This window comes from Thamnophis elegans, chromosome 5 (genome assembly GCF_009769535.1).
Source record: "Thamnophis elegans isolate rThaEle1 chromosome 5, rThaEle1.pri, whole genome shotgun sequence".
Taxonomy (NCBI): Eukaryota; Metazoa; Chordata; class Lepidosauria; order Squamata; family Colubridae; genus Thamnophis; species Thamnophis elegans.
The window spans coordinates 20,274,374-20,346,462 of record NC_045545.1 but is presented as its reverse complement, the minus strand read 5'-3'; the positions used below and the strand labels follow the sequence as shown (position 1 = coordinate 20,346,462).

The window sequence follows — 72,089 nt, the reverse complement described above, 5'->3', positions numbered from 1 at the left end:
TCTTCTTCTTCTTTTTTACTTTTGCTTACACCTATGAATTAAAAATTTCCTTCTTTTTTATTTTATAATGCTTGATTGGATTATTGAATTGTTTTTGATCTCCATTTAAGGGTTTTTTTCTTTCTTAAGCTTGGAATACAAAGAAGATAGTAAGAATTATAAAGAGAGTTATAACAACAGGAGGAAAAGCAGTTACACTGCCACTTACCTGGAGGCTGGATACTTTGTTTTTTCTTCTTTCTCTTTGTTCACATGGGATTCAAGGTTCTTTCAGTTTGTTTACTGACAGTGATAGTAGGAAGATCACAAGTTGTTTATACAGGTGTTTTTAGGGAGTTCTATCACTAGTTATTGGAGGGAAGACAACATTTGGACTTTAAAGATAATAAATGAATCTGTTTGAAGTTTATTAAAATTGCCTTGAATCCTATGGTGGCAGTGCCTGCAAAATTGGAAGAATGGCGCAGCAGGAACAAGAAACTGTAACATTGCAAATGATTATGTTTGAAATTCAAAATCTATTAGTTGTGACAGAGGGAATTGAAAAGAGATTGGAGAATATGGAATACAAAACAGAAAAAATTGATGGAAAAACTGAGGATGTTTATCAAATGAAGAATGTGGAGGACAGAGTTCAAAAAATGGAAGAAAAAAAATGAGCAAAGAGATAAGAAAACCATGGATACTGACAACAAAGTGAGCTTGGTTGGTAATGGCAAGAGCAAAATATGGAAAGGAGACAGATGGATTAGAACTCTACCCCAGACTTCAAAGCACAGAAGAAGAAAAGAGAGAAAAATTGGCAGAGATAAGGAGAGAAATCTTGACAGAAGCACCAGAGATAACCAAAGATAAGCTGATGGAAAGAGCAGATGCTGGGTTTCGAGTTTTTATGAGATACGAAAGGAACAACATGTTGCGAAGAAAGGTTCATACAAGATTTATTAAGAAAGTAACTAGAATATTAAGGCTACAAATGGCAAGAGATATAAGACTACACTATTACTGGAAAGATACAGATATAAGACTGCACTATTACTGGAAAGATGCAATGAAAATGTATAATAAAAACTAAGCTAAATTTAGTTTACTAGTAATATGTATAAAATGAAGTGACAATAGCTATAGTTAAAAATGATTAATAATGATAACAATATATATATAATGATAACAATATATATATATATATGTGTGTGTGTGTGTGTGTGTGTGTTTTATTTGTGCTGATAAATAAATAAAGGGAGACTAGTATAGATCTATTTCAAGCTATTTAGCTCTCATCAGCTAGCCATACCTTTACTGCGATTTGAACCTGGGCTATATTACATACTAGGCAGACATCTTAGCCATTAGGCCACAGGCTCTTATCCGTTATCAGCGAAGCCAGGGTGAAAGGTATCTATTATATTTTTACAACCCCTGGTAAGCCCTAATTATGGGAGGAAGCTAACTGCTTCCATCATCTGTCAATCGGCTCGTCAAAAGAGTCCACCACGACAGAAATCCAATATTTTTACTGTTGCCTTTGTTATATTTGTGTTTTTTATTTGTGCTGATAAATAAATAAAGGGAGACTAGTATAGATCTATTTCAAGCTATTTAGCTCTCATCAGCTAGCCATACCCTTACTGGGATTTGAACCTGGGCTATATTACATACTAGGCAGACATCTTAGCCATTAGGCCTATTAGGCCATATATATATGTTGTATTTGTGCTGATAAATAAATAAAGGGAGACTAGCACAAATACAACAAATGTAACAAAAAGGCAACAGTAAAAATATTGGGTTTCTGTCTGGATGGTCTCTTGTGATGAGCCGAAGGACAGAGAATGGAAGTAGTGATCTTCCTCCCATATTTGGGCATACCAGGGGTTGTAAATCTATATCTATATCTATATCTATATCTATATCTATATCTATATCTATATCTATATCTCTATCTCTATCTCTATCTCTATCTCTATCTCTATATCTATATCTATATCTATATCTATATCTATATCTATATCTATATCTATATCTATATCTATATCTATATCTATATCTATATGTTTGATAATATGAAATTTATATAAATAACACATGGAGAATATGAGAGGAGGTTTAAAAGCTTTATCTAGAATATGTTATAAAGATGTATTGCGATTGGACAATTTTAGGATGATTTAATAGAATATCATATAATCCTATTCTAGATTTTGAATATTATATATAAAAGGATGTAAAAACAATTATAGTCAAATTAAGATTGAAATATAATAATTGTGATATGCATGAATATATGTGAATTTAAAATATGCGATTTGATACGAAAAGCAGGTGATGACTATGGAAGAGATGCATGGAAATACTGTAAGCAACTGACACACTTTCTATAATTTGTAATGGAAGATTTTTTTTATTTTTATGTTTGTTTGTCTTTGTTCAAAAATAAATAAAAATTGAAAAAAGAAGAAATGATTTTATTCATCAAAACTCCAACAGATTTTATTACAATTTGTCATCAGCTCTTTCCATGAAAGCTTTATCTTAGCAAGTGCTGAGAAAGACAATCCTGAGTTGCTCCAGGTGCTGGAGTAAATGTTGGGTTTTGGCCAAAAAAATTGTCATGAATTGCAGTCATGTGCAAATGACCCTAAAGCAGGCTGCTGATTGCCCAGGATGCAATTATGTGACTAAGAGGATGGCTGTCAGAATATTGGATCTGGGTCATAAGTAGCCCTGAGGCGATCCATGACTTGTTCACCCAAGTACAATGCCAATAAACTTGCCTTGTTTTGCAGTGTTTTGTACAAGCTTGGACTTATACACCTGCCCATTTGAAACCTGTTGTTAAACCTTTCCACACAAAAGTTTAAAGTTGTTATTGATTCTTATTTTTGGTCCCAAAGGCTCAAAATAGGGTTTCTTCACTATGGTTATTATAACTGCTTATTGCAGAGTTGGAAATACATGTGTGTCTTCCAGTTAAACTGCAAAAATATTTCTATTTAACTTTTAGGAAAGGCAAAATAGTTGCCTATATTTTTAAGCGTTCTTATTTTTCTGCATTTAAAGTGCTGTTTTTACAAACTCCACAAAAATAAAATTTTAAAATGGAAGTTTTCAATGTAATTTGGGCTTCAAACTTTCATTTTCAATTCTCTTTCAATGTGTTCCAATTTTTCAGTTTTGTGTGTGACATAAATATATATTATGTAATCAACAGGAAAATTATTCATCCTTTACAGAGATGAACTTGACTTTGTGTCTCTCATACATAAGACATATTTTTAAGAAGTCAGAAAAGATTTATTGCCACTGGATTAGGAAAATATGATGGTCTCTCATGGGCTGCCTAATAATTGGATGAAGAAATAAAATCCTTCAACTATTCAAGGGCTATTCCTTGTTGCTTAATTGTTTTAAGTGACTAAAATATCACAGGTACCCCAAAACAATAGCACTTTACATCTTTAATTTAATTGTTTTCCATTAAATATTTTCCTTGCTCTTCCAAAGAACAAATATCATACAACATAACTCAGCAGATCAATCTGTTAATTTATTAAATTTGCAAGCCAATATCAAAATAATTATTTATTGGCAGTTACCAAAGTATTTAAAGCCAATATTTGGACTACAATGCCATATTTTCATCTGTAAGAAGATTACAAACAGTACCAGCTAAATATATGTATTTTTAAAAACAATAATGCATATCCCTCAATCAACGTCTAAATCTTTACTTTGGCTACAATTAGGCTGCATCTTCTTTGGGAGGTCAATTAAGCATCTCCCAACTTAAATTCTGGCTGAAATTCTTGTGCAACTACTCCCCGTGAAAATTCGAACCCTCACCACCCTCCAGGCCTTCCGCAAAGCCCTCAAAACCTGGCTGTTCCGACAGGCCTGGGGCTAAAGAGCTGTTGCCCCCGTCTCGAATGGTATGACTGCTGTGAGTTTTAAATTATATATTGTTATTGTTATGCTTGCTGTTTTTTTTTAAATCTTTTGTCTGTATCCCCCTTCCCCGGTTCGAGTTGTGAGCCGCCCTGAGTCCCCTTCGGGGGGAAAAGGGCGGCATATAAATTTAATAAACTAAACTGAACTGAACTGAACTGGTCCATGTGACCTATTAGATAGTGTTAGATATATCCTAAGCAGACTTGGTCTTGTAAAACTTTGGCTGAATTTTACTTCCTAAATTTTTCTTAAGTCTGTGTGTCAATAATTCCATCAACAATAATGGAATTATATTGAGGGGGTGAGGCACCAATTATGAGGAGGAAGGAACTGATTTATGGAAAAGAAAAGAAAACTCACTGTAAAAAAATCTAGACAATCAGATCCAAAGGAACAGGATTTCTTGGGATTCATAGGCCATCAACAATGTGATTTTGCTTATTTTATGGATTTTTGTGAATGAGAATACTTCATACTCACTATCTGGGGATGAACTCAGCAGATAGAATCCAGAATGAATTCTGAAGTACTATGCTTCAATTAGCAAACCAGAACTTCTTTTTTTCTCTATTCTATTGTCCAGTAGGTAATTTGCAAAATCTGAGTGCAGCAGTGAACTACCAGGTTTGTATTGATTCATAGTTTTATGATCCAAGCTTTTAAATATACATAAGAAAAACAGGATTAATTCTATGTCATTTTTCAGGCCCATAGTTATTTTTTTTACAGTGGTAGGTGCACTTCATCTATGGGGGAGAAATTGTTAATTATACAATTTGTATGTATCTTTGCCTCCTACATCTGAAATCTGGCAGTAAACACAGAACTCACAGAAATATTCTCTGTAAAACCAAGAAAAAACTATACTAAATATTTCTTAATCCATTTGCCATTGTCTTAATTTTCCATAGAAAAAAATGGAGAAATATATACAGAATAGAGCTGAAAAGAACCATCCCCCTGCTCAAGCAAGAGACCATGGACCAGTGGTGGGTTGCAGACACTACGCCGTGGTACGGGCGTACTGGAGTCTGCCCGGAACACCGGGTACTGTTTCATATGGTGCTCCAGAGAACCCGCCCCCCTGCCCGAGCTCCATACCTGTCCTTTAAGCCTTTGGCGCTTCTGCGCACATGCATGGCATGTACAATGCCTGTGCGATGCTCTACTGAGCAGCTGGAGCATCACAAAGGCTTGCAGAGGCATCGCTGGCAGGTACAACACATGCGTGCACTGTGCACATGTGTGCGTACACTGTGTGCATGTGTATGCATGCTGTGCCCATCCATGTGGGCGACGCCGGGCCTGTTCCAACCGTATCGGTTGAAACGCGATCTGGAACCCACCACTGCCCTGTACCTATACCATTTCAGACAACTGGCTGCCTGGTCTCTTCTTAAAGACCTCCATGATAAAGCACCTACAACCTCTGATAGCAAGCTATTCCACTGGTTAATTATTCTCACTGTTAGGAAATTTCTCCTTAATTTCAGGTTGCTTCTCTCCTTGATTAGTTTCTTGTCCTTCCTCTGGTGCTTTGGAAAATAAGTTAACCCCCTCTTCTTTGTGGAAGCCCTCAAATACTGGGATACTATTATGATGTCACCAGTAGACTTTCTTTCTAGATTAGCCAAACCCAAATCCTGCAAACGTTCTTCATATGTTTTAGTCTCCAGGCCTTTAATCATCTTAGTTGCTCTTCTCTGCACTTTTCCCAAAGTTTCAACATCTTTTTTGTAGCGTGATGACCAAAGATGGATGCAGTATTGCAGTTGTGATCCTTAAAAAACAAGGTATTTTAAATAACTTTTAAATATATTTAAAAAATATATATTAAAATAAATAAATATTTTAATAAAAAATTACTAAAAGATATTACTTGTCTAACATTATAGAGGCAGATATAAAAGAGGGTATATATACTAAATAACTAAATAGAACATATAAATAATACATTAGAAACATTATTTTGAAAGTTTATTAGCTTGGATTTACAATTAATTTTCACAATACTATAAACATCTTAGAAGTTTTTTTTCAAGAAGATGTTCAAAGGAAAAGAATAAGCTGTAATTAGGAGAGAAATTTTCCAAGTAGTAGTCATATGAAAGATGACTGAAAAGCAATTGGAGATCATTTGTTATGTTTATGGATGATAGTAGCATATGCATAGTTAGGTATTTCTCATCAACGTTCTTGGCTGCCAACTCGGGAGTTTCACGTTTTCTTGAAAATATTACATTACGTTACAAACAAGTGTTCAGTTCATTGGTTCTTTAACCCCCTCCTTTCCAGTTATATTGAATGTGGCTGCTATGACAGTAGGTGGAAGAACAAGATCTACTTTTTCCAAATGACCAATTTTTCTTCCTGCTAGAAGAAGCAATGATCTTGAACGGCTTATTGGAAGAAAAATGGGTGGGAAATGAATTTTTCCCTTCCTTTCCAGAAATACTACTTAAGACTGATTTTCTACAGCCACTACCCAAGACACAACAGAATTTCATCTTTGCTCTCTAGTGTCAGAGTTCCAAATAGCATCCTCAATCAATAAACTGATAAACTGTGAAATTAACTTTTGTGATTGACAGTGCTAGTTGTGCTTTGGGATGCTGAATAAAACATGCAGATCTGTTAATGATTTCAATTGTTGTGTTCTTTCTTCCAGAGCAAAGTATTAAATCCTGCAATTTGCTCTATGGGAGCATACAGAAGGCAGTATTGCATTTTGAGATTATATGTATTGGTAATGTATAGGGGAGGGTGGGGAAGAAAATTTAGGTTTCACGGCTTCATTCTAACATTTTCTGACATTTTTGTACCAATTAAGCAAAAAAGAAATATTAAAATTTATATCTATCATCCAAGGCCCTAATTCTAATGGAGTTCTGTGAAAGAAATGGTGACCTGAAAATGGTACTGCAAAACCAATGACAGTGAACAGCTGGTGACAAGATGCGCTCCTCAGAACTCCTCTCTGGATCAAGGAGAGAACTAGGATCACTCACAGATTTGTTCTATACAGAGACTGCCTGTGAATAGATTACAAAATAGTCATCTCCAGTGGATTTGACATCCACTGATGGATGAGAGGAAATCATTCTGCATAAGCTACAGTTTGGTGCCTTTAAATGGACATTGGATTTACCCATTTCCTCTCTTAATTATTTTAGGAAACTGCTTGCCATTGACTTTCTGAAGGGCAGATATTCTCCCAAATACTGGGAGAATTTCCTTCTACCCCCAATGAAAGAAGTTTTCTGTAAGTTTAAGGATTAAAAAGAAAAACTTTATTTTTTGTAAAACAGAAAAGGGCAAACTAGAATGCTGATTGTGGACATTTAAACGCTAAACTAAAAGGCTTTAAGTTATAAGACTTGAAACAATATATCTTTTGGTTTTTTTAAAAAATAATATAAGAAGGTTTTGAAATCAATTGTAACAAATCTTTCCATGGAAAAGTTTTATTAATTGGAAAATTAACATTTCATTAGAGGGGACTTTCAAGATGGACCAGAGAGAACAAGAGAGAACTTAACAATTAAAGTAAAGAAGAAGAGACCCATTCATATAATGGAGCAATATTATTTGACTATAGAAAAAAATAATGTTGTTTGGGAACAGCAAAAATTACTGAGAAATTACTGAGAAATTACTTAAAAGATACTGTATTTCTTGTCTAATATTATAGAAACAGGATATAGATACTAAATAACTAAAGAGAACATGTAAATAATAAATTAGAAAAATTATTTGGAAAGCTTATTATCTTAGATTTACAAAGTGTATGTGTCAAACTATTCAAGTAGTTGCAGAATCCAGTTTGGGTCAGTCACGGGGACCAAAGGTTTAGTCTTCTGAGTTTTTGGATTCATGCAGGAGCCCATTCTCAGGGAACTAACAACTAAAGTTGTTCCTGAAAGGAGGAAAAAGAGAAAACGATAAGAAATCATTTTGCAGGACATCATTTGATTGGATTAAAGATTTCCAATTCCAATTTAATAAAATTTGTATGCCGCCCACTCCCTAGGGACTAGATCAAGCTTTCTAAAAAGCAAACAGAAGAAATATATTTGACCAGAGTTAAAATATGTGTGTTTTTGGTGTTCTAATAGTTAATAATGGATTTTTTTTGACAGGACTGAATAACAATGCTTTAAAGCTCTGTTTATAAATGAGGAGAGATTACTTTTGTTTTATTTCTTAGAAAAAGTGATAAGTTGGAATACAACATGGATTTATTTGGAAAAAGTTAAAATATATACAATATATTATGTTTAGTAGCTCTTAATAGACTTTTGCTCATTAGGTTTGAATGATGTACTTTGATATGATTATTGATAAAAGTTGAGATATGGGAAGAAGAGATCTTTTCTTTCTTTTTAATTGAAATTACTGAAATTGTTTATACTTGTCTGAAGGAAGGACATTAGCGTTATATTTTATATGCATTTTCTTATTCTTTACTTGGTTTCTATCTCTTTGCACGACTTTTTCTTTTTTAGTTTTTTCCTAGTTTGTATTAGTTTGTTTATCTTCATATTTGTAGATTTTAATAAGATTATTTTTCAAAACAAATCTGCCAAAGCTTCAAGTTTCTCAAATAGGGCAGTCTATAAAGTAAAACATATTTTAAATGTTGCCTACAAAATGCATGGGTGCTGTATAAAAATATTATTTTTCATTATTTTCATTCTTTAAGGATTACTCTTACATAAAAAAATCTGGACTAATTCATCTGAAACTTGTTAAACCAAACTCTTTGTTCATTATAATACTAATCAAAGGGAATAATGGAAATTCAGATTGCTGAACTGAAATTCTAAAAGATGTCCCAGTAGAAGCACAGATTCAGACTTAATTCATATAGTTACTGTTCTTACTGGAAAGAGCTGGTTATGAATGATGGTACACATCCAGGCGGCAATTAATTTTCTGGGTCCTGAGTGTGTCAAGGATATCTTTAAAAAACAAAACAACTACATGGCTTAAACTATTTTCTTGAAGTGTAGGTTTGCTCTTGTGGGATTTATGACATGGGATTTAGTGATTTAGTCTTTCCTGAATGTAGTTCTAGGAGTTGTGAAAGAGCACACAGAAATGCCCAGTAGCATTACTTTTGTGGCAAAGTACTTAGCCTTGGTAACTGGTTATGGAAAATAGTTATGATATGGCTTGATTTACAACTTAGGGTAGATGAGTCAAGGCCAAGCATTGCAAATTAAAGTTCCAGTAACTGTTGCTTAAAGCTCCTCCTATGGGTAAATAAAAATAGAAAAAAAAGGGCAAGAAATCGAACTGGAAAAAAAAGATTCAGTGAGAAATGTATACATCTGATATTTTTCATTAATAATAGAAACAAAAAATAAGCTATATAAGGCCTGACTTAGGAAAGAAAAACAGGGATGGGTGATACTATGGCTATAGGATTAGAAACAGCATGATGGAAGCTACTTGGTATACATATAAAATAATTGGCATACAGCTATGGTGACCATATTTTCTTGGAAAGATTTAAAGGACAAACCTGAAAAAGGGGTCAAGTCTGAAAGAGGATCTTAAGAATAAAAAGTTTTAACTGTTTAGGTTTAGAACTTTAGAAAAAAATGAAGAAAAACTGTTGATTCTAACAAAAATATCTAAAATCAAGCAAATTTATTTTTAAAAGACCATTCAGTTTCCATATTTTTTTTTACATGAATGGAAAACAACAATAACAACCCTATGCAATAACTTGTACCATCTGTATGGTAAAATTTAAATAACCAAATAAAGGACAAATGTGAGTTTTTGAAAAACAAATAAATCTAAAAAAATCACCTTTAAGAAATAATAGCGATGCGATCATTGAATATATAATACGTATAACACAAATGGTATATGCTAATAGTAATGTTATGTTGTTGTTGTTGTTGTTATAACAATATTTATATTGTTATATAATTATAGGAAAGGGGAACCCAACTGTCAAAATGAAATTAATGAAAAAGAAGGGAATAATGAGCTACTATCCATCAAAGATGACAGGAAGTTAGGAACGAATATGATTTTCAGCAATTCATAATTCCTTATTGACTCCTTTGTTCTTAAAATCTACTTCAAAAAGTCAGAGATTCTTCAGAGCTGGTTTGGAGTTATAAAGAAAGAAATGACCTAAAAATATATATTTTCCTACTATACTGAGTGAATCACCCAGCTGTGCTTTATGAGACATGCCTAGTGCAGAAAATTTAAATATAAGATCTCTGGTTTGAATACAAATTCAGAAGAAATAAAATATTTTTCCAGTGTGATAGATAAGTGGACGTACACTGGAGGCTGTTATAGAATAACGGGATGGGTCTTTTCTATATTTATCTCAACTTCCTAGCTATCAGAAATGTCAATTGGTATTTATTTGTGCATGATGAAAATAAAACACTTTGGCATTAGTTAGAAAGTGAGAAAGACACTATTCCTTTCCAATACATCTCTACATCGTCCAAATGTTCTCTTTTTGACCAGGGTTGCTAAATATAGTTAGAGCAGCACTAGTTGTTTAATGGGAACATTCAGCATTTTTTAAAAAGCCGTTTTTACTGTTTTAGGCAGTGACGTGCAGTCAGCGGAGGCAGGGGAGGCACAGCCTCACTACTGTCAATCATGAAAAGGGAAAAAAATGTAAATGGGAAAAGGCGAGTGCTGAGGTTCGGCTAGCTAGCTGCTGCCACACCGTGAATGACTGCCTGTCTAAAAAAGCCTCTAAAAAAGCACCCTCTACTATGAGGCAGGAGAACTGAATACCTCATCTAGTCTGACTTTTTAGGCACTCGAGCAGAATTAAACGAGGGTTAAAAGCCTAAAAAATCCCGAGGTAGTTGAGGCACGCAGTTCTCCTGCCTCATAGTAGAGGGTGCATTTTTTATAGGCTTCAACTCTGTCATTCTGTTTAAAGCTGCAGCATTGTGCTCACTCTTCCTCCTCTCTTTCTCCACCCCCACTCCATGCTCCCTCTTTTCCTTCAAATTTCCTTTTTTCCTTTTTTCTTTAATAAATGCAATGCTTCGACATTCTCTCCTCTACCCCAACACCCCACTGGCTAAAGCACTTTCTTTCACCCGCCTGTGCTCGCGGCAGAGAAAGTGGGGTGTCGGGGTAGAGGACAGCCTCACCAGCCATAAACCTCACCGCACGTCACTAATTTTAGCAGATCTTGTAACAGTTGATTCAAAAATTTCAACATGTCTTCAGTAAACCATTTGTTGTGTTGTATTGATGTGTGATGTTGAAGAAGACAAGCTGACTGGTTTGTAGTATGGTAAGGTACTACAGCTTATGTAATAAGAAACAAAAATAGGTGAAGAACAGAGAAGTTGGCCATGCCTATGGAAGATATTCTTACTTTATTTATTTATTAAATTTATATTCTGCCCATTTCTCTGTCTAGCAGCTCTTAGTTGCATAATAAAGACACATTTCTCATATTCATTACTGCTTACTTACTCATCTTTGTCTGAGAATCATCCAGATGTGGCTGCCTGCTGTTGGTCTCCAGTGTGAAAGAAAACAGTTTGTCAAACTTCCTCACACAAACCAAAACCAAACTCCAGAGTTCTCAAAGGCTGAAATATTTCAGTGAATTTCTCAAACATCTGGATTTGGGGGGGGGGGCTGAGGGGGTGAATTACAAAGAAGACATTTGGAAGTTGGGATGTATGTATCTGTCTATTTGTCTGTCTGTCTATCTATTTGTCTGTCTATCTACTTACCTAACTAACCAACTAACCAACTAACCAACTAACCAACTAACCAACTAACCAACTAACCAACTAACCAACTAACCAACTAACCAACTAACCAACTAACCAACTAACCATCATCTATCTCTATGTGATGAAACACAGCCATTTATAACAACATATTACTGTATCAGTTAAATAACTATAGGAAGCTTGATGTGGAAACATAAATTCGCATACATGAATAGGAAAGCTGCAATAGGAAAGCTGCAAACTTTAGCAGGCGTTATATGTATGTATGTATGTGTGTATGTATGTATGTATCTATATATATATATATATATATGTATATATATATGTATATATATGCATATATATATATGCATATGTATATGCATATGTATATGTATACACACACACACACACACACACACACACACAAACACAGGCCCCTCTACCTCTTCCCTCTTCCTGAATTCACTCAGATGGTTTTTAAAACCTACATTTAAAACCCCTATGCACATGCACACACTCTTCCAGCAGCTCCTCTGCCTCTTCCCTCTTCCCCAACATCCTCCCCCCAGCCACTCACCAGTTCTTTCTTCTTCTGGTTCTTCTTCTGAGAACTTTTCAGCAGCATGATGAGGATAAATGGGGCAAGTGAAAGAGCGAATGAGGGGAGGGAGCGTTCCGGTAACGACCCTCCTGATCAATGGGTATGGGAAGGCATGCTAAATTTCACAATCTGGTATGGCTGTCCTGGTCCATACCAGTTGAAACCCACCCCTGACACACACACACGCACGCATGCATGCACGCACACACACATCTTTTGGGTAGCTTAGATGTAGGATGCTTTATTTTGACATAGAATTAGGAAAAAGTATAGAAAAGAGAAAGAAAGAGGTAAGCAGAGAGTTTAAAGTTTTTTGCTTACTCTGTTGTATCTGAAAATTCAATAGGTACAGTCTTTACATTTCCGAGAAATTTTTCCAAACAATTTTCTAGAAATGGTCCTATGAGATCTTTATTCTGATACAATCACTGGATGTGTTGACATTGTATATTGCCTGCTAAATGAAGCATTTGAGCTCCAAATTTGCTTCTACTCTTCAGCCAAAGGGTTAAACATATTAACCAAAGCGTTAAATATGTTAATATATTAAAGTTTGATCTAATGATTAAGGAATGAAGACTGAAACTGGGAGAGTTCAAGTCTTATCTTAAGTCCTGAAAGCCGTTAGGTTAGCCAATCTTTTTCAGCTCAACCCACTGTACAGGGTTGTTATTGTGTGGAAAAGAAGTATTAAGTATGTTCACTATCTCGAGTTATTTATAAAAATAATAAAGATGGGATATAAATGCATACATACATACAAATATGATTTCTAACAAACAACGTAACATAGGTATAAATTATGGAGTCTAATAGAAGAAGTTGACGGATGAATAAATATCTAATTGTGCCTCTATTCCCTGGAGACAGTAGACAAACACAAGCAAGAAAAGGGCCCAAAGATGTGAATTAGAACAGAATTATTTAATTATATTTGCATAACTCATTATAATTATAATTAAAGGTATTAAAGACTGATGTAGTAATATCAACATCAATTACATCATAATATAGAACAAGGAACCTGTAATCTAAAAGATCCAACCATTTCTTGATCACATCAAGTGAAGGATAATTATCATCCAACACATCAAAACACATAGGCGTTTTTGTTTTAGTTGATGTTGCAAAAGATTAACTTAAGTTCCCTTAAAAGAACTTGATGTACAAAATGTGCTGGCATTTGACTTAAATCATTTATTAGAGACCATTAAGTAGTGACAGTGAACCAAGGTTCATAATAAGTAGTGAGGATGGAAAGGGAGCAAATAAGGATAACTCACTCTCATTTTTAATCTTAATACAACCAGTTTTCTAAATGCTTTGCGGAAGTTCAGTCTACACTCACAAAAATAAGTGTGAGGTTGACATAACGCATGGAGTCTAATGTAAATGTACAGTAAATTCATGCAGAATGCTTCAATAGTTTTGGTAAATCTGTGTGTGTGTGTGTGCGTGCATATGTACAATAGTACCATAAATTTGAATAAAGGAAGCCGATTTGCACATATAAATGACTCTATTCATTGAAATGATGAGAAAAATATTGGAGCAAAACTATTTTTTGAATTCTCTTATACCCAAAAAAATCAATGGAGTGAGATCCAAACATTACATAGTGTGAGTTTCCTTAATGTTTGAAGTCATGTAGTATTTAAGAATTGATAATAGATTTAATGAATATAAGAAGGTTTTCGTTTTCTTTTTTCGAAGTTCTTTCGAAGTCCTGATTTATATCAGAATATTTCTTTTGAAGCTATACTATCTTAGCTGTCTTGCCAACTGCAGTTGATCTCTGGTTGGTTGTTAGTTACTGAAATCTCTTTTCGGTGATCACTAGTGTAGTGATGGTATGTTTGTATACAAATTAGCATCAGGATTTTTAATTATTATGGATTTTTGAATCTGGATTTTTGCATTCTAAAACCAATTCAGACAATTATGTATGTTTCACAGAAAATTGCCTATAATAAATGAATAAATAATAAACAAACAAACAAGCACATGATAAATAAATAATCAATAAATGAAACATCATTTTGCACAAACGTGCACAGTAGGAAAAACATTACTAAAGTATTTTCACTAGGAAAAGCAAGTACAACTTTACTATGCAAAAAAACGGTGCAGATTTTGTTCAACTTGGACAGCTGGAGACTAAACTTGTAATTTGTAAAGTTAGAACTCTGATGAAAAAGAGATGAGATAGAATTTTTTGCCATATGGAAGTTCAAATTTGTAATATGCATATTACCATATGCATATTACAGGCTGTTACATGCAAGTAAGATGGGCGACCATATCAATATAACAAATAAACAAATAAATAAGGAAGGAAGGAAGGTATGAACTGTTTTTAAACCTCTTCCTATTGCTTTTAGGTAATGTTTGAACTGACTTTCAAACATTGTTGAGAAATCACAATCAGGAGGCTGTGAGTTCGATCCTAGGTAGTAGCTCTGGGCACAATGAGTGTATATCTGCTGCAAACTCTGAATTGATGATAGGAAGGGCATCCGGCCAGTAAACACTCAGGTCCATTCAGTTACACTGACTCCATCCCAATGCAAGGGATTACAGGGTCATTAAAAGACCAAAAAAAAAAAAAATACTATTGAGAAATATCACAATTAATTCTATGGAAAAAGCTACTTATAATTCATATTTCAGTTATACATTATTTTTCTTCTCATTCTCTTTTTTATCAATATTTATTAATTTTTTGAGTCAAAATCTAATCAAAAGAAAAAATTAATGAACTTAAAACATGAGTTCTTCAGCAAAAGGATGTTTTTGTCTTCATTTTCTTCTGAATCTAATGCAAACCAAAATGTTTTTCAGCATTAGTTAACATTGCTTTTAATTACACATTTATAGCATACAAACTGATATTGCAGTTCTGAGTGGTATTTCACTCAAAAATAGGAAATATAAATATGTAAATAAATGTCAGAAATGTGGAGCTTATGTTGTCCCCACCTCCCCTTTTGGTTCAGGTTGCATGCAAACACTGCTACTTGTCCAAAATTGAAATGTTTTTCCCAAGATAATCTTATACAAATTATCTTCATTCATGACAGCCATAAAATTAGTTATGGAACCTATTAATCCCTATGTGTTATTTTGTTGCTCAATTGGCATCTTTAAAATTTCTAATGGAACATATATTACTACAAGTCTTCATCTTTTAAAAGTGTTCTCACATTTGCACTGCTGGGTCATAGAGACATTATTCACAATCTAGTTTCTTCCATATAAGCCCAGAGGCATGATATTGCATGGCAACATGAGTTTTGATGTGAAGCAGTTCCAGGCCAATATTACAAAAAAATAAATAAATCTAGTATTCTTGGTAAACACACTTAGCTCTGAGCAGCAATCCTTTAACCTTGTTTCCAGAATTTTTTCTTTTAGTAGGGTGAAGAACTGCAAACCATATATGTTATAATGATGTGTTCATAATTCCTCTTTCTACTGAAGTAGCATAAGAGGCAGTTGCATTATTTTTGTTTTTAGGTTTTAGAATTTTCAGCCTAGAATTTTTAAGTTAATGTGTGTTCCCCATTACAAATGATGACCTGGAAACAGGTTCAGTAGGATCTATTACAAATTAATTTTGGGAAAGAAGAGAAAATATGAAAGAAAAATTTCCAAGTGCAATTGTATTTTTTTTTACCAAGCTATTAAAAATATTGCCTTCTTTTGTCACCTGCTGAATTGGAGGATTGCATGGACTGATTGAAAAAAAAGAGCGTAAGAGATTTACTAGCAAGCTGGTCATTAGAGAAATATGAAAATCTGGAATAATAATACTAATATGAAGTAGAAAGCAAGAAGTCAAACATTGAAGAGCGACATAAATATTATTATATGTTTTATAAAAAGTGGTTTCTACTTGTTATGGATATCTAATTTTGATTCCGAGTTTTAAATTGTTTTAGCCAATGGTGGACAACCTGATGCACCAAAATTTTCTTTTTTTTTGCAGCTTCTAGAGTACTTCTGAGAAGCATTGCTGAAAATTAAGCCCCAAAAATAATTTAGACTTTAAAAAACTCAAAATTCATCATCAAAGCTGATCAAAATAAAACAGAAACTCTAGCTGTTAGTAATTAGCATTAGCACCTTCAAATCACTCAATTATGTGAAAAATGTTTGTGTCTGTATCTCTGTGTATGTCCATCTTCTAACTACACAATGCATTTTATAATAACAAACTTTTATGACTTCCTGAAAAAGGGTTATTTTCATACAGTATGTCATACAAAATGAATGAAGTGCATCTATTTTGTATTCCCATGTACTATCATGATCTTTTGTGTCTTCTGAAAAACTGCTCAAATGAACTGGGAAGATTAAGAGAAGCGTTCAAATATTCATGGAGATTGGAAAGAATTGATATAATTAATATACCTATTGGCAACAAATCAAATCCATTTACTTGTATTATTTTCCATGCCGGTACTGAATTAGGAAGGATCTTCATATCTTCTTTCCTTTAATAGTGAACAGAGATATATTTACCAAACATGCATATTGCCAACTGAGAATAGATCAGCCATATCTGAACTGTCAGTTTGTCTTAGGTTATAAGAAGGCAGCTATGCTACTTTCATTTTTTGAAAGGGGAGCAATGAAAAGATTACTTGCGACAGCTAATAGTGATTGAAGTCTTGAATTATAACTGTGAGCATGGAACTCATTGGGTGATTTTGGCTGTTCATTTTCAGCCTTGCTTCAGAAATATATTGTTGTGGGGAAAACCTGGAAGGGAGCTGCTGGAAGAAAGGCAGAAGACTATGAATTTAATCACTGAAGAAATACAGTAATATTAGGGCGGATGGTAATAAGAGTGTAGAGATTACTGCAGCATTTAATAGTATAATTGCCTGCCTTTCTCCAGGTTAGAAATTGCTTCCAATCACATTATTTCTCACAAAAAAATGGTATAAAAATCTCTTTACAGTTCAGTCTTGTGCATATTTTCTCAGGAAAAACAATCCTCTTGTTTTGTTTGGGCAAAGATTTCACACAATGTCTACGCAGCTTTTAATTTTAAACTTTTGTACTCAGCCAAGGCAGAAGGTTTGCATATGTTGGATTAGATCCTGCAGATGATTCTATTTGACTGTTTTATTCCACATGTTCAACATTTTACAGAGAAGGAAAATAGGACTATGGTCTGTCAGCCACCCACTTGTGCCAAATCCATTGCTGGCACTAGTTGCACAGTCTCCATTCGCTGGAGAAAAGTCTGAGAAGGAGCCTGCTGATTGTATATAAGTTATCTTCATCATTTTGAATCTGGATTATGCAAGATTGGAGGAATATCAGCAATTACTACAGTCTTGCCACTTCAGGGGCCTCTCCTTATATGTGCATCACAGGTCTGCAAAAAAAAATTTTTGAGAGCTGTTTTGGTTATTTCACGTAATCTTTATGTTTTTTGGTGCGCTGAATCCAAAAATGACCTCCATAGGACATCACATTTCCTGACAATTTAGTTATCTATGTTAAATAAGGCAATACCTCAAAATAAATGGAAGTAGACTCATAAAATTAAAGTATCAGGGCTGCTGTGCTCAGTAACCAAGAAAGAAACCACTCAACTCCATTTTGCAGAATTAAGAGTACTTTTACTGGTCATGAGTAGATAGTAGCAATAGCAATAGCAATAGCAATAGCAGTTAGACTTATATATCACTTCATAAGGCTTTCAGCCCTCTCTAAGCAGTTTACAGAGTCAGCATATTGCCCCCACAGTCTGGGTCCTCATTTCACCCACCTCAGAAGGATGGAAGGCTGAGTCAACCTTGAGCCGGTGAGATTAGAACCGCTGAACTGCAGATAACAGTCAGCTGAAGTGGCCTGCAGTACTGCACCCTAACCACTGCGCCACCACGGCTCTGTGCAACGCAAGGTCTGAGGCAAAAGCGCGCGTAATCATAGATATCAATGTGTGACCCAGCCCCCTTCCCCTGGTGACCTCAGCCCATAGTTCAATCAGTACACCCCACAGATGTCATGTGGGAGACATCTTAAAAAAGCATCATCAGGCTGGTATGCCGGACAGTTGGCCTTGGCGGCAAATCCTTTATCTGTAGCATGCACAGTAGATGGTGAGAACACCTCCCTTTTACAGTCACTCCTGTGCTGACACTTCCCCACCCACATACAATGTCCCCCTCCCAGTTTCAATGGCAGCCGAAAGCAAGCAGCAAAACAGAGGCTGACATAAAGTTTTATTACAATATTTTCATTAAAATCCTTTTTTGAACTGAAATGAGCTCACCTACACACTCTAAACTCGATTCTTCTTCCTTGAGAGGCTTCTCTTGGTGAATTTACGCTTGTGAGTAGCATCTGGAAGGTCTCTCTGAAGCATCCAACATTAGTCTGCCATCATTGTAATGCTCCATTTTCTCTGGTATCTCCTTTCCATCTCTTTAAGGTCTTGGTGGAATCGTTCACCTTGTTCCTCACTCACAGCTCTCAAATTTTCAGAAAATAGTCAAGGTGAGACTGAAAGAAATGCACGTTCAAACTCATCAGGCAACCTAAAGCTTGAAATGCTTTCAGCATTCTTCCGATGATATTTTTGTAGTGAGGATCTTTGTTATTGCTTAAAAATTTCTGTACAACTTCTTGAAATGCAATCCACTCTTCTTTTTGAGGATCCATCATGGTATTGACAAACTCTTGATCAACTATAAGCTTTCTAATATCTGGTCTGACGAACACACCTTCCTTCAATTTTGCCTCTGACAGGCATGAAAACTTGGTGACCAAGTATCTGAAGCATTCTCCATCTCTTGGAAGTGATTTTACGAATTGCTTCATCAATCTTAATTTGATGTGGAGAGGTGGTAGAAGAACTTTATGGGAAGGTACCAAAGTTTCTCAGAGGACATTTTTTTCACTGACTGTTAGCACCCTCGGCTGCCAACTCTTCTTGGTCCAGGGATTTTGTCGGTCTCGACTGTCCCATAGACACAGAAAACAAGGGTATTTGGTATACCCAGCTTGTTGCCCGAGCAGCATGCACAAGACCTTCAAGTCCCCACACACTTGCCAACCATGGTCTTCATATTTAAGTTTACAAAGAACCAATTCCAAGTTCTCATTTCCTTCAAGTGTACAGAATGACCTACAGGTATGGAAACATAAAAACTGTTTGGAGTAAAACTGCTTTGAGACTTCTTTTTCAAGAATCTATAAAAAGACGCCATTGCTCTGAATCATATCGGATTTTAAATTGACCCATCAGACCTTCAAGATCAATGCAATAAACCAACTTGTCTTCCTGGGCGAAGTAAGGAACGAACTCCTTTTCACAATGTCTGAACCATGAAGATGACACTCCTGGCAGCAATAAATTCTTGCTTTTCAGCCTTGATCCAAGTAACTCAGCGGCATCTTTGGGAAGATTCAAGTCTCTTACCAAATCATTCATCTCCTCCTGAGAAAACAATTTTGGTCTTGTATCATCTTCAAAGTCAGAACTTGATTCGTCATCTGGTTCAGGTATGACTTCACCTTCATCGGAGCTAGGTATCTCTTTCAAGGTAGCAGGGGGTTTGGGTACTGGTATATCTGTGCCATGGGGGATGGGACGAATTGCTGAGTGAAGATTGGGGTATGAAATGGAATGCTTAACATTTGGAATTAAACCCTTTTACATCGCATGAACAAAAGTAACAGTCATCACTATGGTTCATTTGCTCTCGCCATACCATAGGAATCCCACAATGGAATTTTTTTTTCTTACCCTTGAACCAGTTTTGGAGGTCCTCAACACACAGTTTGCACACTTTATGAGGTGCCCAAACTTTATCTTGATCTCCAATTTTTAGTCCAAAGTATGCAAAGTATACTTTTTTCACAAAGTCTGTAATATTCTGCTGTTGCTGTCTGTATACAACACTGTATATTCACCACAGATGAAACAGAAACTGTCTGGTGAATTAATACACTTTCGTGGAGCCATAACATAACAGTTGAAGAATGACGAGCTAACATGAATTGCGATGAAAAAGTGTGAACAGCCTAGAACCAAGAACCTGATGATGATTCGTGCACAAATGTGGCATGCAGGAGAGAGCAGCTTTGTGTCTGTACACAAGATGTCACAGTGCTGGCCACACCCCTGTACTGACCAGAGATGCTGCTATCTGCCCTGTGTCTCCCTCCCACTGGATTCTTCAGGAAAGATTAACCCCTTCTACCATTAGAAGCACAGACTTAAAACTTGCTTAGCTTATGTATATATTGCTGACCATCAGATTTACAGTGATATTTTTTTTTTACATAACTCGGACAAACCCTTTAAAGTTTCTTTGGCATTTTATATCTTAAGTGCACTTATGTGAATTAATTAATAGTAATTTGGACTTTAAATTTGGTTAAAAACCCATAATATAAAAAATACCAAAAATTAAAAAAATTGATAAATTTGAAGACAATTTTGCATGTTGTGGCAAATCATGACGTCTAGGAGTTTTTTCAATATTTTATTTGTTTTCAGCATATCAAAATACATGGAAATTAGATGAAAATAATCAAACAGCTTTTTAGTCGCAGACCTAAGGTGCTATGTTAGAAGATGTCGAGACGAAATCCAAATTTTTGTTCTTTTACATGCAGTTTTAATGTTGTCGAGTAGAATGTCCTGAAGTTAATAATGTTTAGTATCCATTGAATGAAAAGGTGAAAATTTAGTGATTAAATGTAGGTAGAAGGGACGTAGTGGCTCAGTGGCTAAGACTCTGAGCTTGTTGATCAGAAGGTCGGCAGTTCGGCGGTTTGAATCCCTAGCACCGTGTAACATAGTGAGCTCCCATTACTTGTCCCAGCTTCTGCCAACCTAGCATTTTGAAAGCATGTAAAAAATGCAAGTAGAAAAAATAGGAACCACTTTGGTGGGAAGGTAACAATGTTCTGTGCGTCTTCGCCATTTAGTCATGGAGACATCTTCAGACAGAGCTGGCTCTTTGGCTTTGAAACAGAGATGAGCACCGCTCCTAGAGTCAGGAATGACTAGCACATATGTGCAAGGGGAACCTTTAATGTAGGGAGATATAAAAAAACACAGCAAAACAGCTACAGTGTGTACATAATCAGTTAATTCTAAATTTCATGCCTGATATTCTATTTTGAAAAATAGGTCACATTATCAGAATAAACAAGGCACAACTCTCATTATTGGGTTATGCTTCACGTATCTCTCAACTAGCAAAGATATTACATGTTTTTTTTGGCCCAAAATTTGTCTTGTAAAGTCGTGTAATACCTGCAACATTTTAACCTGTTCAAGCTTTCCTTGTTAGGAAATCTGTTCTGCTCCATGTTATAACATCAAAATGTATCTGACAAATGGAATGCAGGGGAGACAAGAAGGAAAAGAATAACTATGATAAGACCAACAGTTCATAGAAAGGGTAGGAGTTAACATCTCCTAATCCACATATTTCATTTATGAGTTTTGCTGGCATGCAGTCATTGCAGCCAGAAGAAACTGGCCATATTAATTAGAACCACAATGCTGTTTTTGAAACCTGTAGTATTATTACAAAATTGATTTCCAGAGCAGTATGAATTGGAAAGTGAAATGCTGAAATATCTTAAAGCAGAAATACAAGAATAGTTCACATGTAATATAAAGCAGGTTATTCAAGATCGGAAAAGAGGATTTAATTTAACCTACTGTGAGTTCCTGTTTAGTCCACTTGATGTACTGTTTGTCGTCTCCAAAATCTGCCTTTGCAGGTAGGGAAAAACAAAATTGTGAGCTCTGTGGAACATTTTTGAGTCTCAATTTCAGTTAGTTCCAACATAAAATGCAAAAGATGAGCAAAATTAACTCAGATGGAACTGGGAATAGGTGAGAACATGTGACACTTTAAACCACACTGACAAACTGAAAACAAACAATCCCCATTCATTTAGATAATATTTGCAAAACATCTGCAAAATATTAAGCATGATGCTAAGTTGAACCGTTTGAGTTAATCACAGGATTTCATTTGCATGTGTTTTGTTACCAAGATAACCACTATAGATGATCCATGTAATAATTGGAAGTTAGACTTGAGGTTTGTAGATGCTCCAGTATTCGAAACATCCAAAAATCTGAGCAAACTTACTGATTAGTTTGCTAAATAAATGAAAATACATACATACATATACTGTATACATAGTGATGCGTTCCTACCAGTTCAGAACCGGCAGCGACCCAGGCCTGCCACGCCCCCAAAATGGTTCTCCCTTTCGCTTGTTTTTTGCTTCTGCCCAGGCACAGAACAATTTTTATTGTATCGTGCATGTGTGTGCAGTCTGCCCATGAGCAAACCAGCAGTAGTACTTGCGGGAACCCACCCCTGTATTGTGTGTATGCATGTATGTGTGTGTATATATATATACTATGTATGTATGTATGTATGTATGTATGTATGTATGTATATACATACATACACACACACACATACATACATACATACATACAAACACATACATACAAACACATACATACAGACAAAATCAAATCTCCTACTAAATATCTATCTATCTATCTATCTATCTATCTATCTATCTATCTATCTATCTATCTATCTATCTATCTATCTATCTGTATTTAGTGTTGCAACCCCCGGTATGCCCAAATATGGGAGGAAGCTTACTGCTTCCATTCTCTGTCCATTGACTTGTCACAAGAGACCATCCACAAGAGACCATCCAGACAGAAACCCAATATTTTTACTGTTGCCCTTGTTACATTTGTGTTGTATTTGTGCCTTTATTTATTTTTCAGCACAAATACAACACACACAGACACACACACATACATATACATACATACATACACACACACACACACACACACACACACAATCAAATCTCCTACTAAAGTGGCACTAAGATTCCTAGAATTTCCATGAACTAAACTATTTCTGTCATAAAGTTGATAAAAATGGGTTATCCTGCACTAAAGACTCACTTTGATAAAAATAAATACTTGCTAGCTCTGCTAATTATGATCACTGTTAATTTTAAATGTTTTTTTTTTTTGAATATATCACTTATTGCTACCATTGACCATGTTATTCTTTTGGACCATCTGGCAGGATTGGGGAGAGAGCATTGTTTTAAAATGGATACAGTTTTTCCTGGCAGGATCAGCATGGAACATAGTCCTGGAGAACTACCAGGTCAATTAGAGCTTCAGAATGTGGAGTGCCATCACCAAGCAATTAACATCCAGCTCTGTTCCTTACCTAATGTTGGAAAAGTGGAAGCATTCTCTCTCCGAGTAAGAGCAGGAACTTAATCTGAGAAAAAAATGAGTAAAGCAGGCTTTTATAACTAACACAGAAAATAGAATTATACATTATAGCTATCCAACTACCTATATTCTGTTAGACAGTAATAAAAAGATTATGTCCTCTGTCCTTGTGTACCTAGGAAAAAGGTACATTGTCCTTGTGCACACATGTGCACTACACATGTACACTACACATGTTCTCTGTTCTTGTATACCTAGGAAGAAAAGCAGGACAGGACCTTATATTAGCATTAGCAATCTCATAGACAAACAGCAGGCAGAGAGACACAAGTGGGGATAAGTATAAATCCTTAACGTTTTATCTATACCGTATCTCCTCCTTGTGATCAATAGGTCCTGAAATTATATGGCTTCTAAATTTCAATAAACAAACAAATCAGAGGTGGGTTGCAGATACCGGCGCTACTAGTTTGCTCGATCCAAGCCAAACTGGAAGCAACCCACCTCTGAAACAAATAGTATGAATATCTAAGGTGGTAGCAACTGTTAAAGGAGCTTGTGGTGCTGACATCCTTAAATGATGAAGGCTGCACCAAATTGACCTGAACAGCCCAAGTGATGAGTCTAAATCATTTGCAAATGTTTATGGAGCATTAGCAGGTGTATATGGAAGCCTGGAATGCTGACAGAAATCCCATCAAAACCCAACTGGTAGCACCTGTGGAAGAAAGCCTAGGATGCTTTCTGGAGGAATCTGGAGGCAGCTAGAGTAAATAGAGGGTAAATAGTAAATAGAATATCCAAAATATCTATCGGTCAATCTATCAATCCACATGCATTCATGTATGTATGTATGTACTGTATGTATGTATGTATATAAAAGGAATGATATGATAATTTTTAGGATCAATGGCAAAAGTTTGAACAAAAATATAGCCAGCTGGAGCAAAGTTATAGGAATCAGCATGCAGAAACACTAGAAAGTAGAAATTAGAAATCCACATGGATTCATGTATGTATGTATGTACTGTATGTATGTATGTATATAAAAGGAATGATATGATAATTTTTAGGATCAATGGCAAAAGTTTGAACAAAAATATAGCCAGCTGGAGCAAAGTTATAGGAATCAGCATGCAGAAACACTAGAAAGTAGAAAATAGAAAATAATTAAATAGGTAACAAAACAGTAAAGTTCAATAAATTTATTATAATTGGCTATATAGGATATTAGACTAGGTGTAACAGAGAGAAAGAAGAACCCAGGTTGGATTTACTGTACATAATTTTTGGGATAACAATGAGGAAATCTCCTTTTCAATCAGTGAAACCATTTTCTACAGGTACATGAAAGCCTTTGCACTATCAATACCTAACAACACTTATTGCCTTGATATCTTCTCACCATCTTTGTACTCAACTTATAACATCCTCTGTGACTTGTATTTGATTTATGGATTTAAACTTTTTCTCAAATAATTTAGACATGGTTTCTACGATAACCAAGTTGAACGATACCAATTATTTGGGCAAGCTAAAACAAAAATAATAGCAAAAATGTAAGAATGCTTTCTCCAAATGGAAAAATGAGTGCTAACATACTCACTATGGATCAATATTCAGGTAAAATAATTATCTTCACTAAAAGGCAAATGACATCTAAGGTGAAGCAATTGTCAGAAAGTGTAAGAGCTACTGTAGAAGAAATGAAAATTCAATGTTAGAAATTATTAAGAAAGGAAAATACATCAAGCTGCCAACACCTCACATTCCTTTATACATATTTATGCTTGTGGGCAATTCTGCTCACCATGTCTCTGAAGAAATATTGCACAGCTGGAAGGTAACCCAAAAACACCAAGCAAAATGATCAAGAATTTGAAACAATTCCTGTACTAAGATAAATGTTACAATATTCGGAAGCTCGTAGGTTAAAAGCAAGAAATGGTTGAACACTATACACTTTTGTATATGAATAGAATAATGGGTTCCCTAAAACTAGCTCATCTGGATGGGAAACCCAAGATGTAAAAAAATGAGTCACATAATACGCAGTTAAACTATATAATTAGCTGTCCTGAGATGTACTGCATCTATTATTCTCATGATAGATCAGTAGACAACTGGAAATAAGAACATAAAAACATAAGAAACGTAGCCTGCTGGTACAGGCCCCAGGCCCATTTCATCAAGACTTTTATGATACACAGTAGGCAAGTGGATGTATTTGGGAAGCTGACAAATTTGGATCAGAGTGTGTTAACTCCCTTCATCTGTGATTTCCCAGCAATATTAATACATAGTTTTTGAGTCAGGAACTTTTATACAGCCATAAATATTAGCATTCCCTGTAGATGATGCTCGATGAATCTGCCCAGTCCCCTTTTAAAACTATCCAAATTGGCTGCAACAACGGTAAACAATGAATCCCACAGTTGGGAACACAGAACTTTTGTCTGATCCAGCAAAGCGAAGCGAAGCGAAGCGAAGCGAAGCGAAGCGAAGCAAAGCAAAGCAAAGCAAAGCAAAGCAAAGCAAAGCAAAGCAAAACACCAATATTAACTGAGTATCTTTGAAAATAACACTTAAGAGAGCCGAGGTGGTGCAGTGGTTAAATGCAGCATTGCAGGCTACTTCAGCTGACTGCAGTTCTGCAGTTCGGCTGTTCAAATCTCACCGGCTCAGGGTTGACTCAGCCTTCCATCCTTCCGAGGTGGGTAAAATGAGGAGCCGGATTGTTGGGGGCGATATGCTGACTCTGTAAACCGCTTAGAGAGGGCTGAAAGCCCTATGAAGTGGTATATAAGTCTAACTGCTATTAAGAAAAAATAAAAAATGAATGAATAAAAATCCAAAAAAGTAAAACAAATTTTACCTCTCCTCCCCCCACACGCATAATATGTCAAGCAAGTGAACTAACCCGGATATAAGAAAAAAGGATGAGATAAAAAATAAAGATGGAAAAAGAACAGAAACCTGAATTTGCTCAATTTTTTTCCTATTTCTTTTTATTATTTGTTTTATCATAGAAAATAAAATACAAAACAGTAAAGCAAACAAACAAAATGAAACAAAATGGAAAGTATACATTCAACCCAGAGGTGGGTTCCTACCAGTTTGCACCTATTTGGTAGAACCGGTTCATCAAATCTACCGAACCGGTGAGAAGAGGTTCCACCAGTGGACCTGGAAAGCAGGCCACACCTACAGAAGAGGTTCCAAACTGTTTTGAAACCCACCACTGGTCCTTGCATATGATTATTCTACACTATCATGCTCATATTTAGTGCCTCTGTGAACTCAGTGCCTCTGTGAAAGGTAAGGATGACTACTGCGTTTGTGGTACAATCAGAACATTGCGTGTGTTGATGTTGTTTTAACGCAAACCAAAGATGTCTTTTAAAAAACAAGTTTACATCATATTCTTATGCATGCCAGTGCTGTGTGTGAGGTAATTTAAGGTGGTTCTGACAAGTGTCGTCGGCATCTTCATATCCAGTCACATGGTCGGCAAGCCACTCCCATCCAGTCACATGGCCAGCAAGCCACTCCCACAAAGGAGGCCACACCCACAGAGTAGGTTTGAACAATTTTTGAAACCCACCACTGATTCAACCCTAACAACAGCAACAAAAAGAAAAAAATAGTGTACAAAAAAAGAGAGGGAAAAGTGATTTATTAAATCATTTTCCCCCCAAGAAGGATAATCTGATCCATATTAAAAATAACTCTATTCTATTCTTGACCTTTTTTTGATTGCTCATAGCTTGATATGACTGCGTTCATCTAAATGCTTTCTATTGCAATATGATTAAATCTAAATGCTTTCTATTGCAATATGATTAAACTTCTAACTGTAACAATAAACCTGTGCTTCTAAATTGTTGCTCCCAGATTAGCTGGCTCAGAATTTTAAGAGCCAGTTCAATAAAATTCAGTAAACTGTCAGATACAAATCTGAGGAAAGAGGTAATACATGTGTTGTAGGGTTGCCTCTCTCCAACTGTTTCTGTCTGTCCCAACAGAATCCATGCTACTGGTCCCGTCTATTAAAGAGTGCCATTTGGCAGGACCTAGGAAGACAGCCTTTTCTGTTATGGCAGCAGCTATTTGGAACATCATCATCCCATATATTAGCTTGGCCCTGACCTTGTTGGGCTTTTGTAAGCCATTGAAGTTGTGACTATGTCACTGGCTATGGGGAAGTCAGAATGTTTGGCAGAGCCCGTGAGATGGTTATGGCGATGGGTATTTGTGGTTTTTAGCTATGAATTATGTATTTATTGCTGTGATGCATATTATGTTGGATTTCACTGTTGCAAGCTGCCCAGAGTCAGCTGGGAGACAGGCAGTCATATAAAAACAAATAAATAAGGCTTACCATATTGCTGCAGAAAAAGCAATAAGAATATAATTCATTAATGTGTGTTTTGCAATTTCCTTAAATAGTTATTTCTAATAAGGAGACATCACACATAGTCACTTGACTTTGAAACAAGTTTCAAAGTTTAATATTTTTGGACATCTTTGAATCAATGGTGACTGCCTGGATATTATTTTATATACAGACACACCCACCCACCCACCATCCTTTCCTCTCCTCTTCTCTCCTTTCCTTTCCTTACACCACTTGTTAATCACCAAGAGCAACAATAAAAAAAAAACAAGCTAACAGTAAACAGCCCAACCAAAGAACCTCCAAGACCATTCACCAACACTGACACTGTTGAAGTTACCTTGTTTGGGTAATGAAATGTCTGCAAAACAAACAAACAAACAAACAAACAAACAAACAGCACCAAGGAACCCTCATTTCAACCCTGAGCTACAAATATTAACTTCATTTGTATAATTATCTGTACAGTTTTATGCCTGTATCAGTGGAATTTCCATCAGCACAAATTTAGTACTGCATTACATTCTTTATCTGGTTAAGCGTTAGCTTCTTTGGCATTTGTTGGGGGTTATATATTGTGCTAATTTTTTAAGGTTAAGTAATAAAATAAAGTATTTTAGTGTATAGTTTATTGGTTATCTAATACAGTTTTGACATATCTGGCACGTTCTCCATAGCTTATGACAAGGTTATATTCTTTTGCATGACTTGGTCATTATCTGTTTTAATGAACTGATTACTGAATACTGAAAAATTCATTTATTAAAGTGGACATAATTCCTACAGGATACAAACTGTTTACTAGTAGACAACTTGTATCGATCAATTCTGAGTTTTAATCAGTTTTATTTTTCATAAAATGTGACAGAATAGATATTAATAGATATTAATGTCAATTGCCTAGATATTTTTGTGCAGCATTATTATAGCTGGTACTGTTAGAGATATTGAAGTAAACAGGAGTACATTCCTTCCAGAGAAGGAACAAACCCAACATTAATTAAACATAATGACTATAGTGAGTTGTATCTGGACCTACTGTTCCATGCACGGAGTAACTCCTTCTATTCATGAAAGTGACTTGGACTGAACAAAGACTCCAGCTGAAGAATGAGGGTAGACATTCTTTCTTCCCCTTGCAACATCTCTACACCAACTTCCATGTAGATCTGGAGAGCCTCCTAGCTTTGCAGATTTTTGAGGGATCTCACAGTTTCTGTTCCTAAGAATATTTTCACAAAAGCTTTTTATTATGTGCTCATAAACATGTTAATGGACAAGCTCTCCCTCTCCCTCTCTCCCCCGTCTCTTTCTCTCTCTCTCTCTTCCCAATTTTTTTAAAAAAATGTAGGGTCTGTTTTTTTCCATCATACAAGTGTTGACCCATTGGTTGTATCAAGCATTGACCAACTGGCTTGTTACCTGAGCTTGATATTGTGGGCTGAAAGAAAGCAATTGGCTCAAAGTCACCCAGCTGGCTTTCATACCTTAGGAGGGACTAGAATTCACAGTCTCCTGGTTTCTAGTCTGGTGCCCTAACCACTAAGTCAAACTGGCTCTAGGGGAAGAAAGACATTTATACACCATCCTTCAAAAATACTACAAAGGTGGTTTATAATACAGATTAATCATCTAAAATAATAATGATAAAATGAATTTTCTTGAATAGAAAGAGATCCCTTTGCACATGACACTTATCTGATAATTGAGATGTCTATTAATCATACTATCATGTCTATAAATATAATATATAACATTTACTGTTACTATAAAAAATAAGAGAACTGCTTCTATAAAATTAGATGGAGAAACAGAAAAAGTGTTTCTATTTGAGTTCAGACTTCTCCAAGCAAGCATGTAAATATAAGTACTATAGGCCATAATGTGTTATTCAAAATGTCAGGGTTACCGAAGTTTGCTTTTTTTTTTTTTTTTGGTGTGTGGATGTCTGTTTGTGTGTGTGAGAAGGAGAGGGAGGGGGAGGGAGGGAAGGAGGAATTGGAAATTACTAGATGACTTCTGATTTCATATTACAAATAATGATTTTGTGAAAAGATTGTGTTCCTTTGTATAAGAAATAGCCACTTGAGTTGGACATGCAAACACTAAACACTGGCTTAAGTAGCTGATACTTCTGACAAGTAGTGTTTGGTAGAAGGGACTTTTGAATTTGAAATACTGTTTTACGTGAGAACAATAACAAGAACTATGGTTCCACCACAAAACCGCGGACGACAAAATCGCGGTCGACGAAAGCGCGTATGTGACGTCATCACAGCACGACCAAAAAGATCGAAAAATGTAAAAATAAAGCGAAAACCTTCCCCTAACCCCCCCAAACCTAACCCTAAACCTAACCCTAAACCTAACCCTTAACCTAACCCTAAACCTAACCCTAAACCTAACCCTTAACCTAACGAAAAACCTAACACTAACCCTTAACCTAACGCTAAACGTAACGCTAACGCTCTAAACCTAACCCTAACCCTTAACTTCTGTAATGAACCATCAATAGCTTCAGTATGATAGAGGAGCAATTCTGAGATACTTTATTCTCCAGAATCATTGTTTTTGAAAGTGTGTCTGATGTGCCACTTTTCAAAGGTTTGCCAAAGCAAAATATCCACCAATAGAAATTGGGATTTGCTTACAACATATACTTACATATTGTTGAAAAACTGTAAAAGCGAATCATAAGGGTTGAGGTTTAATGGCTGCTGCTTTTAATAAGGTGGGCACCAGAATTATGTACTGTCATATTTTTAAAATTACTGATTAATTCAGTGTTATGGTGTGTTCTGTTTTCAATAGTATTGAAACCACTAGGAATCTGATCCTGATTATAATAGCAGTCCATTTAATGAATAGCTCAATAACTGCCAGTTCATCTTATCAGGAGTCCTTGGCTTGTGTTAAATAAGCAGTGTTCCGTGCAAATAACACATAGGAATGAATTGCCCAGCCTTCATTCAACCCTTTTTTTAATGGAAGCTAGCAGTAGAAAATGCTATTTTTTAAAATGAGAATTTAGACAACTTTAAGATTTATAATCTTTACCTACTTATTCAACGGATATAGCAGCACTTCTACTAATAAAGGACAGGTGTTTGGTATGCTTATCCAGATACAGGTACAAAAGCCATAGTTACCCAGGGTCCCTAGCCCCATTAATTAAAGTATATGAAGCTAAGGTTACCCCTATGCTCTTGTATGGAGCAGAGGTTTGGGATCTATACTCAACCACAGTCCTAGAAAAAACACAGTCCCAGTATTTGAGATGTATTTTTGTTGTATATCCAAGAACATCTGCTGCAGCAGTTAGAGCTGAATTGGGAATTCATACAATTCATGCACTACAAAATTAGAGCATATAATTACTGGTGCAAAGTCATTGAAATGGAGACTGATAGACTCCCCAAGTTATGTCTACTAGAGCAAATAAAATTACAATCACAGATCTCCTGGATCACCAAATAAAAATTTTTTGTAAGTAGCTTTGGCCTTCCTGTCTCTTGCGTAACAGGAGAACAATTCAAAAAAAGAGCTGCTCAAAAAATTAAGGATGTAGAAGCACAAAATGATATAGCTATCCTTAGTAAGGTGGGTAACTTGAAATGGCTGAGCAAATACAAACATACCTTTCAAGTAGACAGCTATTTGAAATTACAACTGTCAAAACATCTTAGGGAGATATCTATGCGAGCGAGATTCGAACAGCTTGACACAACGGTCAGACATGGGAGATTCCATTCTATAATCTACAATGAGCATCTCTGCATTTGTGGAGCGGCAGAGGTAGAATGTTTGTAATGTTTGTTTGTAATGTTTATTAACATTTGTAGGCCGCCCTTTTCCCTGAGGGGACTCAGGGCGGCTCACATAAAATCAGGGAGGGGAAGTACAAACAGTGACATAGACACATATAATAAAAGTAATAAGCAACATACATTCATCATTCGGGAGGGGCAACTATCCTTGTCCCCAGGCCTGACGGGCTAGCCAGTTCTTAAGGGCTGTGCGGAAGGCCTGGACGGTGGTGAGGGTACGAATCTCCACGGGGAGTTCGTTCCAAAGGGTCGGGGCTACTACTGAGAAGGCCCTCCTCCTTGTAGTTGCCAGCCGGCACTGGCTGGCCGATGGAATACGGAGGAGGCCCAATCTGTGAGATCTAATAGAAGACCTGGCTCATATCCCATTTGATTGTTGCTTGTATAAGGGGGTAAGAGACACGTGCCTTCTTCCACGTACCAAATGAATGACCCATTGGGATTCCCATATCAAAACAACTTACTTTATGTGTGGCCAGAACCTAGAAAGTACTTAAAAAATGGTTCGGTTGAGATCTGCATACATGGGACTGATTGGGGTAGTTTGCAAATATAATTTTATATAATTTTATTCTATTTTACATATTTATGTATTACATTATATTGTATCTTATGCTATAACTATTGTATTTTAACCTACTCTTATTTTAAATAGTATAGGATTCTACTGGTGATATGTGTTTGAATCTTGTGCTTTGATATGGCCTAAAGCTAATCAATAAAGCTACAATAATAAAGGTACAACATTCTTAAGAATATGTTTCCAGTCTCATTTCTAGCTAGCTTTAGTTCAACCTTAGAAATAAAGTAAAAAGGCCTTTCAGTTTGTGTTTCACTCAGTGTTACTAGAAGGATGTTTTTCTGACTAATTTTTCATGTTCAGTTAATAATTTTTTGGGATGGAGTATAATGAAGTGCATGGATAAATGAATAGTAATGTATATAAAAAGATTTTTTTCCCCAGAGACTGTCTGGAAAGAAAGAAAAATGCCTTATTGCGTTAAGGAAGCCAATTATGGCTACAACTTTCAAGCCTCACTTCCTTTTATAAGTTAAATAATTTAATATCTAGAAAGCTGTGTGGATTCTGAATAGAAGCCACATAACATAATCCCTGCTGCAAAATGTATGCATTTACATGTGTATGCATATATGAGAGAGAGGAGGGGCAAGAAATAAGAAACAGATTGCCAGGAAATAAGGCCCAATGGCTGTGCAGTCATGCCAAGCGTAAGATGTTGTAGTAAATGCTAATAGTCAAAGCTGCAGCGTTTACTATTATAGTTACAAATTTAAGTTTATATTAGGTTACTAACATCTTAACTAATTCCTGTACTAATGAATTTCAGGATGAACCAAATGGAGGAACAATAGGAACAGTTAAATGAAACTTCTTCACGAACACTTGAAAATTAAAACTTCCTACGTAGCTTGTAGTAATAGAACTACTATAGTAAAAGCAATGATTATTCAGATGACATAAGGAACAAAAAGGTTAGTAAAAACGCAAATGGCCAAAGATCGAAAAACCTAAACTTTCTACAAAATGAAAATTTGGGTAACAATACACCATTAGATAATGGAAAGAAATTCCAGTTAATATCCTAAATACACAATTGACTACAACTGCGAATCAATACATTGAAACAATTTTCTCTCTCTGATTTGGGATATATCAGGCCTACCAGTTATGAACTGCAAAAAGCTGAAAAAATATGGCAATAGAGAGATATAGATTTTTGCATTCCAGATTTGGCAGTTCTGAGATGTATGAGAGTTACAAAAAAAAAAAAAGCCCTTGTAATTCAAATGTTTTATTATCTAAATTTTTTGTCAACATACCAAAGGTTCTTTTTCTCTCTCAAAAGGCTACTGGAGTTTCTTGGTGTTTTTTTTTCTTTTTAAAATGTTTCACTTCTCATCCAAGAAGTTTAGTAACTTATGGAAATTCTCAATCATTCAGGTCATGGTTATCTCAAAGGTGCTTTTCTAAAAGGCAACTGGATATTCTTGGGTTTTTTTTTCTTTCTTGAAAATGTTTCACTTCTCATCCAAGAAGTATTTATTTTTGTTTATCAACAAGAGCAAAATACAAAACAGAAAAACAAACATCCAAGATTAACAAATAAAAAGAGAAAAAAAATCTTTGTGTATAAAGAAAAAGGAGGGAAAACCACAAATGTCGTATATATTTAACATTGAACATAGAGAATCCATCCCAACGGGATGATGAAAAATAAATAAGTCAAAAACTGATAGGTTTTCCTCCCCTTACATAACAGGTCTAAAAATAATCATGAACTTTCTCATCCTTATTCAACAAAAATACTGTATTAAATAAACAGATATTTCAGATGAGAGAAGAAAGTGAAGAATCTTCTTGGAAGCAAAACATTTTCAAGGAAGAAAATAAACCCTAGAAAGTCCTGTTGCTTTTTGGAAAAGCAAGAACATCCAAGAAGTTTCTTCAGTTCTAAATAACTGGTGGGGAATTCCCTACCAGTTAGTTATAACTGAAGAAGTTTCTTGGATAAGAAGCAAAATGTTTTCAAAGGAAAAAAAGTTCAGTTTTCTTTTGACCTGGATGATTGACAATCTCCATAGAAATTTGCCAACATATCAAGTTTAAAAAGAGAAGGTTGATATTTAGCTTGAAAGTCATTACTTTATTGTTTATCATCAGTTCCTTTTTTAAGATAAAAGTGCTAGCAGGAAGCAGAGTTTGGTTGAAATTCAGGGTCCATTTAAAATGATAAATGTGAATTTATAAAAACAATGAAGAGTATAGGGCCTAGATTACAAAGTTCTGTGTTTGGCCCTTAAAAATTATTGGTTGAAATTGACACAGTGCTATTAACAAAGATTTGCTGAGTAATACAACTGTTTAACCAGCTATGGATTTATGTAGCAGAAGAAACTACAATATAATTCACCATCACGTTGAAATAAAGTATACTATGCTTCTCATCTTGATGTGTTGACCTACTGGAGCAAAGCTTTTATTAAATATCTAACTATCTATATACTATTTGTCAGTATTTGTCCATATTCTCCGCTGTCTATTTGTCACCACCAGATGGATTCATAACTTGCTGACCAATTGTACTAAACACATAGTTCTGAATGGAACTACATCTACATCAGTGGTGGGTTTCAAATTTTTTTAGAACCTCTTCTGTAGGTGTGGCCTGCTTTATGGGAGTGGCTTGCCAGCCAGGTGATGGGTGGGAGTGGCTTGCTGACCATGTAACCAAGCGGGAGTGGTTTGGCAGTCATGTGACTGGGTGGCCGTGGCCAACTTGTAAAATGCAGTGAAACTCACTTAACAACACACTTGCTTAGCAACCAAAATGTTGGCTCAGAAACTCTGGCATTTGAAGCATGCAAGTCTTAAAGCTGTCAAGTTACAAGACCCTTGCACCCCTAATCCTTTAGAAAAAAAATCCCCAGGGGTCTTCAAACGTGACAGCTTTAAGACTTTAAGGTTTAGATAGGACTCTTAGAGGTGGACGGGGTGATTGGTGAGCCACCCAAACAGTGAGTGGTGGGCGGGGCAAGTGTGGTGCAGATGGGCGGGGGGAGGGAGCTGGAACCAGTTCTAAAAGGCATGGTAGATTTGTGGAACCTCTTCTAAAAAAGAGGTTAGAACTGGCAGGAACCCACCCCTAATCTACATGGACGGAAGCATGCAGTGAGCTTTCCCACATTATCATGAAGTAGGCTATAATCTTCTTTATCAAATGCTAAAGTAAATAAATGCTTCACTTATTAATATCTAAGTAAACTATATCCATTATATTTCCCTGATCCACCAATTTAGTCCCTTTGTCAAAGAATGCAATAAGGTTTGTCTGGCATGGTCTAGTTTGGACAAACTCATAGTATAGGCTTCTAGTATAGCTGTGCTTGCTTCTAGGTGTTTGCCGATCCATTGCCTTTTCAGGATTTTTCCAGATATTGATGTCAGGTTATTGCTCTGTAGTTTCCTAAATCCATCTCCCTCTTTTTAAAGACTGGAATCATATCAGTTCTTCTCCAGTTCTCTGGTAATTCCCTAGTGCTCCAGAATTTTTGTAAGATATTGTTCAATGGTTCCAGGGATGTGCAGTCACTAGAGACAGGGGAGGCGGGGCCTCACCAGTCTCCTGAGGGAAAGGAAGAATTTTAAATAATTTTTTAAAAATAATTAAAGCCAGGGTAGTTGCTACCAGATTCAAAGTCACAGTGGCTTGGTGTCTGCTCTCAGTGTTAACTATGGGAGGAGGCCAGAGAACTCGGAGCCTCTTTTGCCTAAGGAATTGTTCGCCTTTTAAAAGTTAAGGTGGAGTTAAAAACCGAACACTTTCATATGCAAAAGAGGCACTGATTCTCCCGCCTCCTGATCGGGGAGCAGCAAATCATGCCTTATGAGCATGCTTACATTGAGCACGCTTACGTTGGGCGGACAAGAGGAGAGTTGAGAGAGTTTCCACAGCTGGAAAAGGTGGATCGGACGGAGGGAGGGGGGGATTCAAATTTATTGTAATTTAATTTGTAATTTTTTTATTGTGAGGTGTGTGTGTGTGTGTGTGTTTTCTTTCTTCACAGCGGTGGGGTCGGAGGAGGCGGGGGGGCGAGGCAGCGAAGCGCGGAGGCGGCAGGGACGTTCTCGCCGCTGTGTCCCAACAGGCCAGGTGTCTCGCGTTTATGTCCACCATAAATGCGAGACGCCTGGCCTGTTGGACACAGTGGTGGTGGTGGGGGAGGAATGGGCTGGCTGGCTGGGGAGGGGGGAGCCCTTTAAAGCCCTGCTGCCGCGTCTTCCCAGCAAGACTTCCTTTCGGCTCGCGGTGTCCCTTGCCTGCCTTAACCAAAGCTTGGCGCCCTGCCTCTGCTTTCGCACTCTCCATCCCTCAGCTGTGCAGCAGCGTCGACGGTAGCTCTCAGCCTACGGCGGCAGCGTCACACAGGCTGTGGAAGGAGGAGGAGGAGGAGGAGGGAACCAAGAGAGGCTTTTACCGCCGGTTCCCCCCCTCTCTGCCACCACTGTGTCCAACAGGCCAGGTTGCTGGGAGGAGAAAGTTTGGGCTGCAGAGCAGAGTTTGAACTGCCGAGTGACGTGCGTTGAGCTTCATGGCCGGTGAGAGTCCCGCTCTATGGCGGACGTGGTGCCGGGGCTTCGGCGGGGCTTTCGCACTTGCCTCACCAGCCATGAAGCTCACCGCACGTTACTGAATGGTTCCAAGATCGCTTCTGCTAGCTCCTTCAGAACTCTGCAACGTAATCCCTCTGCTCCTGGTAATTTGAACTTGTCTAAAGTGGATAGAAGTTCTTTTTCCATTTTCTTCCTAGTTTAATTTGAATTCCTAATCTGTCTTTTATGGTACTGCTTTTGATAGGTTGGACTGATTTTTCCTTTTGTGCCAAGACAGATGGAGATCAACAATTAAGCAGTTCCACTTTCTCCCTGCTACTCATCATCTCCTTGCCATCTTCTGGACTATTGTTTCTTTGACTTTTCCTTGATTGTTTTATACCTTTAAATAATAATAATAATAATAATAATAATAATAATAATAATAATCTCCTCCTCCTCCTCCTCCTCGTCCTCGTCCTCCTCCTGTTCTGAGCCTTAGCATTCATGAATTGGTCTTTGCAGATTCAGGAATTCAATCTGCTATAGTTGTGTGTCCCTCTTTCCATTTTTTATACTTGTCCTTTTTGGTTTCTCAATTTATCAGAGAGATCTTTATGGAACCAGGCTGGTTTTGTCTAGGGTCACTTATTTTTCTTTCTCAGTGGTATTGTGTTAGACTGGACTTTTATAATCTCATTTTTCAGAATATTCAAAGCTTATTGAATTGTTTTCACCTTTAAGATTTCTATCTATGGAATCCTTCTTAAGCTCTGTGTTTGTGGAAATCAACTCTTTTAAAGTCTAAGACACTTACTCGTTCTATTACTTCTACCTGTATTATGTTGACTTCCAATATGACACGGTCAATTTCCTCCAAAGTTCCTGCAACTTCAACTCCCTCTATAATTTCATCCCTTAGTAAGTATTAAATCCAGTATAGCTTCCCTTCTCTACCATTTGAATGACAAAGTTGTCTGCTAGGTTTATCAAGAACCTGTTTGATCTTCCTTTGATCTTCCACTTGGTGCAGAGTTTGTCTCCCAGTTGATGTCCAGGTAGTTAAAGTCCTTAAAGTCCCCACTACTATTATAGTGTGCTTTCTGGTCATCTTAGCTAATTGATTAGCAAAATGTTAATCTATTTACTCTGTTTGCTTGGGTTGTTTGTACTATATATCTATGGTAATGTCATTCCTTTTTCCTTTTATATTCATTCAAGGAGAATTAAAATGCAATTCAAAATTCAGAATGCATTCAAGAAGGAGGAAAAGAAAAAACCCCAAAGAATGTAATATGCTGAATGTGAATCTGTGTATGTGAAGTTTGGTGTTCACATATTAAATTTATTTAAAGACATTGTTGAAAAGTTCATAATTTGAAAGAGACAAATTGTGAGCATTTGCTCAGTGATCATTTTTAATTTACAATGCATTGAGTAATCTTCAAAGCTAGAGTTAGGATTGTATTAAAACAGACATAATTGCATATATTATATTCTGTGTATCATATACCTTGGAAATTTAACCCATTTAAGTATGACTTCCTTTTTGTCAGGACTTATTTGTGAACACTGACTCAAATTCTAACGGCTTTTATTTGCATCTTTACCAGTGCAAAAGCTATTGGAAACGCTGTAGTCCATAATTTATTGTAAGTGGACTGTCATTGAATCCAGCAAAGTTGAATTAAACCAACTGCAGTCTGACAGCTATATTTACGATCAGCTTGGTAAAAATAAAAGCAGGGTTTATCTCAGCAGAAACTGTCTCAGCTCAAGGAACTTTCTTACTCTTTCTAAAATCTCCTTATAACTATTTTCTCAGTGTAATTGGGGTTGCTGAGAATCTTTTGAGATAATTACCTGTAAGATACCTTTTCATAAATATCACACTGAAGGTGAAAATCTCAGGCACAGGTATAACGCACACTAGACTTGTTTGGCCAGGTTATTGATACAGTATATTGTTTTAAATCAAGGTCAGTTTCCTGTGATATTTGATGTTGGATTTTCAGATTGTGTTCTGTGTGAAGAGAATTGTTAGTTTAACAGAGAGAGAAACATTCCTATTAAGAGCCTTTATGACAGTTATACTATAACTTTAGTTGCATTGGGACAATCTTTACTGTGCCATAGACACAATCCCAGCATAGAGAATATGTTAAAGAACAAGGGTTAATATACTTTCCTAGCTATCTTCCTTTCCTTCAAAACAAGCAATGGGAAAATCTATCAATCAGTCTCTTTAATACTTAATGAGCATGGCCTGGGATGCTGTTTGGCATAGGTGTTGGTGCAGGTATATTTAAAGTTAGCCAAACTATATGTTTCAAATGTTTTATTCATTTTCATTTTCAATTTTGTACATTCACTTATATACTGAATATTTGCAATAATAATAATATAAAAAAATAAAACCAACCTAAACACAACTCATCATAAACCCAACCTGTCGCTTTCATACACCCCTTCTTCTCCCCCTCCAACTTTCCTTTCTCCCTCCAACAATCACCCCTCCTACTTCCCTTTCCCCTCCTATCTTCCTTTCTTGCCTTCCTCACCCTCCTTCCCCTCTCATCCTCCTTACATTCCCCTCTTCCTCCCTCCTTACTTCTCCCTCTTCTTTTCCTCTACTTCTCACTTTGGTGCATTTCTCTATTCATTAATCTATTCAGTTACTAAAAATTGCGCTAAAAAGAAAAGAGAAGGAAAAAAAAGAAAAAGAAAAAGAAAAAAAAGAGAAAAATAAAAAGAAAAGATAAGGAACAACAGTATACAAGTGTATTCTTCTTATTCTATATATTGAGACTATATCTCCACCCACCCACCCACCCCCAATGAACCCCCCTCCCTAATCCCCTCCGACTTCCCAGGTCCCACACCCGGCACAGTTCACTACCATTCACCTTCTAGAATATCTTATAATCAAATAGATTAACAATAATAATGAATATAAAATAAAAAGAACACTCCGAAAAAGAAAAAAAAAAGAAAAAAAAATCTTTTGCATTATGCTCAGCCTCCCATCATTCTTAAAATTTAAACAGTATAGATCATTCCATTTATATTTTGTCTTCGTCCCTTGCTTCTTTGATATTTACCCCCATCTTCCTGTAGACTCTCCAAATAGCCTTTCTTAACCTTATATTCAGATAATAGTTTATACAAAAATCAATTTACCTTCAAATACAGAGCAGTCTAATCATACTTTCGCTACTCTTCTTCCTACCCCTCGTTTCTCATCTCCATTCCTCCCAAGCCAAAATTCCATAAGATTAGGATCTCGCTCTTCACTTTAAAATCCTGAGCTTTTTATGTTATACTTCAAGCATGTAAATCCGTAAAATGTGTGCCCAAAATCCATACCACTTCATTCAGTCCCAAGATCCCTTCATCGATATCCCGCTCCACCTTCCCTTCTGCCCCACTCCTCCCGACTCCATTCATCCCAAACCGCAATTCAAATAAATCTTGGTCTCCGCTTTCCTCACACCAGAAAACAATTCATGCGCAGTTTGGATTAAAATTCAAATAAGTCTTATAAGGATCCCATACAATATCTGTCCAAAATAAGCGATGCTTCTTTCCGTTCCTCATCGGTATACAGCTTTACCATTTCGTACCAAACAGGAATCCTAAAATTTTAATCAATCCAAGAGTTTAAAAAGTATTTTAAAGACATCACTGGATCTTTATTCTTTACTCTTCTGCCCTTCCGGAAAGAGAAGGCAACCCTCTGCCTTATAATCACGTGTCCCGCTGCTTTGAAGATATGGCTAAATCCTCAGTTTCCGCTCTTCTGCCTCTCCGGTAGGGGGAGAACAACTCCCTCCGTCTTGTAACCAAGTGAATTGCTGCATGTCTTTCCTTCACCTTGTCTTTCCGCATTTCCGAGTGAGTCAGGAAGTCCCGCCTTCAGAGTTTTATAATAAAAGTCCCGAGCTTCCGAAACAGAATTGAGACGAAATCTTTGATTCTCGAATGTAACTGTGATTCCAACTGGAGCTTCCCATTTATACTGTATTTGGTGGTTTCTAAGCTCTTGGGTTAAAAAAGTATAGTCTCTCCTTGCTTGCAGCATCTGGAGTGGTATTTTTTTAAAGACAAACAAGTCCTGCCCATCGATTCGCAGCCTGTTGTTGCAAAACTTTTGGATGATCGCATTTCTGGATTCTCTTGTGAAAAAGTATATAATTATGTCTCTTGGAAGCTGTCGCTGTTCTGCTACACACGAATTCTGGCGATAGATTTTTCGAATATTCCAATCAAAATTGAATCCCGGACTTCCCACCGCTTGACTGAAAGCCTCTACAAACGTCTGTTTCAAGTTCTCTCCCTTCTTTTCGGGCAGTCCTCTGACTCTTATTGCAAACGCAATAAGAGTTTGTTGTAATTTATCATTATAAGTTGTGTTTGAGTATCTCTAATCTCTTGTTGTAATGCTTGAATGTTGGAAGTCAAATTAGAATTAGCCTCCTCCAAAGTTTCCAGTTTAGTCTCCATTTCTTCGATATAATCTGTCAAAGTAGACATAGCTTCAAACATATCCATCTTTATTTGGGCAATCTTGGTCTGTATTTTGTCGCATAAATCCAGCACAAATTCTTTGATTTCTTGTTTAAAATCATTGAGTATTTGAGAGAGAAGCTCCTGTGTTAAGGAATCTCCAGTAGGGGGTGTAGGAGGCAAGGGCAGCGATTTTCTAACAAGTTCTTTAAGCACATGCGAAGGGGAGCGTTTTGCCTGCTTAGACCTGGGAGCCATTATAGATAAAAGCTGAGAATAAACAGATAAACAGTATCTTCACCTGCTCAGTTCTCAATAAGTTATTTGTAGATTTTGCTTGTTAATGAGGAGCAGTCTCCGGGGAGATAGAGCCGGTTAATTACGTCATCAATCACCAACACAGTAAAAACGCCATTTTGTAGCACGATTGAACAAAGAAGCTTCAAAGGAAAACGAGGCTGGTGTTTAGATAGTTATAAAGAAAGGAACATCTCAGGAGTAAAACCCGCTCGTGTTAGTCTTAAGTAGCTTTAAGCAGTTTATCATTGTCCTGAGGGGGGGGATCACCTGTCTAGGGCTGCAAAAAAAAAGCAGCTGAGAAGAACTGGCTGGAGATAAGAGCTCAGTTACGCTGGATCTTTTCTCCGTTCGCAGCCCAAAAAAAAAGAAAAGGGGCTGTGAACTACGAATAAATCCTAGCACCTGAGCTTCTGCCTGCCCCTTTCTGCCAAAAAGGGGTGATATCTATTGATCTTAATTAGATATACAGACCAGAACTCTGAGAGGAGCTCCGTTGAGCTCCTTCGGCGACAGGCTCCGCCCCCAGAAGTCAAGTTAGCCAAACTATATGTTGTGAAATAGCACTAACTCCCCCCCCCCCAAAAAAAAAATCACAATGCTCAGTTGTTGGGTTGATACTTTTGAATGCACCAGATAAAAAATCTATAATAAGTCGGAATTGAGCCCGGGCTACTTTTGGATTCAAATTCCAGTTCTCTTCCCAGCCCAAACAGCTTACAGGTACAGTGTTAGGTGCATCTTTCCTAGTGCATTTAACAATCTCTTTTCCCAACTTCAACTGCAACAGTCCTTCATTTTACCTTACCTACTGTTTCTGGCAGGCAATTGTTGATCAAGGTCATTAAGATGGAGACCATCTCAAAAACCTGATGTGTATGGAGGACATGTTGGTTTTAAAGAGCTGAATTCCCCTATTGATGTAAGCAGAATGGCCCTGAAAAGCAACCCTTGGGGGCAGAATAGGAGAAGGTCTATCTACTATCATCTGAAGTATCCAATGCTTATCAGATTGATGATCCCAACCCTTAGAGATCAGTTGACTTTCCTCTGTTGTGTTTTTTTTGTGGCTTGGTGAGTTTTGGTAGCTTAGTTGCTCTATCCACTTGGCTGTGTTCCTTAACTATCAGCTTCCTCTGCTCATAGGAGGGATAATCTAGGGCTAGGATTTCAAAATGATTCCTCATACATAGAGTAAAAGAGCTTCCAGGCAGTAGATAACTATGCATTTTTAGCTGCTTTGTCATGGCTTCTGGGGAGCTTGGGGAGTTTGAAGCATTGGGTTGTCATGAGTTATCTCTTCCCCCTTCAAAGAGGAAGCTCTTCCATGTGACATGCTTCTCCTCTCCTCAAATATTTTAGCCACAAGAGGGTTGAGTGTGCAAATTCTTGCTAACGCTCAAATTATAATAGACTACTTGAAAGGGATGAGTCCAGAACTACATCTCCACTTAATATTGGCATCCACTAAAAGGTTGTGAAATCTATTATGGCAAAGCTGCCACTGTATCTTGGCTCTTAAAGGGAAAAATGCTGTTTTAACATTGACCTTCATTCTTAGTTATGGTTTGAGGCCTAAACGACCATCCCACAGTCAGCCATGACAACACAAATGTGCCATACATGAGCCACGGTGGCACAGTACTGCAGGCTACTTCTGCTGAGTGCTGGCTGCCTGCAATTTGGCAGTTCAAATCTCACCAGGCTCAAGGTTGACTCAGCCTTCCATCCTTCTGAGGTGGGTAAAATAAGGACCCAGATTGTTGGGGCAATATGCTGACTCTGTAAACTGCTTAGAGAGGGCTGTAAAGCACTGTAAAGCGGTATATAAGTCTAAGTGCTATTGCTAAGTTCCATTGCTACATGCAGTTACATTATAGCACAACTCTTCCCCACCTCCTTTTGTACTTTTGTCCTAATATTGGATGCAGATATGGAGTTGTGTGATCTCTTGCTACCTCTTGTCTTCTGTAATAGGCACTTATGGATTGGGGATGAAATGAAGACGACGATGTGGAGACATGGCAGAAAACAGGATCCTGAGATTTATTGGTGGACGGAGACCCTAAATCTCCTTGGAAAAGAACGGGAATGCTTGGTTACTCCCCCCCCCCACCATTTAATGGTTAGGAAACACAAAGTCTCTTTCCTTCCCCCTCTTGCAGGTGTAGGGCTTGGTTCTTTGGCAGAGCCAACGGAGGGCGGAGGCTTTCTTGGAAAGGGCTACCATCTTCCCCACGGGAAAGTTGCAGTGGGTTGTTAAGAGAGTCCGAAGTCAGAGAAAAGAGCCAGCCGATAGCACGTGTGACGGCTTGTTTTTTTTTCCGCTGAAAGGGGCGGGAGCTTAGGCGACCCCGGCGGTCTGAGAGAGCGGGGGAGCAGCCTCCCTCTGTCTTTATTAGTAGGGTGAGCGGGAAGCGTGAGAAAGAGTCGGCGCCGCAGCGATCTGGTGGGTGACGGCGATGCCCGGAGAGCGAGGCAACATCGCGACCATTGGCGGGACCCCACAGTAAAAGAGCTCCTCGCTTTGCCCTCCAAACTTCGCACTCCCAAACTTTCAGGGGAAAAGGAAGGAGAGCCTCGGGCTTTGAAGAAGAAAGCGGACGCCTTCTCCGTGCTTGTGTGGGGGAAGACTTAGGAATAACGGTGCATTTCTTGCGGACTCTCCAGTTTAGTCCGTCCAAGGCTTCGTAAGATCATCTAGCCGTGGCTGTGACGGGACAATATCAAACGCGGCTGCCTTACTGTTAAATCAGTGCGGTGAAAAGCGCTCGCGTGGTTTTAGCCTCCGGCTGGCTCTTTAAATCCCGCCTGTAAGTGTGCATTGTTTTGTTTTTACCTTCTTTAGACTTAGATAATTGGGTGACTAAAGAGACAACTAACTGTCCTATCTGGTCAGACGCTTGAGGGTATAAGAGGATCCAGGATTAGGCTAGGTAGATTCAAATCAAATCGGCTGAATCGAGACTGTAATCCAATTCCGCTTGCTAGGAAAAGAATCCCATTTAATTTAATGGGATTTGCTTCTGTGGAGTCAAATGTACCAGTGGGAGGAATGCAGAACAATATTAATTCTCTTACCAGAAGAGAATCTCATTTCCCTTCTGTCTCCATCCAAACGTTTCAAAGTCTACTTTATTTCTCAAGAGTTCATCGTTATTTACACATCAGTTGCCTCCTATTTTCCTTTCTGTTTTTCTTTTCCAGACCTGCTTCTTTTTTCCTATTCTTTTATTTTGATCCTTTAACTATCATTATTCCACCGCTTAGCTTGCTAGATTAACTGATTGCTGTTCCCTCAATAGCTCCTTGCTTTCTCATGTCACATCTATAAAAAAAAAAGATATATATATATTTTAAAAAATCAGATTTCTGCAATAGTGGCTGGTTGATCGATTATATGCTATCAAACTGATGTTGGTTCTTAGGGACTGCATAGACTTTCATTATGCAGACTAATGAATCCTGAAATCTTTCACTTTTTGGCACTGCAAAAGTATTTCCTTGATGTATTCCCAACAATGATTTTCATTTTTACTCCTCCGGCAACTTAAAATAGGTTCCAATTTTGTTCATGCAGTCCTTGTTATCCATTTTAAATTATTCTGTCATCTTCATTGTACTTATTGCTCACTTCATATTACCTATTTTCACAATCCAAATAAGTGTTCTCTGGGACTTAGACTAGTTACTGCAGTATACAGAACTATATGAAGCAAGTCTGTTCAAGAACATGCCATAGTCTCACATATATGGATAACTCTGGTCATTTTACCCCAAAGAAGCTTGGCAACTTAAATAATCTGCTTAAAAATGCTGTTCTGTGCATTAATTTTTGCAATAATATGAAATTTGCTAAGATGATATCTGTCATTTTAATTAGGTTTCATACAGCTTTGAATTCAAAGTAAAAATTAAATTTGCATTTAAAATTTATGCAGAGTACTTTTAATTTTTTTTAAGTGCTATATTCAAACAGAAGCAAAACTGGAATTACTTATGAAAATGCATACTTATATATGTTGCTTTTCCTCTATTTAAGTAATATACTTTTCATCTGTTTACATTATCCTCTACTAGTTTAGTATAAGTTACATACTTATAGTATTTATTTGTCAGGCAACGTAGACTACAGTATGTCTGGTATAATGCCAAAATATTTAATATTTATTTCAAGTTGTATAGAATTCTTCCTCCATTGAATAGTCTTTATTTTAAAACTGCTACTGTTGTTTTTTGAAATATTTGGCATGGCTGTATAGGTAACTAAATTTTACGAAGTTTAGTAAGATCACCTTGTTTTTATGCTCAGATTTTACTAGCATAAGGCTATATGGAAGCTATAACTTTGTTTTCTAAGAAATAAAGAAAGGGGGGAATCAAATAGTGTATAATGTATATCAGCTAATAAATGAAGGACTGATTGAGTGAACTCACCCAGCCAATTCATGCAGAGACTTTGCTTGGCCATTAAATGCTATTTGGGACAAAGAATGACAGTAAAAGAATTTTACTGTCATTTACAGTAAAAGCATTTAAAGGGGGGGGGGGTTAAGTTTGTGTGTTATTCCCCCTTGTTTATATTTAAATTTGTATTTCTTCTATAAAAGTGTTCCACTTAGCTTCAGATTCATATGGCAGAATGTTTTGTATACTAAATAAAATCCACTTAACAGAATTCCAAATTCCTACAAATGTAGAGTATGATTTTCATTTCTCATATAATTTAGAGTTTTGAAAAAACTATATTATTCAGTATTTCCTCAATTACTTGAAATAAGATGAGATTTTTGTTTGATCTATTGTGTTTCTGCTCTGTATTCTCAGTGTGTTTTCCTGATTCCTAGATTAGAACATGGTAAGGAGTACATGAACACTGTAGTAAATGTATATGTGGTATATCGTATACTAGAAACATAATATGTTCTGAGTTTACTATCTATATATTAAATGTGGTAAAATTTATCTGTAATATTGCACTGATGGAAGGAACAGTATGTCAGATCTTGAACAGCCGCATTTGGAAGCTGCATAATACATAGAATAAATAAAAATAGCAGGCATCGAAGTTGTTTTGCCCATTTTTCTCTTGCTCTCCTAAGTGCAATTAAATATCATAACTCTTCCTTTGCACATACCTAAATATAGACTGTAGACTTCTATAGGCATTTTGTCTTTACCTCAACCTGTAAGTTACACTTATTTCCAGTGCAAGAAATATTATAATTGATGTAGTAGACTGGTTCACATTTATTTGTGAAGCAAATTGATCAGTCAGTTTAATCAGTGGTTATTTGCTCTCCTACTACTTCCAATTTCTTCCTCTTACACGTGTGACATTTTGAGCAAATTAATGGACCAGTGAAATCTGGAGATATGCTGGGCATAGAAAATGCTACTTTATTCTTATTTAAATTTATACTTTATTAGAAAGAATAGGCCAAACTGAGAGTATAAAGCAATATATTCAGTTCATTGCCAGTAGTTGAATGCTAATTATTTGAGACACTTCTGTGCACATCTGTTAGCCAGGAAAGGCAAGTTTATATCACCTATTGGTTCTCCGATTGCTGCAGACCTCAATAGAAGAAAACATGTTACTTTCCAGAGAATTATCTGGAAGGGCCGGAAAAGAGTCTGCTCATACTTTACTCAGTTTTATTTGATTAACTCTTAAACTTGGGCAATGGAAGGGCTATCGTCTGTCTGTCTGTCTGTCTATCATCTATCTATCTATCTATCTATCTATCTATCTATCTATCTATCTATCTATCATCTATCTATCATCTATCTATTTCCTGTGTTATTGCCAACGATGTATTGTGAGTGAAAATGGATTGATGAGATTATAGAAAAAGTAAAGTGGAAAAGACTGGAAAACCCCCCACTAGATAATCAAATTCCACAACACGAAAAAATTACTACAGCAGTGTATGAAGCTATATAATACACTCTTAGTTATATAATTTAAAAAGGAAAGCTGTATAAGGTAATGGATATGTGTTGTTTTGGAACAAATGTTCTTGCATATTGATAACTTAATATAGTATTTATGCTAACATTTAAGTATTTCAAATTTTAAATATTCCTTTTTGTACTTTTTTCCTGCTTTGTATTAACTTAAATGATCTATTGTACTATCAGTTTTATATTTCGTTAATTTAATTCTCTGCACTGGTGTTTATGCATGTTCATCTACATTATGCCTGCCTTTGTATCGCAAGTGGGTAAGATAAAATGTATAATATTATTTATTGTATTTAAACAGTTTCTTTTACTATATTGCAGATACCTGGTGATTTCCTGGCCACTGAGATGTTTTGAATGCTGAAATTTTCTTTCTAACAATGAATGATTCACAATCATCATCCTTGACTGCAATGCCTAATATTACGTGTGATGGAGAAAAAGAAAACGTATTCTTTTCTGCCACCTTCATGACTGTTGGGATTTTATCCAATAGCCTTGCAATAGTAATTCTCATGAAAGCATATAAGAGGTTTAAGCAGAAATCAAAAGCATTGTTTTTGTTTTTTGCCAGTAGCTTGGTTATCACAGACATGTTGGGCCATCTCATCGCTGGAACTATTGCGGTATTCGTATATGCAAATGAAAACATAAGGAAAGAATTATGTCAATCAAAAATATTTTGCAATTTTTTTGGTAACTGCATGGTGTTTTTTGGACTTTATCCTCTTTTTCTGGGCAGTGTGATGGCTGTGGAACGCTGCATTGGAGTGACAAAACCAATATTTCATTCAACAAAAATGACTTTTAACCATGTAAAAATAATATTTACAATGGTGTGTCTTTTTGCTATTTTCATAGCTTTGCTGCCAATACTGACATCAAAGAATTATACGGTTCAAGCATCAAAAACCTGGTGCTTCTATCAAACATCTGATGTTAGTGATTGGGAAGATAGATTTTACCTCTTACTTTTTTCATGTTTGGGTTTTTTGGCCCTTGTTATTTCACTTTTGTGCAATGCCGTGACAGGAACGACACTTTTAAGAGTCAAATTTAAAAGTCAACATAGACAGGGCAGATCTCAACATTTTGAAATGATCATTCAGCTCTTGGGTATAATGTGTGTCTCTTGCATTTGCTGGACTCCTTTCCTGGTAAGATCTTAATCACACAATCACTTCCATTCCCATGTTATTTATTGGTTCTCTTGTTCTGGGATAATATCTTAAGATCTTGGGTTGAATATAGTGATACAAACATTTTCTAGATGAGGATGCTGACTAATATGCCAAGCTTTCACAAGATGGTTTAATGGAAGTTAGGGGGTATTTTCTTTTTCTTTTTTCTTTTGAAAACCAATTCCTTAGATAATGGGACTTATGGTGTCACAGGGAAGAGTGTCATATAAAAATGAAGAATATTTATCAAAGCAGGGGATGCAAACAGTGAACTGCATCACACCTTTGCTTTGAAGGGCTGTTCCATTTAAAGCTGTAATGAAATAACGACCTTCAAATATCTGCAGCAATACGGAAGGGAGCGCCAATATTTCTTGTAACAGTTGTAGTTTTTTCCTTAACAAAACCAAAATTCAAGTGGCTACTTTGTGTTTTGAATGCAAATCCACCCATACCTTAAGTTTGTACTTACCACTAAAGTATTTACTACATGGTTTCTTCCCCAATATTTAAATAAGATGATTAGAGGGCTAGAGACTAAAATAATAAATTTAAATTTAATGAACTATAAATACAGTGAATGGTTGCAAGAACTGGGTTTTTCTAGTATAATGAAGGAGAAGGACTGGGGTGACATGATATCAGTCTACCAGTATTTGAGGTGCTGTAACAAAGAAGACAGGGGGCAATCTAATCACCAAAGCATCTGAGAACAAGACAAGAGGTTAAAGATGGAAATTTACAAACAGCGAATCAACCTAGAACTAAGAAGAAATTTCCTGGCAGAATAATTATGGTAGTCAGTGAAACTGGTTGTCTTCAGAAGTTGTGGATGCACCATCACCAGAGGTTTTTAAGAAGAATTTGGACAGCCATTTGTCCAGACTGATATAGAATCTCTTGCTCAAGCAAAAGGTTGGAGAAGTAGACCTCCAAGATCCCTTCCAACTTTGTTATTCTGTTGTTATTTATGGGTAACAAATTGTAAAATATGAGGCAGACATTCAGTCTAGTCTTCTGTGAAGAAGGCATTTTATTAGCTTGATTCAAATATCACCGCAAACTATGTTTAAAATAGTTTGAACACACACATTGTTGCTAATCATCATCTGTTTTATTTGGATCTGACTTAACACATTCTAAGTAGCATATAAGGTTTATTCAACAAATCATGGGTAAGGGATCTTGAAACCTAAGGAATTGCATGGCAAACAAAGGCCACTGTTTTTATTGTAAATGTGTTGCTTTTTAGTACTTGGTTACAGAATGATAAAAGCCTAAAAACTGCAATAGCAAAAATGCACAGGAAGCACATTTAAAATAATACTTTGTTAACTTTGTGTATTTGGAATCAATTCATGCAATGTGGTCCCTAACCATGGATTGGCATAATATTTGAATGGCCATTATATTTTTAAATATGGAAGAGCTGTAATTTATCAGCAAGTTACCCCAAGCGAGATGGGCAGTAAATAAATAAATAAATTGTAAACATAATGACTATTTTCAAATTCCATGAAATATGTGATAACATTTATTTTTAATTCAGATGTATAAATGATTCTCATTCTCATTTATTACGTAACACTACAGTGTTTTCTGACTACAAACTAGTTTCATCAGCTAAACAGTTTCTATTTATTCTAAGAGAAATCACATGCTCTTCCTGAATAAGTATGAAATGGAATATTTTAAGACATTTCGGATTGATACTTGAGACAAATTTGACATAGAGCTTAATGTTATTTACATAAGATATGGGAAAACACCTGGAACTTGGGAATTATTAGGGACTAGGGATTGTAGGAAATTATTATCTTAAATTGCACATCCTTGTTTCTTTTAATTAAAGTAAAAATAATCTAGTACTGTTTACATTATTGGAGAATAATGCACTATATGTCGATATTCAGTGGTTAAATATTAAGCCATAAGGTGCATTAGAAATTCAATACCACTGAATCAATGAGGACTGGATAATAACAAAAACTTTCTAAGTCAGCAGTAATGTTTTTTTTATCATTAATGTAGATGAGGGTACATCATAAACAGTGTCTTTAAAGAATGTTCAGCAAGAAAAGAGTGATAAAAAGAAGCAATATGTTTGTGCTTAGAAGAATTTGCCAGATAGCACCAAGTGGAAAGAATGTCCTGTTAAACTTTTTACAAGTCTATCCACAAAACATTATTACGATATGAATTAACTGTATGGCAAGAACAACCATATCCAGCATATATGGAAATATGCAAGTTGTTTGATTAAAGAGAGCATGAAAGATTTCATTGTTCAGTATTTCATGATAATCTTAACCTTCTTAAATCTTTACACTACAGTACTTTGATCATTCTTATTGAGGCTAATGAGAGTTCAGCCCAGATCATAATGACAGAAATGCAAAAGTCCCAATTACAATGCAAGTTTTACTAATAGTAGAATTACCTATTTAATAAATTATATCTGCTTTATAAAAACAATTTTCTTTGGAAATCAGTTAATATTGTATAATGCAGAAATATGCAGTCAAGTGTTAATCTACATGTAGCATCAGTCATATGAAAATTAAGCATGTTCCAGCTGGATCAACCATCACAAAATAAGTAAAGTTGTTTTACATAATAAGGTATTAATACCCACTGTTACACTTTTAGCTTGAAATAATTAACTGTAAAAATAATTGAGTAATTCCATGCTAGGTTTAAAAACCAATTTTTAATCTTGATTACATTATTACAGTGACTGATTCAGAATCCTTTTCTGTTACCTAGTTATGAGCAAGCCCTCTCTATACTTCTTTTATCATGAACGGATTATTAACTATTTCTATATGTAGATACATTTGGTCATAATCCAACAGCACTTTGTAAGTACAGCAGTACCATAATGCATTGCATCTCTTAAATTCAAAAGTCCTAGCCTACTTAATAGAAAGTAGAGTACTTTATATGGCAAAGAGCACTGAACATAATTATCCTTTAATTGAAGGAGAATGACCTGGGCAAAGAGTTCTATTTGTGGATGGACATCTGATTTCTCAGTACTTAGAATGCTTGGTTTACAACTTTTATCCTGATGTTTTCTTAAGGATTTTATAAAGTATTGTCTACTTTCACATTTAAGATTTCATTATATTTTTATGGTATTATTTTAAAAATAATCCTGTTTTATTTTACAATAGCATTATTTCATTCTTCATTTTACATTTCTTTCTTTTTTACCCCATCCCACAAAAATATTAAACCGAGCGTGCTTTACAGCTAGTTACATTTTTCCAAGTTATTCTTTAGGCAACTGAAGCCTTTACTGAAAATTTCTATTCCTTTAAAAACTTGAAAAGAAAATGTAATCAGTAGAAAAACACCTTTCCCATTAGATGCTTTCTTACTTTGTTACTTGTAGCAACTCAAGAGCACTTATAGAGAATCACATTTCATTCAGACAGGAAGAGATTAATAATGTGAAAGTCTGGCGTATCTGTTGGAAAAAAGAAAGTATTTGAAGAAACATCTTCAAGGCAGCTCTTCTGTAAGATTAAGAAAAAAGGAAAGGGAAAATATTAATTTGATATTAAAGAAAGTCTTAAAAGTAGTCACCACTATTCTTATTTCTTCAGCTGTCTGCTTCAGTTTAATATTTCCTGAAAGAACCTGATTAGGTGCTTTTAAAAGAAAAGTGAACATCAATACTCCACAGGATCTGACACTTTCTTCTTAATATTTTTAAAGATTACGATCATTGATGTACCCTTATTACTTTTTCACACTTTGTTTGCTTCACATCTTGGTAGAAAAAGGAAATCTCTTGATTATCAATTCTATTAGAAGATTTGAAATACTGAATTTAATATTTTAAATATTAAATAAGACAAAATATTTTCTTTAATCGTGTATGGAACACATCCTCTAATAAATAGATAATTCTTTACTATGTTTGCTAATGCATAAATATTGCTTCTGGACTTTTTGTACCTTTCAGGCTCATCTAATATCATGTAACTAGTAATAATTTCCTTCCTATGAACTGGCAATAATAATTGCTGCCATTTTTCATTCTGCCTCACATTTCAATCACAGTTAAGTTAATAAGTTTATGTAAGCAGTTTTCTAAAATGTCTTACAGGCAAATTACTTTGGTAGACTTAGTAAAACTATATAATGTGGATCTGCAACTAACACTCTCTTTTTTGAATGTCAAAAAAAATGTTTTGGGAGAACATGGCTGAGTATTTGCTTTTGAAATTTATGGATTTAAAGTGCTTGTTGCTTACAGTAAAGCCTTATTCATATCATAATCAGTGATTTTTCCCCAGTACACAAAGGGTAGTGGGAAGTAATTACTGCCATTCTTTAATTGCATGTTATCATCATCTTAGATGTAAAGTCTTTTTTTTCCCCTCATTTGGATGGTATAGAGCAGGAGTCCCTGACTCCCAGTCCATGGACCAGCACTGATCCAGCATTCCAGAAACTGGTCTGTGCAAACAAGGGAAGCCCCATCTTCAGGATGCAGGCAGAATGCAAACCCATGGCCTCTCCGGTCCATGGAAAAACCTTTCTCCATAGAATTGGTCCCTGGTGCCCCAAAGGTTGGGGGCCCCTGATATAGAGATGCTATTTGTGAACACTGGATTCTGTGTGTTTGTATAGAATTGTATCTATTTGTACAGATACTAGCAGAGATTGTAAATTGTAATTGTATTGTATAATTACAATTGCATTGTAAATTTTATATAAGAATGCACACCCTATGCATATGAAGATAATTTGGCCAACCACAGTATTTTTAATGAGAATAATGAAAATCACTGATTTCCCTATGCCATTAATAGTTATTATTGCTGTTGTTATGGATATAGGTGTTTTTTAAATGGGCAACTTACAGGGAATTATATTCACTATAATTTTCATTGTATCATTTGCAATTATACAATTGTATATAATTGTAAATTACAATCCCATGTCAGTTTCCTTTAAAAATGTTATTCTGTCTCATCATAAGAGACCTATTAAAATTAATATTAATTTTAATACAGTGCAATATTTTAAAGAGTATGGCTCAAAATCAATGGCACAATAAAACTCAAAGAAGAGCCTATCATTTCTGATATCTTTACCCCCAAATCAACAGCATAAAACATGCTGAAATTAAGAAATAATAATATATCTCTTTATGAGCAATTCTTTGATTATCAGCAAAACTATCTGCAGTGGTGGGATGACTTCCAATTGGCAAAAACTTCTATCTTATTCTCCATCCTATTTCTATCTCTCTCTTCCAAAAAGCAAGATGCTTTTGCACGTTTACTTCTGCCCTCTGTTCTTTCCAATCAAACAACAACTAGTTGGCTCCGTAAAAAAGCTAAAGTGTCAAGAAAAAGAAGAGTAGGAAAACGGATTAAGTGCTAGCTTCTAGTCCTACTTTGAGTGGTCCCTCATTGACTAGTTGTAGGATCAATGCCACTAGCAGGTATTCTACACATCACCATAAAAATTACGAAATTGGCAGCAATACTAAGGGGATCTCAGTCTGGGTGCGTTCCAGGATACACCCATGAATTCAGATGCCTAGATTTTAATGTTTAAGGCTATATAGCTAAAATTTGCTTGTCACTTGTTCTTTGGATATCAGATATAGCCTGTGATATATTCTTTAATTACATCCTATTTGGATGAAACAATGTGTTCTATAGTGAGATGTAGAACTTCAGAATTCTGTGGTAAAGTGTCTTAGATGTTGGCATCTCTATTGTACAATATTTCCGTATACTCCTTTTAAAAAAATCTTCTTTGAAACTGATACCATGTGTCCATTGTTATTCTTTACCAGATCAATTTGAGGTTGCAAACTCCTTCTATCTTGAAGATCCTTTGGAAAAAATGTCTTTGTTTTTCTATGCCTGTTTCAATCTTCGGTATCTGTAGAGCTGTTTTAATACTGTTTGTGTCTTCTAGCAGTTGTCTGAAATAAGACAGCTGATTTTATAGATAATTTATTATGATAAAAAATGGTAATATTTTCAGATAAATGTAGTGCAGTTGGGAGCTGATAACAATTCTTCCTTATAATTCTGTTTATTATAATTCAATGGGAGAATCCTTCTTTTAGTTCCTATGGAGGCTCAGTTACTTGGATTATATGAAAGTACCTCCTGTGGGGTAACTTTGCTATCTCTATATAAAGGCTGGTCATCATAGCTGTTTACTATCATGCAAAAGACAAAATACTGAACTGAATACTATGACCAGGCACGTTTATATTAATTTTTATTTTGCATGCCTTTAATTTTAAAGACTTATTTACAAATAATTTTAAAAGTAAAATTTATATTTATCTCTCTAGATTATTTATTTTAATAGATACATATGCATTTTTGGATCAGTTAGAAAACCAGATGTTGAACATTTTAATAGTCTTTTATTTAGATTGTTAAACATTTTATATAATCTTCAATTTTAATTGCTTTTTGGCTCTGCATGATATCTTCAATCATAGGACTCTAAAACTTCACCCAAAGCCATAGAGAATAAGGAAGATGACTTTGATGGGAACATTCAGGAACTATGATCTAGGCCAAGGGTGTCAAATGTGCATCATCACGGCAGTGTCACGTGATGCATGGCCAGTGTGTGATGCAGCTGGCCTGTGCGCTGCAAGTTTGACAGTCCTGATTTAGGCAAAGGGGTTGAAACATTTTTTAAAGTTGAGAAGAATGACAGAAATTGGCTCAGGCAGATGCCTTCCTACATAACAATCACTTGCAAGATTTTGTTATTATTACTAATCTCAGTAAATGTAGTTTTAGCTGTTCTGCAGAATTGATTTTCTTTTCTGATTTACCTAGTAGGACTGACACACGCTAACTTCTTATATGTTTAGAGCATGTCTTAAATTATTATACATGCTTTCATCATATTTGTGACATATATTGAGAACATCATAATTAACAGAAAAGTTAAATCCAAAGTATTTCTTATTGGCAGTCGAGAAGATAATACTTGCCCTTTCCCGGTACTAAAAACTTAGATTGTTGGAAGTTGACTGCTATTAATGATGGTCATACAGTAATCTTCTCCTCCTCCACACAAGGAGAACCAGAACTCCAGAAAAGCCAACTGGTATTTAGCTGTTTTTATAAATGCACAGAATGATAATTTCCAGCTATTATGTAGAATAGCTGGAGAATACCATTTCTACTTACGAAGTTTTTCAAACTATTTTCTATGTTTTCAGTGGCCTGACTTTAATAGTAAAGTAGCCTTTATCCCTTTCAGAAGAATATAAGTATTTAATTATAATAATCTATCATTGTGTAGATTTGATGCAAAAAATTACAAGTTGGGGAGTATGGCATTTGCAAATAACTTCAAATAAACAAAATGGAAAAAAATTGTAAGAAAGAAGAATGTAGAAATTAAGAGTAAAATAATTTTGTAAGGGTCAGAATTAGAAATGAACACAAAAGATAATTATAGGAATGTAATTCAGTATGTAAGCAATACTACATTATATTAAATATTCTTCATCTGATACTAGTTCATAAGCAATATGATCTCTTTTCAAAAAGAGATTTTGATTCTTTATAGCAACTTTAATTTTTAATGGATTAATTTTTAATCCATGATGGTTCAAATCCAGAACCAGTTCCTATAAAAATATATCTAAAGTAGTTCCAGATATCAATGATTCCTATTTTACTGTTAAACCAAATTACATGTATTATTGTTAAAAATAGTAATATATTTTTGACTTGTTTTTTTTCTGATGAATAATATAACATTTCATTTTGTAGGTAATCATGGCTATTATTGGAATAAGTGGAAATACCTCCAAAAAAATAGTATCCTCTGAAACTATAATTTTTGCTCTTCGAATGGCAACGTGGAATCAAATATTGGATCCATGGGTATATATTCTTTTGAGAAAAGCTGTTCTTCAAAAATTGTATGAGATTGCTAGAAGATTTTGTGGAGTACACCTCGTTCATTTGTCTACATGGGAACTCAGTTCCATTAAAAATTCTTTAAAAGTGGCAGCCGTTTCAGATTCACCAATTAGTTCCAAGCTGACAAATCAACAAATCAGTATAAGAGTACCATAAAGTGAAGCACAGAAAATGATGAAAGTAAAGGTTTATAATTGAAACCCAAGAAGTGGCTCCAATTATAGATAGGTCTCAATCTGGAATTGCTAGTACAAGATGCTTGACTTGTGAATATAAAGAATTTTTTTTATTGGACATGCACAGCCATATCTAGTGTCAAATACAGGTAGTTCTAGATTTACAAGAGCTTGTTTAGTACTGTTCAAGTTACAGTGGCACTGAAAAATATGATTTATGACCATTTTTCATAGCAATAGCAATAGCGCTTGGACTTATATACTGCTTCACAGTGCTTTCCAGCCCTCTCTAAGCGGTTTACAGAGTCAGCATATTGCCCCCAACCACTTGGGTCCTCCCTTTACCCACCTCAGAAGGATGGAAGGCTGAGTCCACCTTGAGCCTGGTGTGATTCATACTGCCAAACAGCAGTCAACAGAAGTAGCCTGCAGTATTGCATTCTAACCACTGCACCACCATGGCTGATGGCTCATAGTTACAACATAGTTACGATGACAGTATCCACATGATTGTGATCAAAATTCAAATGCTTGACAACTAGATCACGTTTATGACTTTTGCTATCCCAGGGTCACCTGGGACAGCAACATTCTGACAAACAAAGCAACCTTTTGCAACCTTCCGACAAATAAAGTCAACGGGGAAGCCAGGTTCATTTAACAACCAGGTTACTAACTTATCAACTGCAGTGATTCATTTAACACCTGTGGCAAGAAAAGTTATAAAGTGGGGCAAAACTCACTTAACAATTCCTGTATTTCAGGAATTTCTAACACAAAAAAAGGGAGACAATGATTATACATAAAATTATTTAAAATGTTAAAAAAAACTCAATAAAAATAAGATTTTAGTGGCTGTGAAATAATTTTGAATGAAATAGAGATTCAAATGTTTGGAATTTATGTTAAAATGAAACTAAAAACATGTCATCGAATGTAAATGCTTAACAGCAGAATTAAAATAGATTGTTCTTGAAAATGTTTAGTTCTGTTAACACTTCAGGTGGTAGCAGAATGAAACAAGGGCAAGCATGAAAAACTAGATAATTAAGTGACTTAGTGTTGAATTTTACAATGGATGTGCAGTGAAATTATGTAAAAAGCATTAATTTTGAAAATGTTCCTTGTCTTGTTACTATAAAGCTTTTGCTGTTTTTTTGCAAATATTTTATCTAAATCTTATAAAACAGATGGAATATTACTTCCTAGATTAAATAGCCCTGCATTTTGGATTTTCTGAGCAGAAACAAATATAAATTGGTATAACACGATAAATTAATTGTGTAATCTGAAAATTCCACCCTACAACTTTAATGGTTACTAAACAATTGGAGGCTATATTATATTGATATTTTGAATTATAGTCATATGATTATACAATTACTTCCAAAGTATTTTTAGTGTTTAAGACCACGGTCAATTCACATGTATGCATAGAAAAGTTGTATAGCATATATAGTATTATATGTCAAATGTTAATTTAGGTTTAATTTTACTGTTATTATTTCATATTATACTTTGCAGGCTCATCTTATTAATAGATACACAAAAAAACATTTGCTGGTTTTATTGAAAGTAGATTCAGGCAACATTAATGTGAAGATTACATCATACTTGGTTTGATAAAAGAATGCATTGCATTTAGTTTAAATCATAATACTTCATGTTAAATGTAAATACATTAAATATGCACAATAAATTTAATTTTCAATACACAAAAGATTAAATGGGAGCTTTTTATACATATTAATATATTATTAAATTAACAGCTTATTAAATTGATTTACACATGTATAAATACAGACTCTTAATAGAACGTATATATGTTCTCTCTGTTTCTCTGTCTCTCCCTCTCTCTCTCATAGACCTTAGCTGTAAATTGTTAGACGTTAGCATCATTTCATTGTTTGTATATAGCTTCACATAGTTTTGTATAAAATGTCTGTATAAATTTACAGAATAGAATAGAATAACAGAGTTGGAAGGGACCTTGTAGGTCATCTAGTCCACCCCTCAAGCAGGAAACCCTACACAATTTCCAGACAGATGGTTTAGATTTAGTAAAGTTCTTAGGATCTCAGGTAATCAAGTGCCCACTTTTTTCCTCACTTGCACTATGTTGTAGTTTTGTTTAAAAAGCAAAACTGGTAAAGATAATTAAAGTAGAATTTTACAGAATGAAATCAGTGTGCTAAAGAATGCCAGTGCTGCTGTTGCTATTATCAGTAGCCTATAATATTTTATTACTATTCACGTCTACATGCTTGTCATCCAAAAGAAATATAGGCAGTGTTAGGTATACAAGAGAGAAATAAAGAGAAAATGCAAAACTTTATTAACAGTTTTCCAAGTTTAGGCCTGTACAATTTCTAACCTACCATACTGAATTATCTCCATCAAGTGTCTCTATTTTTATGTTCCAGAAAAAGATCTTATTTGTTGAAGTCTAAAGGTGGTGAAAGATATTTCCCAAATTACTGGTGTGACAGTGATAGAATGATCAAATGTTAACATTTAGATGAAGAATTATAAATATGTGGGAGATATCCGAATCATTTTGTTATCATTTCCAATTATGTGCAGCTTTCTTGAATAAATATCATCATCTGGTATTAGGAGAGAGCAGGCTTGATTATAAACAGCAAGATTACAGTTCAGTGATAGGGCATGTACTTATACATGGAAGGTATTAAATTTGTAGTATCTTCAGGGAAGGCTGGAAAGGGGCTTTTTCAAAGATTTGTGAATTGCTGTTAATATAGTAAATACTGAGCTAGATGGACCTCAAATCTTACTTGATATAAGAAGCCCTCTAATCTATGTTCCTATAACAGATTGATACTATCATTATACAATGCAACCGAGCCCCCTCCCTTTGCTATGATGTTTGAAACTCAACTTTTGAAGATAGAATCCATGGCATTACAATGTTATATCCAATTTACGGTACATAAGAATATTTCTATTTATTCAGTGGTACTTCCCCTCTACAGTACTTAGGCCATGCATCTTGCAAGTCTCTTCCGGGTGCTCTCCAAATTTCTGGAGTAGTTTTGGGAAGAGGGAGAGAGATGGTTTAGAAGAATCCGTTATTTTATGGATTTTATTCCTTCACTATAATAATTCTTTTGGACGAAAACCTGCCTAGTGTGTTTGAATGGTTGGATTAGTCTCAGCGACTATGATTGATGCTCATCAATAATGTTGTGGAAATCTTCAGAAATGAAAAGAGTAAATGATATTTAAATTTGTGGGCTTGGAGATGAGTGTCAAGTGAATAAATCTATATGTAAATTGTATGTATTTTTTCATTCTGGCTGTATTGTTTTCATTCTGTATGTATATTTCTATTTATAAATTGTATAAAATACAGAGTAAATGTATGATGTAGTGCCTCATTAAATTTATTATAATGTGCCTTTATTGTTATGATGTGCTTGGAATAGCAAGGGAGAATCGCAAATGCTGAAAAAAAGTCACACTGTGAAAGTCACAAAAGTATTACAAATACTGGGAATTTTATTGCTGACTGTATGGTTTCAGTATTTAAAGGTGACTGCTAACTTTTTGTGGTTGCAAATAAAGCTATTTAATATTTGCTCCTTTTGATGTTTTGTCCTTGGAAACAAAAAGAACATAACACTATTACATTCCACCAGAGTTAGGTAGAACATTTGATCATTTGAATTTCTTTTTCTGTACCTTTCTCACTCAACTGGACAACAGAATATCCAAAGAACTTGCATGTCCAGGACACAGACCTAAATATTTTCAGAGTTCAAACTGTAGTTGGATTTTATATTAAGAAGTGCTATTTTAGATACACTATTTTTTTAAATAAATAATATACTCTGCATTATAAACAAATATATTAGAGAAAAAGATTTTAGCCTAGTCTTGAATTTCTGATTTTCCATGTGCGGTGTGGGAATTCAAATAGAGCATTAAATTTGGCTAAATGTTACCCATTAACCCTTTTAAAGGTAATAAGAGGCTCTTGATATTTGTTTGCTCTTTACTTACTTTCAATTAATAGATTATATCTAACACACATGTTGTTCTCTTATAATTGGGGCCTCAGTGAACCAGGCCATGGAATACCTGTCTTTTTTTCCTTTATGTATAAACTCTGGAGATTTGAATTTGTGACAAAATAATGGATGCAATAAAACCCTAGAAGGCAAAAATAAAATTAAATCTTAAATCAGGAACATTAACTAAAAGTGACAGAATGAAATGCAGTGAGGCAATTGCAATCTTTTTCACTTAGGAAACTAATTGATGTACAGCTATAAGACATAAAATATTTGGTTTGGTAATAGTTTTGAAAAAGGTAGTAACCAGTTGCAAACTAAACTGAGTCACCAATTCAATGTAACTATATTGTATCATAAATACAATTTTAAAAAATCAACAGAAGTACATTTTCTAAATTATGGGAAGTCGTCATTTATCCATTGCATTTTGATGAAACCTCATGTCAAGTTTAGTGTCCATTTTTGGGCACATTTTAAGAGACATTCAAAGGCAAACAGGTTTAGAAAGGAAAATTCCAATCTAATTTAATGTATGGTAAGTTAAATGAAAAGCATAAAACCAAAAGATTATTCCATCTTGTTTTTAATAAATTCCGTTTATGTTTTATTAAAATAAAACATTCCTTGAGGGCCACATGGAGAGTGCAAGTGAGCTAGCTTTATGTACAGTCTCTAGGTCAGGCCTGACATGAACAGAGACAGATCCCAATTCTCTCTTAAGTGATGTGTTTGTTTGGATCCGAGCAAAGATGCCCAGTTCCCCCCATAAGGCTGGGAACAAACTATGTACAATAGTTCAGCAAGCATTTATACTTTATTGCATTGCATAAGTAAGGAAAAACACACTCATTAGAAAGGAAACACATATTAGCTATGGAACAAGACAGATATTAAAATAGTCTTATCACTTCCTCTCAATTAGTGAACAATTTCAGCAAAGTTTATTTAAAGAAACTATTGTGATATCCAGAGAAGCCAGAGCAATTTCCTTTTAAAGCAGTGAGATTGAGATTTATGGCTGGTGAGGCACTGACACAGGGATTTCAGACTTGTGGACTTCAACTCCCAGAATTCCACAGCCAGGCATGCTCAGTTCCGATTTAAAGCAACAGTATTTGTTTTTCTCCTTTGCGAAAGTTTTCCTTCATTCTTTTTCTTCTCCCTCCCCTCCTTCCTCCCTCTCTCCCTCCCTCCTCCCTCTCTCAAACAGACACATGCACACAGAGAAGTTGGATCCCTCTCTCACTCACCCAATCTCAAACAAACACAAACACAGAAGTTGGATTGGATATATTTTCCAATGGATTGAAAGCAGCTCCTCTGCCATACCCCACCCCCCATTCCCCTGCTGCCTTACGAGCCTTTGATTGCAGGTGGAGCCACGTTGCCTTTTCAAACTTGTAATCAGTGAATACTTTTATCCAGGGGTGTGTGTGTGTGTGTGTGAAAAGGCAATGTAGCTCTACATGCAATCAAACTACACTTGGGGAGGGATCTACACTTGAGGATGAAGTTTGAATTCCTCCCCCTCCCTCCATCCCACACACGTACCTTTTCCAGCTGTTTCAGAGAGGATTTCAACTCTGCTCTTGCCTGCCATCTTGAAAAGAAAAAAATGTAAAAGGAAAAAGGCAAGAGCTGAGATCAGGCTGAGCTAGTTGCTGCCAAAATCACCATGTGGATGACTCTGCTTAACTGTTTAAAAAAGCCTCTAAAAAAACTCCCTTTACAGGAGGCAGGAGAACGACGTGTCTCATCTACATAAGGAATTTTTCGGCTTTTTAAAAAAAAGATGTTTATTAACAAACATGTAAAATACACACACAAAAAAATAAGATGTACACCACATTTATACAATACAGTGTGAACAGGAACTTCCTGTTTTTTATAATAGCAGTCATCAATCGATACCGCTCACCTTATATTATTTCCCCTTCTATTGTATTTCATTTAGTGTTCATCATTCTTAACCCTCTTATTTTACTCATAATTTTTATTTTTGAGTGTTATTATATTATTTCATTGATTTTTGTTTCTTTCCTCCATCCACCTATACTAAGGGGACCAGATGTCCCACTTTTGGCGGGACAGTCCTGATTATTAATAATTTGTCCTGCGTACCGCGGCGTTTCAAGTCCCACTTTTCACCCGCTTTTCACCCGCTCTCCTCTTTTCAAAGCACACATAAAGTAATTAGCAAAGGGTGCAGGATGTTTTTCCCTGTTGCACAGCAGAACGATCCTTCCCCTCACCGGAGAGCCAGACAGATGCTTTTAAAGGGCGGATGCCATGTTTCTGGAGTGAGGGTGGTGGCAACTCCAGCGGCAAATTTAGTAGGAAGATTCTCGCTATGGCTTCCACCCGGTGGCGGCCATGAACGGCGACCGCAGCCCCGCAGGAAGGGAGCCTCCTGCCGGCGCCCCTCGGCTCCCAACCTCCCTCAAGAGGCACCACCAGGCCGGCTGCAGGTGCTCCGTTCCCCCCATCCCCACCCCCAGATCCACTCCAGCCGCGGGTGGGCAGGCGCCACTTCCTGGCTAGAAGTGCGGTGGTTGCAGCCCAGCTTGCAGAGCCCCTCGGGAGCCACCTGCGAGGGTTGCTGTGGGGCTGCCCAGGTCTGAATGCCAGCGAGCTGGGCCGTCCACGTGGGCACAACAGCCTCAGAGGCCCCCCAGGATCCACTGCCTTCGCTGCGCTGCCTGTGTGACCCTGCAATGCTCTCCGCGCACCCTGATCAGAAGGCAGTAATCCTCCCTGGCGGCATTTGCGAACCGCCTTCCCTGTGGGCTTTGTGGAGGGATTTCGCCACGTTTTGTGGGAATCCGCTTCTGTTGCTCGGTTTTATGCAGCTCCGCCATTTTCCAGGGCTGTGGGCTGCAAGTCCCAGGATCCGGGATGCGTCGCCTGCTGGCTGGGAATTCCGGGAGTTGAAGTCTGAGGTTGCTAAACTCTGAGGCAGCTTCCTTCCCACGAGCCCCAGACCCCCAATATCCCTGGCCTCCCCTCCCCGATGCTTCCCCCTTGACCAGTGCACAAGGGTCTGAGAGGATTCAAAGGTTTGAGAGTTTTGGCTCTCCGGTTTGTCGGCTCTTTCACTTTCCTTCCTTTCCTCAGATCCCTCTGTCTGCTCCGGTCCCTGTCATTGGTCCCATCATCATCCCTGCCAGCATTTTAAGGCATGCAGGATTCCAGTGAAGCGAAGCAGGCGGAAGCATTTAACAGATGAGTTGGAGGATGACCAAAGTTGCCCCCGGTGCAAGACCACAGGAACCCTTCCCTCAATCTGATGGTCAACATTTGCGGGCACACTCTGTAAGTGTCTCTGGCTTGCAGAGGAGCAGTGGGAGAAAGGCAAGAGGCTCTGCTGTTAGGGCTTGGAGTCTCTGCAGAAACTGAAGATGGAAAAGCCCAATACAGAGGATTTCAGAGGATCTCTGCAATAAAAACATTGAAAGGTAAAGCCGCCAAGCTCCTGCCAGTGCCCCCGCCCATGGCAGCAGCGCCTCTCCCTCCACTTGGAGCACCTGAACTAGGCACCGCATTACCCCTGCCCCCTCCTCCTCCACCATGCTTTTGAGGAGCCATGAGGCCGTGGGAGCCAGTAGGAAGACAGTGGAGGGGACGGGAGCAGGAAACAAAAGGCCCCATGGCTTCTCAAAAGCACGGCGGAGGAGGAGGCGGTGGCGGCAGGGGTAACACGGTGCCCAGCTCAGGTGCTCCGAGTGGAGGGGGAGGCGGCACCACCGCTGCCACGAGCAGGGGCGCCAGTGGAAGCTTTGGCGGCTTCACCTCAGCGCTAGGCGGCAAAATTTTTAATCAAGAACACACCGCCACCCCTCCATCAATGGTGTCCCGCTTTACCAATTTTAAAATCTGGTCACCTTAACCTATACCATTTATGCCATATCTGGTAGAATTCCGATTCTTCCTTTCCCTGTATTTCTTTAGTTAGTTTATCCATTTCGGCACAGTCCATAATCTTTCTTATTATTTCATCTTCATTTGGGATTAATTTGTTTTTCCATTTCTAGGCAAAGGCAATCCTTGCCGCTGTAAGTATATGTAGTATTAAATACTGGATTTCTTTTTTGTATTTCACTGACATAATTCCTAATAAAAAAACTTCAGGTTTTTAATCAATTCTATTTTAACCCCTGCTATTGCCTCCAGCCAATTTTTGATCCTTTTCCAAAAAATTTTTGCCTCCTCACAGGTCCACCATAAATGATAATATGTTCCGTGTATTGATTCGCATTTCCAGCATTTTGGGGAGGTATTTGTTGAAATTTTAGCTAACCTTGATGTTGCCAGGTGCCATCTGTAAAACATTTTGTACTGGTTTTCCTTGTATGGAACTGATAGTGTCATTTTTAGATTTATTCCCCAAATTTTTTCCCATTTGTCTAATTTAATATTATAGCCAAAGTTCTGCGCCCATTTTGTCATTTGTTCTTTCACAATTTCCTCTTCCATTTTATACTTCAGGAGGAATTTATATATTCTCCCTATCATCTTTCTATCTGGGCTTTGAATAACTTTATCCAATTCGTGTGGTTCTGTTTCGATGCCATATAATTTAGTATCTTTATTGTATTTAGTTTTGATTTGGAGGTAAGTTAGCCAGTCAACTTTCATGTTCTGATCTGCCAATTCTTCAATTGTTTTTAAATTTCCCTGTCTATCAATTAAGTCTCTGTATCTTAGGATTTTGTTCCAATCTGTAAAATTTGGGTGAGTCGTCCTTTCTGTTGGTGATAACCAACTTGGGATTTTCACATAGTGGATTTTTTTGATTTTGAACCATTGTTGCAGTAACGCTCTTCTGATTAAATGATTTTGAAAGTATTTGTGCGTTTTATTTTTATCATCCCATAGAAATGTATGCCAGCCTGCCTGCAGGTCATGGCCTTCTAAGGTCAGAATTCTTTTATTCTTTAGCTCTATCCAGTCCTTCACCAATGTTATTGTTACTGCTAATGCATATAAATCCCAATTTGGTAATGCTAAGCCTCCCCTCTCCTTGCTGTCTTGCATTGACTTTAGTTTAATCCTCTGTTTTCATCCCTGCCAAATGAACCTAGTAGTTATTTTCTTTAATTCTTGAAAGAATTTTTTACCTGGATTAATAGGTGCGGCTTGCAACAGGAATAGGATTCTTGGTTAGATATTCATTTTAATTGTTGCTATACGTCCCATAAGTGATAACTGAATATTTTTCCAATTTTCTAAATCTTTCTTTATTTGTATCACTAATTTATTATGATTATCATCTTTAATTGTGGAACATTTTGCTGATAGCTAAGGAATTTTTTGGCTTTTAACCCTTGCTTAGCTCTGCTCCAGTGATCATAAAGTCAGACTAGATGAGGCACCTCGTTCTCCCACCTCCTCCTGTAAAGGGCACTTTTTTAGAGGCTTTTTAAAACAGTTAAGCACTAAGCAGAGTCACCCACTGTGACTCTGGCAGCAACTAGGAGCCGAGGTGGCGCAGTGGTTAGAGTGCTGTACTGCAGGCTACTTCAGCTGACTGCTAGTTTGGCAGTTCGGCTGTTCAAATCTCACCGGCTCAGAGTTGACTCAGCCTTCCATCTTTCCGAGGTGGGTAAAATGAGGACCTGGATTGTTGGGGGCAATATGCTGACTCTGTAAACCGCTTAGAGAGGGCTGAAAGCCCTATGAAGCAGTATATAAGTCTAACTGCTATTGCTATTGCTAACTAGCTCAGCCTTTTTCCTTTTACATTTTCTTTTCTTTTCATGATGACAGTGGTGAGGCTCTGCCTCCCTGCCTCCCCTGAGTGCACGTCCCTGTTTTAAAGACTTGTTGCTGTCCCAGCTACCTCTGACACATCTTTGCACAATCAGGCATCTGTCTCCCAATTAACACAATTCAACATAGGAACTTTCATCAAGATCACTTAATGAGAGCCTTACCAACACTAGAACCTCAGGTTTGGACATTTTAGATTTATGATGAAATGCAGCAGGGTTGTTCACTCTGGTATCCAAGTACTTAGTTACGATGTTTTTCCTGGATTCTACCTGTTCGTCAAACACATTTCAGCCATTGCACTTTCCTTCTCTTTCACCAGAATTTTTCTATAAATATATCAGAATTCCATGGCATTAATGCTATTCAGAATGATGCCAAAAATTATATTGTGATATTATAGTGCAATGCTGCCCTTTGGTCCTTGCATCATCACACTGAACAGAGATTTATAGGAGGTAGAATTTGTGTCACATTGAACAGTTTTATTATTGTTCACCTTTCTGCCTTGTAGACATCTCTGAGACCTCAGAATCTAGACATGCGTCTAATATTTCTGTGTGGATGTCCTACTTTGGTCACATATCAATTATCATTTGAAGACTAAAGCTACAACAAGTGTATATTTTAGTTTAAACCTAGGGAACCTTTCGAAGGACAAACATCTATTTCATATGCATGAAGTTCCAGACTCAATCTGTGGCCTGGCACTTAGAAAGATCTTTCAAGGCCCTTCCCTTAAAATGCAATAATACTCAGTAAAGATAGCATTGAGCAAAGTAGATCAATGATTTAACTTTTTGGCTGGGTTAGGATGTAATCCACAAAGAATGGGGTGAAGTGCTGTGTTTAAGCTAAAGACAAAGAGACCACAAAATTAAGGTGACCAGACGTCTCGATTTCAGCAGGACGGTCACGCTTTATAACAATTTGTCCCGTGTCCCGGGCCGTTTTTAAAAAATCCCGATTTTCTGGCTTCATGTTGAAAGCCCAGTGGATTTGCTTAAGAAATCCTAACTGGGACAAGACAAAAGACACCCCGTCTAACCTCTCTCTCTGTCTCAGTACTTTCATTGAAGATATTAAAACTTTAAAGCAAGAAAAGGGACCCCCCACCCCTTTTACCTCATTTTATAAGAAAAAATGACCAAGTACCATAGAGCTCCAGGAAATGCTTGGCTAGAGGGGCCGCGAGTGTTACTTCCTGGATTTTCCGGAGGGGAGGGGAGGTTGGAGGTCGGCTCGTGTGGAAGAAAAAATGGTGGCAGAGTTTCTTTGAAAAATATTTCCCTGACTAATTTCACCATTTTAATTTGATCAGTTCTTTGTATTAACATCTACATCATTCTGGATTGATAAGTGAGCTGGGTTTTTTTCTTTTATTTTTTTAATGTATTTTAAAATAATATTTTATTTATTGTGCATAGGATTTTTTAAAATAGCTTTATTCTGTGTGGATTCTTTTTTTAAATTGTCTTAGACTATTTAAAAAAAGATTCTATCCAAAATACAAAATACCAGCTGCAGTTATTCACTTAAGAACTGTGGCAAGAAAGGTGGTATAGTGACCAAAGTTACAATGGCATTGAAAAAAGTGACTGATGACAATTTTCCACACTTAGCAACCATTTTCACACTTAGCGACCATTGCAGCATCCTCATGGTCACGCGATCAAAATTTTGATGTTTGGCAATAGATTCGTATTTATGATGGTTTCAGTGTCCTGGGTTCATTTTAATTGCCTTTTGACAAAGTCAAATGGGGAAACCAGATTCACTTATGTTACTAACTTATCAGCTGCAGTTATTCACTTAAGAACTGTGGCAAGAAGGTGAAAAAAGTGACTGATGACAATTTTTCACACTTAGTGACCATTTTCACACTTAGCGACCATTGCAGCATTCTCATGGCCACGCGATCAAAATGTTGATGTTTGGCAAGAGTTACAATTTATATTTGTAAATTGTAGTTATGTTGAAATAAAAAAAATTACAATGCCATTTTTGTGTTATATGAAAAATTTTGTTGCTCCGTATAAAATTTTTAATCAAGCCCCCTCCCCCCCTGGTCACCTTACACAAAATGGCATACTACTGAAGCAAAGCAGGACAAGACAGGGCCCTGATTTTAAGCTGCCCTGAGTTGCTTGATAGTGAGATGGGCAGCATATAAATTTAATAAATAAATAAATAAAAGTAAGTGGGTTTTGCGTTGGAATGGACACAATCATTAGGCATTATTATAAGTCAGCTAGACTCTCTCTTTTTTTTTTTTTAGCTTTTTCAACAAATCCTTGCAGTGTTCCATTTTCAGGTTATTAAAAGTCTTGAGATGTATTTCCTCAGATTTCTAAATTTTGCCTCTTTCCTGAATACCAAGAGCACTTAATGCATGTCCGTGATTTCTGTGCTACTGGCACGTACTCCCAGATTCCTCCGGACATTTGCATTCATAAGTGTTCTTGGGAAACTATTTTATGAAGGTCAAGAGTAGGATGTTTTAGTGCATTGTTTACTTGTTCCATTGCTAAACTTACATAGGTACTTAACTTTCTGCTTGCTTAATAATTTATTATTAAGTGCTATATCATTAGGTCTGAAATGTTTTTTTAACTGGCTTCACACGGAGAGCTTGACAATTAAAATCCTATAAGCATGCTTGGCTTCAATGCTAAAGTAGACTAAAAACCCTGTTGCATCCAAAATCATCCACAAAGGAAAGAACTAGATTTAGTGGAAACTGGCTAATGCTGCAAACACTTCTTTATGTCATATCTAGTCAATATATTTTCTTAGAAGACTGAATATAAAGAACATGAAAGGCTGGGAAGAAAGCCAATGATTATAGTCTTTGTGTACTTAAAAATGCACTTGACTGAGGCCAGTATTCAAAACTGATTACACTAATTAAGCTAGAGACCATTATACTGATTAGCCTCAGAGCACTGTTGAAGAAACACATCTGTTATATAATTGTAAGAAAAGATACTACCTTTATTAAGCCAAAATCAATTTAATGATTAAACGGAAAATATTACCTATGGATAGATAGGATAGGATAGGTTAGTTTTAAGGTATGCATTTAAATCTTTGTCTTTGAGATAACGAGGATTTGGGCTTCTTTGAATTTCAATTTTTTACTGGAAATCCAGGTATTTCTCCTCTCCTTTTTATCCTTTCTTCCAGGTTTGTTTAATATCAATAATTCCAGATAGATTATTAGGGATGAAGTATTACAAGGCAGATAACATGAACAGAATACCACTGACGGTTAGCTATAACTCACAGCTCAAGCCATACAAATGTATTCCTAATAAATCATAACACTTACTGAATAATGACATTGTACTTGGTGGTAGCCCATATAGAACCTGAGTTGAGTACTCAGAGCCAGCCTGCCCTCACCTTACCATCACAGGTTACAAAAACTTCACAGAAAAGGCTAGCGGCACTTTCACGTGATAGTCCTCTAATGGTTTTCTCTACTATTATCTCCTTCCTTCCTTCCTTCCTTCCTTCCTTCCTTCCTTCCTTCCTTCCTTCCTTCCTTCTTTTCAGTTGGTCAAGATAGAATTATGTTATCTTCAATAACCAAAAGTATATACGATCTATTTGGAAGCTGGAGCTAAAACTCTTTCTTTAGAAGCATCTGTAATAAGAATAACATGACACACAACTATACTTAAGGCACAATAGAAAGTTTGAAATTCAGAATAAAGAAAGAAAAATAGTTATTTAACAAAACTCCTACATTTCTTACATTTCTTCTATTTATAATCCAAGTATTACAACCATTGTATTATTATAGCATTAATGGCAGCCTTCAAGATCTTGGAGGGTATTGTAAACATTGATTCAATTAAAGAGGCATTCCTTGATCTGCAAAGTAGTCAATGAATTTAGGATTAGCATGGAACAAATTGAAGCTCATTATCTGAGAAGAAAATCTGAAATAACATGCTATAGAACTTGATACGATTTGAAATTGGAGCAGAGAAACAATCTTTTAGATTGCTTGATGGTAAGTGGGTACCAAAGTACTCTTTACCCATAATTGTATCAGCAGAAAACAATATTGTAAGAAATTTGTTGTCTCAAGGCCTAAACTTATCTTCTGTAAATGTCTTCCTTTCAAGTCCCTTGACATCTCTCCAAGGTACACTGGGGCCTAAATGTAATAGATTTTACACTGAGACTGCTCACAGATTGTGTCAGAAAAGATTGACAAAATGCTACTCTAACACTAGCATAACTAAGGGTGAATATGTTCTGATTGATTTCATGTAGATTATATAATTTCTATGCTGCTCTCCCAACATAGGTTCTTAATGTTTCTTGCTTGATTGTTATTATATTGCTTTTAATTTGTATTCATGGTATTGGGGTATGCAGTTGCTCAGTGCCAAATGAGAAAGCTCATAATGTTTAAAGTCATATAATAATCTAATAAAAATATTGAAGATATCCTACTTATGGAGCAGGATGAAGGCAACAAGAGGAGATAGCAAAAAGATGACGAAAGTTTGTCCATGGGGTCCTGGTTAGGGACAAGCAGGAAGAGGAGTTCTTGGTCCATTCTGAGCTTATTTGTTTCTTGCAGACATTTCATCACCCTAACTAGGTAACATCATAAGTGGTAGTTACAAGTGCTGCTTGCTGTCAGTTTGTATTCTGGTGTCTTGCCTGTCTGTGTGGGTGGGGGCAGTCTTAGAGATTCCTTGGTTGGACTGTTTACTGATGGCTCTTTGGCAGTTTCTTGATTGGGGTATTACTTGATCATTGGTCTGAAGTTAACCTTGGAATTACCATAATCTAGATTTGAGTGTTGATTACTAGTGAAAGAATGCTGGAATCTTTTTCTCTTTTGGGCTGGAAGTAGGAATAAGACCACAATTTAGCGGTCTACAGTTTTTGTAACTGGCAAATGGTTGGTAAATAAACTCGGATAAATATTTCCTTTTGACAAATCAGAATCTATCCTTTATTGAAATGAATGTTACACGTTACAAAAAAAAAGAAAGAGAAGAAAAAAGAAGAGAGAGGGAGAGATGAGAAAAACCAAACGCGATATGAATTATTGATGTTAATGACTGCTGAAGCATTACATTAATTCCATTATAACTGATCGATTACTTTAAAACAAGAATTTGAAACGTAGAGAATGCAAAGGCATTTTAATTTGTGGAAGAGATTGACAATACTATGTGCTCAGTTTTCTTGCAAGAGATATAAAAACAATTTTGCTAGCGTTCAGTTGAAAAATTCAATTATAAAGTGTTAAATGAAAAGACTGAACTAGTAATCTGACATTTATTTTTGG

The 72,089-nt window shown here is 36.3% G+C and overlaps 1 protein-coding gene across 1 annotated transcript; it reads left to right on the top strand.

Moving 5' to 3' along the window:
- The first annotated feature begins 44,114 nt into the window (after positions 1 to 44,114).
- Positions 44,115 to 57,177, top strand: PTGFR (prostaglandin F receptor). The gene is made up of 3 exons (XM_032217381.1): positions 44,115 to 44,512; positions 47,988 to 48,823; positions 56,635 to 57,177. Exons 2-3 carry the CDS (start codon positions 48,047 to 48,049, stop codon positions 56,941 to 56,943), a joined length of 1,086 nt encoding a protein of 361 aa, XP_032073272.1. The 5' UTR covers positions 44,115 to 44,512; positions 47,988 to 48,046; the 3' UTR covers positions 56,944 to 57,177.
- Positions 57,178 to 72,089: the final 14,912 nt, after the last annotated feature.

What these genes read in the sequence shown, in the direction of transcription:
- PTGFR (XM_032217381.1), top strand. Translation starts at nt 48,047, where the DNA reads ATGAATGATTCACAATCATCATCCTTGACTGCAATGCCTAATATTACG. An exon ending in TTTGCTGGACTCCTTTCCTG is followed by an intron (nt 48,824 to 56,634) that starts GTAAGATCTTAA and finishes TTCATTTTGTAG; the next exon opens with GTAATCATGGCTATTATTGG.